Genomic DNA, 72089 nt, shown 5'->3' with positions numbered 1-72089 from the left:
AGGCAGTACCATATGGCTGATAAGACAGGCATGAGGAAGTTTTCAAAAAGTAACTGTGATCGGTGGAAAACGGTAAATAAAAATGTAAAGAGATTCTGGGATGGGTTAAAAGCAATTGTTGAGGAATGTGAAAACATGTTTGTACCTTTAAAGGTGGCAAGGAATTGTAGAGTCCCACTATATTATAACAGAGAAGTAAAGAGACTAAGAAGGAGGTGCAGACTGGAAAGAAATAGAGTTAGAAATGGCTGGGGAAGTAAGGAAGAATTGAAGGAACTTACTACTAGGAAATTGAATCTAGCAAAGAAGTCAGCTAAGGATAACATCACCGGGTGAGTTGGCCATGAGGTTACGGGGAGGCAGCTGTGAGCTTGTATCAGGGAGATAGTGGGTTCGAACCCCACTCTCGGTAGCCCTGAAGATGGTTTTCCATGGTTTCCCATTTTTCACACCAGGAAATGCTGGGACTGCATCTTAATTAAGGCCATAACTGCTTCCTTCCCATTCCTAAGCCTTTCCTATCACATCGTCGCCATAAGACTTATCTGTGCCGGTCCAACGTGAAGCAAAAAAAAAAAAAAAGATAACATGATGGCAAGCATAATTGGCAGTCATACAAATTTTAGTGAAAGATGGAAGGGTATGTATAGGTACTTTAAGGCAGAAACAGGCTCCAAGAAGGACATTCCAGGAATCATTAATGAACAAGGGGAGTGTGTATGCGAGGATATTCAAAAGGCAGAAGTATTCAGTCCGCAGTACATAAAGATTGTTGGTTACAGGGATAATGCCCAGTTAGAGGAGGTGACTAATACTAAAAAATATTAAAATTTACCTATGATAACGACATTTAAAATAAGGTACAAAAGTAGAAAACTAGACAAGCAGCTGGAATTGATCAGATTTCAGGGAATATTCTAAAGACAATTTGTTGGGATATAGTACCATACCTGAAGTACTTATTTGATTATTGTTTGCATGAAGGAGCTATACCAAATGAATGGAGAGTTGCTATAGTAGCCCCTGTGTATATAGGAAAGGGTGATAGACATAAAGCTGAAAATTATAGGCCAATCAGTTTGACACGCATTGCATATAAGCTTTGGGAAGGAATTCTTTCTGATTGTATTACACATGTTTGCAAAATTAATAACTGATTCAATAGAAGTCAGTTCAGGTTTAGGAAAGATTATTCCACTGAAGCTCTACTTGTAGGATTCCAGCAAGATATATTAGAAATTTTGGATTCAGGAGGTCAAATGGACTGTATCATGATTGACCTGTCTAAGGCATTTGATAAGATGGATCATGGGAGACTGTTGGCAAAAATGAGTGCAATAGGACTTGAAAAAAGAGTGACTGAATGGGTGGCTATATTTCTAGAAAATAGATACCAGAGATTTAGAGTATGCGAAGCTTTATCTGACCCTATAATAATTAAGAGGGGAATTCCTGAAGGCAGTATTATTGGACCTTTATGTTTACTTATATACGGTACATAAATGATATGAATGAAGAAGTGGAATAAGAGATAAGGCTTTTTGCAAATGATGTTATTCTGTCATCATCATCATCATCATCATCATTTCCCTTTATCCAACTGGAGCCGGGTAGGGGCAAATATGGTTCCTCTCCACTTTCTTCGGTCTTTCCACCGCTCCTCCTCCAACACTGTGTCCCAGTCCAGGTTTCTTTCTATAATGCTGCGTTGGATGGTATCCTTCCATCTCAATCGTGGTCGTCCACGGCCTCTCCTTCCTTGGATTTGCATTTCCATCACCTTTTTTGGCATTCTTTCATCGCTCATTGGCTTTATGTGCCCAAACCATCTTAGTCGGCTCTTCTCTATTCTATCATTCATTTTTTCCACTCCAATTTCTTCCCGGATTTTCTCATTCCTTATTTTGTCTCTTCTAGTCTTCTGTATCATACTCCTCAAGAATTTCATTTCGGCTGCCTGTATTCGACTCTCATCCTTCTTTGTCATTGTCCAAGTTTCTGCTCCGTAAGTTGTTATGGGTACGTAATACATCTTGTACATAGTATCCTTTGCTTCCATTGGCACATCTTTGTCCCATAACATGTTTCTTACACTATGATAGAAACAACTTCCAGCTTGAATCCTTTTACTAATCTCAGCATCCAATCGAGCATTCTCCATTAATTCACTCCCCAGGTATTTAAACGTTTCCACTACTTCCAGGGACTTGTCTGCAAGTCTAATCTGACCTTTCCCTTCTTTCTCCCCTCTAGTCATAACAAGAGTTTTACTCTTTTCTACACTTATTTTCAATCCACAATCTTCAATCTTCCCATTCACCACATTCAACTGTTCTTGAACCTTCCTGTCGTCTTCTCCCCAAATCACAATATCATCTGCAAATAACTGGTGTCTGGCTGGCCATTTTTGTTCTGTACTTAACATATCTTCAACACGTACTACATGTACGTAACACGACCTAATACGTTGAAAGTCTGTTTCGATTACAATGCGGTCGTGAAAATTCAATATTCATTAACATCATATTCATTTCTCTTCCTCCATCTGCTGATTTTGCTGTTCTCATGATGTCATCCATTACTATTGTAAACAGGATTGGTGACAGAACACTTCCCTGTCCCAGCCCACTAGTTATTTTGAACCGACTTGTCCTGCCAACTTGTGTTTGCACGCAACTACAACATTCCTTATACAATGCCATGATCATTTTTATTAATCCCTGTCCAATTCCTTTTTGCACCAGACTGTCCCAAACTTTCGTCCTAGGGACACTGTCATATGCCTTTTCAATATCAATGAATGTCATCACCATATCATTCCCGTACTCCCAATGCTTTTCCATTAGTTGTCTCATAATGAAAATGGGCTCTATTGTTGACCTTCCACTTCTGAAACCAAACTGATTTTCCTGTATCTGATTCTCAACCCTCAACCTTATTCTACTTTCCAGTATCCTTTCCATTATCTTAGCAACATGGGATATTAGAGTAATTCCCCTGTAGTTCTTCAAAACTTTCTTATCGCCTTTCTTGAAAATTGGGATGATTATTCTTTTTTGCCAATCCTCAGGGACCTCCTTATTCTCCCAGACATTCCTGAGAACCCGATATGTCCACTGCAGGCCTTCAGCTCCAGCTGCCTTTATCATCTCCACTGAAATTTCATCTATTCCAGCAGTTTTTCCATTCTTCATCTTTCTTACTGCCATTTCAATTTCATTCATTGTAATTTCTTTATCCATTTCTTCATCAACTAATTCCCTTTCCTGGTCATCCATTGAATGACTGTCATCCGTTCTTATGTTCAGCAGCTTTTGAAATTACTCTCTCCATCTCTTTCTTATTTCTTCTGGCTTTGTTAAAATTATGCCACCTTCATCCTTCACAAATCTGGTGTTTACTTGTTATTCTGTATAGAGTAATAAATAATTTACAAGATTGTGAGCAACTGCAAAATGACCTCGATAATATTGCGAGATGGACAGTAGACAATTGTATGATGATAAACATGGTTAAAAGACAGGTTGTGAGTTTCACAAATAGGAAAACTCCTCTCGGTTTCAATTACTGTGTTGATGGGGTGAAGTTCCTTATGGGAATCATTGTAAGTGCCTAGGTATTATTTTAATGAAAGATCTTCATTGGGGTAATCACATAAATGGGATTGTAAATAAACGGTACAGATCTCTGCACATGGTTATGAGAGCGTTTAGGGGTTGTAGTAAGGATGTAAAAGAGAGGGCATATAAGTCTCTGGTAAGACCCCAACTAGAATATGGTTCCAGTGTAGGGACCCTCACCAGGATTACTTGATTCGAGAACTGGAAAAAATTCAAAGAAAACGGCTCAATTTGTTCTGGGCGATTTCTGACAAAAGAGTGGTGTTACAAAAATTTTGCAAAGTTTGGGCTGGGAAGACTTGGGAGAAAGGAGACGAGCTGCTCGAATAAGCAGTATGTTGATAAGAATGTTGATTCCCATAGGGAACCTAAAATATTTCATCCGAAGGAGTAAATTTATAATACCAATATACCAATATAATGTGACTCGCATTATATAATGTCCAATAATGGATAACTATATTGGTATTATAAATTTACTCATTCAGAACAAATATTTCAGGTTCCCTATGGGAATCAACATCTTTATCATCTGATGGCCAGGCAGGTATCAATTTTTGAAAATGAGACAAAGTCTCCCATAGTGCATTGGCACTGCCGGTGGCTCTAAGTAGCCTACGCAGTGGCCTCCATGGGGATTGACCTCACTGCAATTGGACGTCAACGAACTCCACAGCATCTCCTTCTATTTTTGATCAGCCAGGTGGCTCCTCAGCTCTACATCAAGCTACCTGCCATCTTAACTGAGCAAGCGGCCGATGCCACATTTGTAAGTCAGCCTCCCTAATCTATACTCCTCTTTCCATCATGACCACTACCACTACAACCATGACCTTCGCCCTCATTCCCTCCTTCTATCCCATCACCACACTCGCATACTCCCATCCTTCACCGGTAATGTCTTCATCCCTCCCTATGCCACCCACCTCTGAATGCCCCAGTCTTCTATATATCACCCCCCCGCTAATTTCACCACCAGCAACCCAACGTCGCATCTGCCCCAACTACCGAAGCAGCCGCACCGTCAACATAGGAACCTTCTCGCTCCCCTCCCCAACCATCTCCTCGATATTCCCCCACCACTACACATCGTCCCGGCCAGCCCCTCCTCTATATCAACCTCGTCACCACGTACGTCCACCCCTTCGCCCAACTCCTACCTTCTTCCAACCTCCCCCGCATACAGACCTCCTCCGACTTCTTACTACCTCTCTATATCACACCCTTCACCTCAACCCCGGTACTCTCGTATAAACTACACTCCTTCTACACATCTCCCTAATACGCATCTCCCCAGCTACGAGGCACCCCATCACTCCTTCTCTACTAAATCTTATTTCCCATCTTCCTCCTCCAGCACATCACCCATTCTCTCCGCTTCTCCCAGCCTGTGAGGCCCAGCCTGTGAGGGGGCGTTATCCCCTTCGAGTGGGGAATGTAAACCACATCGTCTTCGTCGCCTCCACGGGAGGTCGGTAGATGCAGAGTGGGTCTCGACCCATTAAGTGGCCACAGCTGGTCCATGGTCCAACAGCTCTGCACTCTGACCGGGCAACCGAGCAGAAGAGGGGTGGCCATGGCTCTACTGTGGCTCTATGCCTCTGATTTCAGGAGACGGGACAGGGCTGTATTTCACGGCTGGCCCCAACCGTTGGCAGTCCTGAGAATGGTTTTCCCTGGTTTTCCATTCTCCTGCACTAAGACGAAGGTCAGGACAGTTCCTAGTATAGGCCACAGCAGCTAACCCCCTCACCTTCTCTGAGCATTTCCTTCACCGTAACAAATCTCCCAGCCAGAGAAACAGTGTCACCATCTAAGGGGCCTGCCTCCCCCTTCAGGGAAGGAATGAAAACGTTTTAGTAGTAGTAGAAGTAGCCTCCAGGGTATGCACTAGCCATGCATCTTGGTAGGTGTGCTATTTACCAACTGATGAGCCCAACTTAGCACACTGGGGCAAAACGCTGGCAACCAGGAATGAGTTAACTGGAAAATTTATAATGTCCAATAACGGACCAACTATATTGGTATTAAGCAGTATGTTTTGAGCTGTCAGTGGAGAGATGGCAAGGAACAACATTAGTAAACAAATAAGTTTGAGTGGTGTCTTTAAAAGTAGGAAACTGAGCTCGATAGCTGCAGTCACTTAAGTGCGGCCAGTATCCAGTAATCGGGAGATAGTGGGTTCGAACCCCACTGTCGGCAGCCCTGAAGATGGTTTTCCGTGGTTTCCCATTTTCATACCAGGCAAATGCTGGGGCTGTACCTTAATTAAGGCCACGGCCAAGTCCTTCCCATTCTTAGGCCATTCCTATCCCATCGTCGCCATAAGACGTGTCTGTGTCAGTGCGACGTAAAGCAAAATAGAAGAAAAAAAAAGTAGGAAAGATCACAATATGAAGGTAAAATTGGAATTCAAGAGGACAAATTGGGGCAAATATTCATTCATAGGAAGGGGAGTTAGGGATTGGAATAACTTACCAAGAGAGATGTTCAATTTCCAATTTCTTTGAAATCATTTAAGGAAAGGCTAGGAAAACAACAGATAGGGAATCTGCTACCTGGGTAACTGCCCTAAATGCAGTTCAGTAGTGACTGATTGTAATGTGCCATATGTGTCGTGGTATAAGGTATGGAGCTGGGTTGGACGATGATGAGGAGGTGGCTAGGGCACAGGCAACCAGTTAGGTACGTCTTACAAGTTCCCAGCTTCGTAGACCACCAGTAAGGCCAAGTTTGCCCCATTGAAATAATAACACCATGTGATGGCAGGTAGATATGTAGCTGCACTAACTCTCCTCGTTTGAGGCAAGTCACAACACAACACAAAACTTATTCACTGCTTCGTGATGTATTTCAGTAATGAATATGTGGATATGTTACTTATCTATGGAGACACCAACATGGCAGGTTCGATCCTGGCTCAGTCTGGTGGTATTTGAAGGTGCTCAAATACGTCAGCCTCATGTCGGTAGATATACTGGCACATAAAAGAACTCCTGTGGGACAAAATTCTGGCATCTCAGCATCTCCAAAAACAAAAAGTAGTTAGTTGGACATTAAGCCAATAACATTATTATTATTATTATTTTTATTATTATTATTATTATTATTATTATTATTATTATTATTATTATTATTATTATTATTATCATCTATGGAGAAGCTAGACAGAATGCATACCAGACATAAAACCTGTATCAAAAATGCTATCTGGATAAATGACAACTGATAGACCGATAGGCATGGCGTAACCCTCACACTAGCATGCGGGCCATTTCACAGAAGACAAACATCGGCTGGGCGTCTGTTATGCAGATTAAATCTGCTGGTAAATGTAATTCAAACGGAATTTAAAAAGAAGTAGTTTAGCAATGTGGTGGCTATCAAGGATTTAAGCGAAAATTTGATAGTAATGCAGTGCTGTGTAATAACTTAACGTATTTAAGAAATTTGCATACCCAGTGGTTTCACCCGTACCATCTGCATTTGTACCAGGAGCTCCATAGTTATAATTTTGAAACCCGGGTGGTGATCTGTTTATGGACTTGTAGAGCATGTGGACACTGATCCTGTTTTTTTTAAGTGACCATTTTATTTACAGACGAAGCGCAGTTCCATAACAATGGAACCATTAATCGCCAAAATATGCATTAATAGAGTGTGGATGGGCCCAGGAAATGATCTGGGGGAGTCACTAATTCAACCCTGTGATTCTGGTTAACAAATGGGTGTGAGGTGCTAATATAAGAACTCATGAAGAGAGTTCCCTTAGCCTCGCTCACCGTAATTCTCCCCAATTCTACCTACACGTGGTGCCCCTGTTAAGCTGAGCACAACTCAGTAGAAGGTTGGATAATCAACCTCAGTGGGAAACTGGGTCAGCAAGCTGACAGGATGTGGAGGACAATGGAAGGCAACAGAAAAAAAAACACTGGCGTTATTGCCCAAGTCATTCATGAGATGGACTTCTTTGTAAAAGATTCCGGAGGTAAAGATTCCCCTCATTCAGATCTCCAGAAGGGATATTAAATTATGTTTATCACATGACAAGAGGTGTCTCATGACAAGACCTGCCATATGACAGAATACTTAAATGAATGAAGAGTGTGAATAATTGCCATTTGGTACAATAGGCAGCTTTTCAGGTACAGTGAGAAGTGAACGTATGATGTGGCATTGTGGGTGATCATCTCATTGGTCCTCATTTCTTTGAGGAACTTCTGGCGGAAAAACACTATCTGACTCTTGTCAAAGATGAACTACCACTGTTCTTGGACCATGTGCCACTCCTTGAATGCTGCAGGATGTGGTTTCAACATGATAGAACTCCACCGCATGCGGCAGTGGTCGTCCAGAACCATCTCCATGTGACATGTCCTGATAAATGGATAGGAAGTGGAGGACCGGATCTCTAGCCCGCCGAATTGTCCAATCTTACGCCCCTGGATTTTTTTTCTGTGGGGCCATGTAAAAATCTGGTATATGCACAGGAGCTGGCCAGTTCTGGTTACCTTAGACAGTTCATCACCTAGGTATCCCAATCCGTTATGCCAGAGATATTGCAATGTGCCATACAGTCCTTACAACTTTGTATGCAGCTCTGTATCAACCACAGTGGTAGTCAGTTTGAGCAGGTGCTGTGTTAAACGTCGTAGGTAACTGAAATCCTGTCACATGTTTCCTAGCCCGTTCCAAACCAGCTCCATGCCATATTCCACCATACCAACGGCCCTTTTCAGGGCCAAATAAACAAATCAGTCTGGGGAAACTATTAAGTATGCAATCCTGCCACACCCCAGGCAATTAGCTTAACATTAAAAATAAAGATAAAAAATAGGATGGGATTCAAACCCCCTAACCCTTGAACACTGTTCACTTTCAGATCTCTGACCACGTCGTTGCCAAGTGAGCTATTGTGAGGCTTGATGTGCAGCAAGCAGTTCCCAGTCTATACAATATTTGTTCGTGGTCTGTGCATATATCTCCTGTTGTAAGGTATATGTTTTTCTGATCTGTGCTAGTTTTACGGGTTCATTCGGGATATTCATAATGAATTAATAGTGGTGCTTATGATTCCTGCTGTTTTCTAGCCTGTAACCACACATCTTATTATAGTACCCCTGTTTAGAGAGAGGGACCAATATATTTCAGAACTGTAGTAAAAGCGGTGGGTTTCATAAATCTAGATTGCAAGAGGCGGCTGAACCACCCGGTATATATGATCTATATTTAACTATGTAAGTGCCCACCAGAATGTAATGACCTGTACTATTCCTCTGTATGAGTCTGCAGTCTCAGAATTAATTGAAATAAATGAATCTAAGAATATAGCCTTCATAGAGTTAAAGGAACAGACAAAGAAATTAGATTTATAAAACAACTTTATCTGCATCATCCCATTCTTTCCCTGTTAGGGTTGATAAGATTTAAAATCAGCTCAAAGTTAAATAGTCCATAAGATGGGCAGGTCTACAGCAAGACCATTCACTACAGCAAGGGATAGATGGTGTAGTGGATGGGGATTCTTTGATAAGTTGTGGCAAGGCAGGAGTTTTATCAGAGGCAAGACCTTCTCCTGTCTCAAATGGGTCTTTGAATAGCTGATCAGCAGGGGGCACGTCTGATGGAAACGGTAATTTCTCTTCCATCTGGCAACCTTACATAAGCATACTCAGAGTTTCCTTCCAGCATGGTTCACCAGGGGCTCATATCTAGATTGATAGTTTATTCTCAATAGGACAGGTCCGGATTTCATCAGCCAAGTAGGTGTAGAGGAACCATTGCTTGATCTTCACACATGCTTGAAAATTTGTTAATCCAGGGTTGCATCTGTCGAAGTGCATAAAGATGATCTTACTGAGATTTGAGCATCTGTTTTCCATTGACTACCACTAATCCCTTGGCTTTTCATTGTTAACTGAATTATCTTCCATACTGTGCCAACATACCTTTCCACCTTACCGATCCCTTGGGGGTTATACAGATTCGTGCGACTTGTAGCAATGCCAGATGAATTAAAAAAACGTATTAAATTTTTTAGCGTTGAAGGAAGTTCCATTGTACAAATGAAAATGTATGCAGGGGTACCAAAAGAGCTAAGTTCTCTTAGTTTTGATAACTATAGATGAAGAGAGATTTGTACAAGGGAAGGGAAATGTTAAACAGGAAAATTCATCAATCATAATTAGAAGATATTTATTTCTAGAACTTGATGGCAGAGGTCCCTTGAAGTCTAAGTTGAGGCACTCAGATGGTTGAGTTGCCTTAATAAGCTGCACTTGGAGTTTGAAAAAGCATGGTTTGACCTCACTGCAGACACGACTTCTGACTTTCTTCAGAAAGTGGGCAAAATTTTTTGCTTCTTAGCCAGTGGTAAAATCATGCCTCTACAGGATGACACAAGGATTGATGAATTTTAACTTGTTTAAACAGATGTCTTTCGTGGCAGAGTATTGGTAAGAAAATGTATCTGCCACATTATTTTTCAAACCAGGTCTATAAATGATTTTGTAGTTGTAGCATGATAATTCCAATTCCCATCCCAACATTTATTTCATTCTTTATCTTTCCAGAAATTTGGGTTTTCAAACATTAAGGAAATGTGCCTATTGAAAATACTATAGCTTTTTTGATGTCCTTCTTCAGCCAATTGAATATTTATACAGCTTCAAGATTAAGAGGAATTTTACTCTTTGTTAAAATTTGAATTTTCTTGAAGAATTTAGGGATGAAATTTGAATAATGAGAGAACATACTGAGTAATCTCTTCAGAGAAGGAGTATCTTTTGGCACAGGTAACTCATGGAGTGCTTTAAGGTGTAGTGGGTCAGATCTTATAGTTTTATTACTTATGATGTAACCAAGGAGGTGAATGGAGAGAACAAAGTAATAGGACTTGGCTTTAATTATTGTTAATTTATATTTTAAGGTTGCTTCCATAAAATTTGTTTTAGATTTGTGTCATGTTCTTCCTGGATTTACCGCATACAGTTACATCAACAAGATAAGGTAACAGTGTCTTTCAGTTCCTTATCGGCAGTAATTTTATTGCATTTTCATTTGAAAAGCAGCTATGCCATAAGTAATGTGAAATGGGAATTCTTATAGACTGAAATAATTTACCGCAGACCTCAAATGCCGTAAATGGTTTATCTTAATCTCTGATTGGATCAAGTAGCATAATATTTAAGAATATGTACTCAAATATTCTATTTAGCAGTCCATCCATCCAATACATGTTAAATACGTTAATCTAGTACAGTGGTATTCAAAGTATGGTACGCATACCACTAGGGGCACGCTGGGTCATCTCAAGGGATATGCAAATTTATTGTACCTTCTAACTGTTTTGAGTGAGCAGTTCAGAAAAGAGTTGAGTCTGCTCATTTTCAATAAAATCTTCTTGTTATTTAGTGTTTTTTCCTACCACTACACAGAGTCCTCTTTGTGAACTATTCATTCTAAAATATGCCAGTTTTTACCTCCCATTGACTAGGTATGTAAAAATGCTTACTTATCCTGCATTGCTCATTTTTTGTTTCAAAATTCACTCATTCACTTCAAGTCTTTTCAGTAGCAGTGTATATAATAGTAATTGTTGCATCTTTGATAAGCAATGAAAACCACCTAGTTTCACTCACAAGAAAACCACATTTCTCCATCTGCCTTGTGAAGGCTTGCCATGTTGCCTGAGAAGGGAAAAGAAGACTCCAATGGTCAAAAAAGGTTTATTGTTAAGCAATGAAAATGCCAGGAACAATTCGCTGGCCATTGCTGACTGCTCAATTTTAGGTTTCTTCTGTAAACTTTACTTCAGATGGGTTACGAGGTTTCCTTTGCCCAGTGACAATATATTGTTATTATTGGGGAACAGGATGGTGTATCAGCTTACCTGCTTGCCTGTCATCCCAGTGACCGTGTCCCCCTGTGGGTGGGGGCGGTAGAATAACACCCACCGTATCCCCTGCCTGTCGTAAGAGGAGACTAAAAGGGGCCTCAGGGGCTCTGAACTTTGGAGCATGGGTTGGCGACCACGGGGCCCTCAGCTGAGTCCTGGCATTGCTTCCACTTACTTGTGCCAGGCTCCTCACTTTCATCTATCCTATCCAACCTCCCTTGGTCAACTCTTGTTCTTTTCAGACCTCGACGGTATTACGTATGGAGGCCTAGGGAGTCTTTCATTTTCATGCCCTTCGTGACCCTTGTCTTCCTATAGCCGATACCTTCATTTTTCGAAGTATTGGAAACCTTCCCTTTTTTCTCTCTGATTAGTGTTATATAGAGGATGGTTGCCCAGTTGTACTTCCTCTTAAAACAATAATCACCACCACCACCACCACCCAGTGACCGTGGTTTGATTCCTGGTGTTAGTGAGGTAGGATTTTTAGTTGAAAATCCCCTGCTGTCAGGAAGGGCATGCAACCTTGAATTCCCAGCCACAACTCTTTCATGCCTCAGTGTGTACAGAGACCCTGAGCAAGTGGGTTAAGTTGTGGAGGAGGATGATGATGATGATTATAGTTAATGTTATTTGGCATCTGGCAACAATCATTTGATATTTCTGTTATAATCGCTGTATACTCATACTTCGGGGGTTCAAAGGTAAAACAACTGGATTTTGAGGGCACACCAACCAAAAAAGTTTGAATACCACTAATCTAGTACATGTTTCATCCCCTAGGAGACATCATTAGCTGGAGTGCTAAATAAATATACATCAGACACAAAAATCACAATTTAAACTGGTGAGACAAAAGCAAAAAATCATTAAAAACAATGAGACTTTTCAAATAGATTACAAAATGCAAACAATAAAAGAATGTTCTGAATCCACTTGAGGTGAAATCACGTAGAAATCCATTAAAATTCATCAAAGAGGAAAGTACATGAGACTCTTGATTAGGTCTTGAAGTTTGTGGAAGAACGTTTAGGTACGAAGTTTGAAGATATTGATAACTGCAGTTGAAAAGTGACACTGTTGTTAAAATTTTCCTTTAGCTAAACTCGTAATTTTTTTTTACAACTTGCTTTACGTCACACCAACACAGATAGGTCTTATGGCGAATGGGATAGGATGCAAGCTCACCATATGAAAAAACACATATGAATGGCTATTTATAAATCTTTTTAGAAACCATTCCATGATATTTCAATTCAAAAGATGAGTCGCTTCTAGATTCAAAGTCAAACCGGGTTGTGAAGATGGTAAAGCTGGTTGTGGATTCTGATTTGAATAGAGTTTCCTTTGTTGAAGGGCCCGACACAAAAATGAGTACTCACCGCTGCTGAGGTATGAGCTTCTAAACCTTGTGTCTTGTAACTCTGATTGGGATTTGAGAGTAGGCACTGTGGAGATCGATGGTAATAAATACTTCATAATTATCAATTTTGTTGATTATATTATCTATCCTTGGTAATGGATAGGCATTAAGTTGAGTAATCCAAAAATGATGTGGTACAATTTGGGGTTCAATGGCAACTTTACTTCGATGCACAGCTTTGGGACTTTATTTTCGACTACCGGGTACCAAATACTGTGTTCCTGTTTGGTAGAATAGCCATCACAGCAACCTCATAGATATGCAGCTGAACACCAAGATACAGATCTTAGACATAAAAATGCTCTCCTCAGGGAGTTCAAGAAATAATAATTAAATAAATAAATAATAATAAATAATAATAAATAATGATAATTAATAATCTCCAATTACCAATACATGGCGACATCACTGATGTCCGTCTGAATCGTCCACGGTCTCTAAATCCACCAATAAGAACTTCAATAGAATTGAAGAATACCAACCTCAATATAACTAAAGAATGGCAGGAAAGACAAGGTACTAGGCCTGAGTCACCTCTACCACAAATTGGTTCGTCGCTGCCACCTGGATTTGAGCTACCTCGTTAAACCCGGTCTACTCTTAACAGGATACGATCGGGCCATTGGTAACTGCGCAGATATCCATTACAAATGGAAAAACATTTCTAAACCTAACTGCGATTCTGTTGCCTCTAAGCAGACCATCCAATATATTATCACCGAGTGTCCAAAAAAGAACGTACAGTGGTAACATCAGTTATTTAAATTCCCAATCACCTTCCAGTCAGTATCCCTCCTACACAGAATTCCACTGATAACAATCTCTGCTTAATTAAACTTCCCCTTTGCTGCATTTACCAGATCCCACACATCCCCAACTATGTTGGTACTTATACCTGCTTGTCTTACGTTATTAGTAACAACGTGAAACACTTACCACCTTCTCCTTTCCCTCCTCCTTCTCTTCTTTCCTCATCATCTGCCTTAACCTAATTCCTGGATAACACTCTACCCTGGTTCGCTTTCCTCCACACACTTTCCCCACATGTCTAACAATGGAATCCCTCATGATCAGAGCCTCAACCCTACCCACCTCATTTAATCCTTCCCCTCCATGTCAGTCCTATCTTTCCTGACACCTGCCGACCAATTAGTAGACCAATAAGCTTGAGCGAAGCTTTTAAAAGTACGAAAGCTCATAATATGAAGATAAGGTAGGTATTCAAGGGGACAAAGCGAGGCAAATATTAATTTCTAGCACAAGGAGTAAGAGATTGAAATAAATTATCAAGGGAAAATGTTTGATAAATTTACAAGTTCTTTGAAAACATTTAAGAAAACAAATGGTAGGGCATTTGCCACCTGGGCGACAGCCTTAAATGTAGATTGATTGATTGATCCCACATTGCAAACTGCACATTGATTTTGCTGATTTAAGCTTACTACATTGTACAAAATATAGTTTAAAATAAAACCAATTAATAAATGGTATCCTTAGTTTGAAATGTTGGATTCCTATTTATATGTAGGCCTACCAGTAGTGGTACAGAGATCATCGTTCATACTTGAAATATGTACGGTAACCTAGAATGTCTATATAGGAATAGTCAGTACCGGTACCTAATCAGAGTGACTTAATAACAGAATTATAACCTCCTGAGTTAATTTAATAATCTGTTACTGGTATTTAATTTTTGTTCTTGTTTTTGTTTTGGGACATAGGCATTCACTAAGTAGGGTATGGAATCTCCTGTTTTCTATTTTGAATAATATAAGATTTTATTTGTATTAGTCCAAATATTCTACAAGGAAATTCATAACTTCAGCTATTGGAATTTATTCATTACATTTTAAAATTTCAACAAATGAGCTTGTAAGGACAGGTTAGGCAAGTTCAATAACATCTGCTTGTTCTTCCACATTCATCACACACTACCAATACCACTGATCTACATTTAGGATTATCATCCAAGTGACAGATTCTCTAGGTACAGTAAGTATCAACTGTTTACCTAGATATTTCTCAAATTATTTCAAAGAAGTTGGAAATTCATTGAAGTTCTACCTTGGCAAATTATTCCAGTCCTTATTTCCTCTCTTTATAAATTAATGTTTGTGCTAATTTCTCCTCCTGAATTCAAACTTTATCTTTATATTATGATATAGTGATCTCTCCTATTTTAAAAAACTCCATTGTAATCTTATTCGTCTTCTAATGCCATTTCATGTCATCTCTCCACTGCCAGCTTGGAACATACCACTTATTGAAGCAGTTTGTCTCCTTACTCCCAAGTCTTCCCAGCCCAAAGTGTGCAGCATTATTTAACACTACGTACTCTTTTGTGCAAAATCACCCAGATCAAAGCATACTGCTTTCCTTTGAAACTTTTTGAGTTCTCTAATTAAGTACCTAATCCTGGTAAAAGTCCCATACACTGGAACCATACTTTTATTGGAGTCTTACCAGTGACTTATGCTCTCTCCTTTACATCCTTTCTGCAACCCCTAAATACCCTTAAACCATATGAAGAGATCTGTAACCTTTATTCCAATTCTGTTTCTGTGATTACCCCAAGGAAGATCTTTCCTAATATTGATACTGGTACCGGTACTTAATTATTTCTACTGATTGCCATTAGGTATCATATTAGAATATATCCATGATATCCCCTACCTGTCAGAAAAGGAAACTCAGGGGCTTCTATCTTGGAAGTATGGGTTGGCATTCATGGGTACCCTGCTTCCACTTGCAGTACCTGTGACAAGTTTGACACAATTTCCTAGTACCTTCCTTCATCAACCCTAGTTCTTTTCTAACCCTGACATCATATTAGGTATGTGAGGCCTAGGGAATCTTTAATTTTCATGCCCTTGATGACCCTTCCCTTTTCTTTGCTGATACCGGTACCTACCTTCCTCGAAGTCTCAACCTCATGAGCAGCCTACTTCAGCTACTGGTACGTGATAGAATGAGTAGACATATATCTGTTGGTTAATTAATAGGCTATTGTAACACTACAAAAACCACAGTATTTTTCCAAACCGAATTATGTTCATGTCTTATCCAACAATAATATTTATATCACATTGATACATTAAACAATATGTGATATTATTTATCCGTTTGGTTATTTTTTATTATTATTATTTATTATAGGACTAGGCCTATGCCCTCTTCATGTATGGTAGCCTATAGGCCCTTCGTGAAACATGTTTTTTTTTTGAGTCGTAAAGAGAAAATCCAGTTTTGTGTGGAAATACCGCACATAGCAGGATAGAAGTCTACACGCTACATTGTACCCTATTGTTTAAACAGCGACGTTCAATTGCTGGATACCGTTGCCCTTTTCACAGTTATATTAAATTCAGGTTAGAATACGCGAACTGGTACGGTACCGGCATCATTTACAGTGATTATTGATTAAAGGGAAAATGCAATGTAATAATATTATCCCAAAGCTACGAGTATGCTGTTCAGTCTTAATTTCGAAATATAGAACTAGATGTTTTTTCAACATTTCTACTTGTATGGGTTTTGTGTTTAGAAGATTGTACAAAAAAACTTTTTCGAACAGAATTTGACAGAACGGACACTTCTCCCTTATAGATTTCACCAGTTTCCTTTAGTTCCATATGCTTTTGTTTAAATAATCAAATCAGTAGCATACCGGTATGTATCTCTGTCACCAATAATAATCAACGTACAGAATATTCTCTCCGGTATTACTGCATTAATTACTTGTCCCAGTAATAGCTCCCGACAGCCTTTAAATGTATTAATTGCTTATGTTATATTATAAAAATTTTCTTTGCGACTATCGCGCTGTCACTCGGAACGATGCGAATTACATTCGACCACCATTTGATGCAGGGTATATTCCGTGACACACTGTATAGCAAAGAGGAAGTAATAGCTACAGGTGCTTATTTGTTACATCTGTGTTGTGTCAAATTTTGTTCGGCGATTGCACCAACAGTGGTTTAGAAGCATGAATATTAGGACAACCGTTTTCTCCAAAGATGTGTGTCGTCTATGTTTGTGGAGAAATAATTCTCTAATGCCTATATTTGAAGAGGGATGCGAGGAGCAAAGTGTCGTGAGAATGATAAACACACTTCTCCCATTCAAGGTGAGTAGCTACAATTTGTAGTTAAACTATGTATTTTGTTATAAGCAATCATTATTTCAAATGTAAAGGTGTATACACAATAGTATATAGAAGCAACTTTGTGATTATTGACCGATATATTGAGATATTGTATGTGAATAGAGTTGACATAACCTCAAACCTAAAGTTTCTCCTTGCAATACATTCTTAGAATTCTCGTAGGAGAATTTTCGACAGTCGCGTTGGTAATTCCGCTGCAGTTATCGCACTACTTAATTCTCACTGTATAGAATATGTTACAATTATATTTGCATTACCAGTCTTATTGTAACTCTTCTGATTTGAGTGTTGTGTTTGTTAGGTTATTGTGTTTTGTGTAACGATTCACGTATTGTACTACTGTGCATTTTCCTGAGTAATCCTCCTTACCATTGTTTTAATAACCACGTGAGTCGTACTTCATATCAGTAAAATCATTCTTCATACGATTGTTTATATAACCGCTAGAGTCGTCCTTTAAGACAAAGTCATTCAGGAAAGTCGTTCTCTCCCTTACGCTTCTCTAAATAAAAACCAGAGTAGTTCTTCAAGTCCAAATCGTTCAGGTAAAAAATTAAAACCTCAGTAATTTCAATTCAAAACGATTTTTTTTAAATATTTCGATTTACTGCACTGATATATCATTTTATTTCTCCCTTTGATTTAGTGTTTGTTCTTTATACAGGTTATACATGGTGTTCATTTTGCTAGAGTTTCGGGTACATTATTTTCTGTGTCATTGTATTCATATTTCCATTAAGGTTGTACGGTATATTTCTTAGGTATGATAAATGCTTCTTTTGCAGTACAAGATACAACATTATGTACTATCCGCACACTTTATCTTGGTGCATTTACATCCTAGTGCTGAATCGGTCGACCTCGGCGATCTTCGAGATTCATACTGGCAACCTTTGAAACACAAACTATGAATCGCTTAAGCATCGTTGTGCGACATCTGGCGTAAACTTTACGTACTGGTACTGTTGTTGTCACCGCCGTCTCGATCCTTCTATACTGCCTGCTCTATGCGAGCCTTTTTGCGACTACGCTGCGACAAAATTTCTCCGCTAGATGGCAGACATAGACGCACAATGTTCTAAACTTATTCTAATGACGACAGCCTACAAAACACTATGCAGTATGGTCATATGTTTACTTAAGCTCGTAAATTACATCAGTAATATTAAATATCGGTAATATTACCTGTATGAAGTCGCAGTTGGCCTCTTCATGCACAATTTAAAGATTTTCCTGGACGAAGGTTTGGAGTGGTACCGGTACCGTAATTTTGTGTTCTTGCCAACACAATATCAAATAATAGAGGTCTTACGAACTTGGTTAGGATAATATCACTAACAGTTTGCTGATGTTCTTTGACCTCGCACTGTAACAAAACACATTCTGAAAGGATTTTTTCTTGCTATTTGTTTTACGTCACACCGACAGATAGGTCTTATGGCGACGATGGGATAGGAAAGGCCTAGGAATGGGAAGGAAGCGGCCATGGCCTTAATTAAGGTACAGCCCCAGCATTTGCCTGGTGTGAAAATGGGAAACGACGGAAAACCATCTTCAGGGCTGCCAACAGTATGCAAGCTCACAGTTGCGCGCTCCTAACCGCACGGCCAACTCGCCCGGTATTCTGAACGGGAAGACGTCGCAAGTCCTCGTATTACGCAAGTACGTTTGAAGAACTTCGACAATAGGGCACAGCAGCTTAAACGAACTCCTGCAGATGTTTCACCAGAGCAACAAAACAAGGTTTTGGGTATCGAACTCCTCCTCTGTCCTTATGCATAATCCGTTCCATTTAGCGGTGTCGAAGCTTTAGGCAGTGAGATGTTGCTGACACAAATGTCACACTCCATCCTCTCTTCAACAACACGAACCTAGAACCCACAAATTAGGATTTGTTTTCCTGTTTCTAGTTTGATTGGAATATTATCGTCTGGATATCTGAGGTTGTCCAAAATGTTTAAACATTAAGGCGTTTGTTTTGTGATTGTCCGTCACAATTCTTATCACAAGGAATCCACTAGCCTCCACGGCTTTAATCACTTTCTGAAAAAAATCCGCAGCCTGTTTCCAGTCATTTGACCGGGTCAGAAATGGACTGAATGAAGCCCCCATCTAGCAGCGAGGATAGGAATTGTGTCGGCTGCCGAAGCCTATCGCACTCCTCTGGGGCAATGATTGATGAATGACAGATGAAATGAAATAATATTCGAGAGTGTTGCTGGAATGAAATATGACAGGGAAAACCGGAGTATCCGGAGAAAAACCTGTCCCGCCTCCGCTTTGTCCAGCACAAATCTCACATGGAGTGACCGGGATTTGAACCACAGTACCCAGCGGTGAGAGGCCGGCGCCCAGCCGCCTGAGCCGCGGAGGCTCCATCACCTTCTGTAATAAGGTGTAAAGGCACAGATGCTAGAGTAATCTGAGGATATCCAATTACTTCTTTTATTAGGTCCTTGCCTAGATAAAGCCGATAGACGCTTTTCTCTTAATCCCTTCTAGACGGTATTTCATGGAGTCGTATCTTTTCTGGCTGCGAACCACCTTGCCGAGATTGGCAAAATGGTACACAACAGTTGAATATTTCGGCGAAAGAATCTGAAGTTTCAGTTCTACGAAAAATATACCTTGCACAAGCGAAAAAAGAAAACAGGTACCAACACCTTAAAATCACTTTTGAAATATCTATAAGCATAGCATGATTAATTCATTTGACAGTTCTATACAAAATATCTCTTGTACAAACGGAAGTGACCACACACGTTTACTCATTGTACGAAATAACTCAGGTTTTCACACACATTCATGCACCAATAACACAGTGCTACACCCACACTGACAGCGAAGATTGTGCGTCTACTGCTGCACTCTTACGGCGACATGGAGAAATATTGGTAGTCGCGCCTTCCTGTGTTAAGCTAGTGGCATAGAGCAGGCAGTATAAGAAGATCGAGACGGCGGTGGTTGTTGTTTACACATCAAAGTCAAAGTATAGAATTCATGCTAGGAACAAGATTCGCATCGAGAGATATGTTTTATAATGTTATATAATGTGTATGTGACATAGTTGTTGGCTTAAGATGATAACGGTTTAGAAATTTCATATCGATCGATCATATTCTCGATTCAATTCAGATTTCATTTTCATTCAGTTGGCAGCACCAGGCAGCACTATCGATACCGGGACAGCTCGCTCCTTACTCCTCACCCCGTACACAAATGCATCAAGATAAAGTGTGCGGACAGTATGTATGACATCTAATATTAGGTCCGATCAGGAGTCTAATCCTTTATCCATGCTGTGTCATCAACTTGCCACTTAGAGCTTACAATATTGGTGATGTTCATAGCAATAATAGGATTTAGAGAAAAATAAATACGCCCAACCCAATTTTTGCCACTACGGTCGAAAAAGTACCGTAATACTTGTTTTTAATCATTTCGGTGAGAGTCGTCGTCTTTTCGCTTCCTTCAGCCTTTAGGTGTAGACATCATTGATCATAGGCTTCGTCCAATTTCTTCCATGCTGTCCTCTACGGGGCAATCTGTATCCAGTTCCTTCCAGCATAAAGTACCGTATGGCTCAAAACAAGACGACCTGTCCTCAACCCCCTTCTCTAAGTTGTCTTCTTCTTGGTTAGGTTTTGGGCACCATTGTAAGACACTGTGTCCAGACACTGGTTTGCGGGTCAGTTATTATACTGTATGTACCAACTTAAATAAGATGTGAATGGTATATAGGGAAGAATACATTTTATTGGGGACATTTCACGTTGGTAAAGTACTAGATTGGTTATTTACAATTTTGATACCTTCCCATTAGTTTGCAGTGGTTATTTTTACATAACACACGGATACACGGTTATAATACTTCACGTCTGTGTGATCCATCATGGCGACTTACTACTAACGAATTAGACTGGATCACGAAACAAAAAAGAATAGGATTTTAATTTACATAACTTGTTTTATTATTACTCCAGCCCGGCTGACAAATCTTTCACACCCGCGGAACCACTGTTTTTTGTTTACACGCTCGCGGCCTTCTCGGGAAGGATGTTGTTAAGCAGTGCTCAGTGCTGCCAACCTTTGTACTTAGAAACTAATCAGTGAGTGGTGCTTCGATAGCTGGTGATGGTGATTATTATTTCACGATAGACCATTGGTCTGGAGTGTTTCTTGCCGTGCGGACGGTTAGGATAGGATCTGGACAAGACCTGTGATATAGGGGCAAGCAACATGTTTCATTTTCTTGCGCTTTTATTGTGCTGGGTTTGGTAACGGATTATGATTACCATTATTGACGGGAACGAGATCACGTGCCACTTTACATTGGCCAATAGGAATGCAAGTAGCTACTTCAGAAATGAAAATGGTGTGTAATACTGTCCATTACGTTACAAAAATAAATGTTGTTCTTGGGGCGGGATGGTGTGTTCTTGGACATCGCAATGAACACATCTATTCTCTGAGTTGCACTCCAATTAAGATTTCTTTAATTATAACATTAGAAATATGTTGTCAGCCGGGATGGATTAATACCCTTGTTTTAACTGAAGAATGTATATTTTGATATTACATTCACTGATAAAGTTGGTTATTGCTTCTTCAATGTGAACTGTCGGATGGTACATATAACTTATAACGGCAGTTGGTAGCCTCAGTCTAGTAGTTTGGTTTTGAACTTACGACGCTCTTGTTCATATGTCGTGCATTGGAAGAGGATATTATTTATACTACTAATTTTCTTTCTCCTTTCCTGTCATATGCTTTCTCTAGATCTATGAAACATAAACACAACTGCCTATTCCTCTCGTAGCATTTTTCTATTACCTGGCGCATACTGAAAATCTGATCCTGACAGCCTCTCTGTGGTCTGAAACCACACTGGTTTTCATCCAACTTCCTATCAACGACTGATCGCACCCTCCCTTCCAAGATGCCAGTGAATACTTTGCCTGGTATACTAATCAATGAGATACTTCGATAGTTGTTGCAATCCTTCTTGTTCCCTTGCTTATAGATAGGTGCAATTACTGCTTTTGTCCAATCTGAAGGTACCTTACCAACACTCCATGCTAATTTTACTACTCTATGAAGCCATTTCATCCCTCATAATTTATCTAATTACTTTTGAACTGAAATGTGTCTAGTTTTCATTTTCGGGAAGAGGGTGCTACGTTGAGAAAATGACAACCATATCCTAATACTGATCCTTTGTATTTTTATACACAGTAATGGTTTAAGTGAATCCGTATAATTGTAGAAATATGAGGATGTATGTACTTTCCAAATGCAAATCGCGGTTTGTTTGGGATGTTTAAAACATTGAATAGGTGTTGTCCTTTTCTGTGTGATGATCGACGCCAATTCTCGTCCCACTATTCTTTGATGAACTTTTGACAATGTTCCATAAATCTGCGTGTGGTACTGCAACGTAATAATCTAATCCGTCACCCATCCTCGTTTGCGAGTGTATCAACTGTTATATTGCCTTGAATACCAGAGCCCTGATACCCATGTGGATTTTATCTTCACACATCTTTTTTAAAGTCATGACTTAACTTTCTTAGATTCTGAAAATACCGGTTTTTGTGTTTTGTGGGTTATCTAACGCAATTATAGTGCTTAGAGAATCTACATATTAACGCTTATGGGATTCCGGATTATTTTATATACAACACGAGCTGTCGGATTGCGAATATTTATCCTTTAAATGAAAGAAGCTAGGTGTGGTAGTGTTTTTTATTCTACTGCCAGTTGTGGAGAATACAATGCTGAACCTACTCCAATTGGATTTAGATGTTTTGAGCCATCTGCATAGAAGGAAATTACTGTTCGTGATTATCTAAACCGAGGTTAAATATACTTTTCAATATCTGACTCTGTTTTCCTTAGTAATGTATTTCTTTCTTCTAATGTGTGAATGTCTGGTTTGAATATACTAGCTTGGAAAGGTACCCATTTAGGATGGTTTAAAGTTTGTACCATATTAGTTCGAAAAGTTCCAAATTGGTTAAAGTTAAATAGAAGAGCAGGTTGTTGTTCTTCTTCACTGATATTCTGCTTTTAGTAATATTCTTATAAAACCTGTAATTTCGGGAATATGAGAAGGTGATATTTATTTAATTTGTTTTAAAAGGCATTTGGTTGCAAGTAATCTACGTGTGAACTTTAATGGCGGTTCCGATGCTTGAGCGAATAGTGTATTCGTTGGAGATGATGGCATAGCCCTCATAATTTATCTAATTACTTTTGAACTGAAATGTGTCTAGTTTTCATTTTCGAGAAGAGGATGCTACGTTGAGAAAATGCCAACCATATTCTAATACTGATCTTTTGTATATGGGCCAGGTCCCCATGAACGATTTGTTAGATATTTAATAACATTTATTTTATTTCTAATTTGGAGATAATACAGTGACGGACCTAAGTATCCGAACAGACCGTTGTCGGTAGGTTACGTTGGTATAAATTCGTAAATAACAAGCTGAAAGAAATGAGAAGTGTGCGACAAATTTATTTAAAATACCGACTTTCAGTTCCTGTTACTACATAAACCTGAATCCTTATGCATGAATATTTACAAATTACTTGGCAAAAGTATTGGTACATAAGTTTTACAAAGATATTCAATACTTTGTCGCAGTAATAGCACAAAGTACTTTGCGCATCAAATGGGCCTACGTATTTGTTGCGTCTGAGGCGATATCTTTCCTTTCTTGCTGAAAAATGTCCTTCAGATGTGCTTTGGACCTGATGTGGTGTTTCATCACACGATCTTCAAGTTCTTTCCATATGTGTTCAAGAAGATTGCAGTCAGGAGACTGCGGTGGGCTTTTGACTTGTGGGATATATTGTATACTAACCATAACCAAACAGTTTCTTATATATGCTTGGGATCGTTGTCCTGTTGGAAGTAGTTGTTTCCTACGTCCAAGTTCTCAGCACTGAACTTGAGGTCATTCTGCAATATGCTTTTATACTGATACGTATCCATATTATCCTCTATAACTACAAGATTACAACACCATTAGATGCCATACATCCCCATACCATTACCCTTCCAGACCCATACTTCACAGAACCAATCATATTCATAGGGTCCTATTCCCTGTTGGCTTTTTTCCAAACACGTGTCTCACTATCAGTCCGATAGATGTTAAATTTACTTTTATCTGCACATAGGACGTTATCCCAGAAGTCCGTACATTAAGTTATAAATTCCTTTATAAACTGCAAACGTTTCTTCCGATTAACCGTACTTACAAATGGCTTTCGTCTGGGAGTTCTGGAATTATACCCAGTCTTATTAAGGACCCTGCGAACAGTCCTAACATGAGTGTGCTTACCTAGGTCTTCCTTCAACTGTACTGTAATTTCCGGTGCAGTAACCATTGAATTTTCCTTCACGTGTCGCAATACTTTTGTCCGAGTAGCATAGGACAAGCGTCATATAAGCAGCTGTGGAGTGTTGTGGCCTATTGAAGACAAGTTTTAGAATATCCTTGCCCGGCTGAGTGGCTCAGACGGTTGAGGCGCTGGCCTTCTGACCCAAACTTGGCAGGTTCGATCCTGGCTCAGTCCGGTGGTATTTTAAGGTGCTCAATTACATCAGCCTCGCATTGGTAGATTTACTGGGACGTAAAAGAACTCCTTCGGGGCAGAATTCCGGCACCTCGGCTTCTCTGAAAACCGTAAAAGTAGTTAGTCGGACGTAAAGCAAATAACATTATTAATCTCATTAGAATATCCTCCCTGATACTTGTAGGGTAGGAAGGGAAGGATACTGTTCCGGAAGCAAATGCACCAATACCTCTCAATCTCCGGTGAATGTAAGATCATAACTTTAACAACACTTCTGTTTCAATACTTATGTCCATACTTGTATATTCTTCAGTGGCTCCAGAAGTATGATGCAAGATGATTTATTGAAATAAAACGTTAAATTCAGACAATATACTATACATTGCTTATATGCATAAAGCACAGTAGCCACAAGAAAAAACAAAACACTGCACATTTGTCTCTGTTAATCGATAAAACAAGCAAAAACAACAGAACAGTTCGTGGTCTCCAAGAAGCATTCTTCCGTGCCTCCGTCTGGATTTATCGACGTTAATTTTGTAGTTTAGTACTTCGTTGGGCCACCTTTTTGTTTAATAACCTCTGCCAGTCATCGGCGCATAAACCTCACCATCTTTTCAGTCGTGGTTCTTGTGATATTCTTCCACTCGTCGAACAATGCTGCCTCTAACTCATTCTTGTTGGAAATAGGTCTTTTTCGTATATTTGATTCCAAAACATCCCCAAAATGCTCAATAGGATTGAGGTCCGGTGACTGAGGTGGGGTCTGCATATAACGTGGTGTGTTAAATAAAGCAGCCACAGCCTGGTATTACGAGCCGTGTGCTTAGGGTCGTTGTCGTGGATTAAAATATAGTCCCTTGTCAGATTCATATCTTCTACACTTTTGACAAGGTGGTCATTCAGAATCTCAATATATCTACGGTGGTCCAAGATACCTTCAATTGCATCTTAGTCCCCAGTATCACTCGCACTCATGCACCCCCATACTTGTATGGAACTTCCGCCGTGTTTGACAGTAGCAGTTAAGTTCCGTTCTTCCATCTCGCTGTTCTTTTATGTCCAAACCGTCACTTTTACATCCGACTTTAAAATATTAAATTTACCTTCGCCTGTGAAGACGACCCTTTTCCACAATTCAAAGTCCTTATTTCTGTTGGTTTCTGCAAATGTGCGTCTATTCTTTCTATTCACTGTGTTAATGTATGGCTTTCTACGGGCTGTTAGTCCATTAAAGCCAGCTGCTTAGAGAACACTCCTTACAGTATTCTCTGAAACAGTCTTTCCTAATTCATTTGCGACCTGAACTTTTTTGCATCATTTTTAACTTCACGGACAGCTTGTCCTTCTCTGTTAAGGGAGCATATTGTACTGAGTGGTACCCATTTCTTCCTTTCAATGAATTTGTTCGTGTCTACACGCCGTTTTGCTCAGCTATAATACCTACACCCTTGCCTGATGTAGTAATTGTTCTACCACGTGCTTGTTTCATAAATGATATCGATTATTTGTTTTGTGATTTCTGAACAATCTCTATCCTACGGATACTTGAAACCTACGTATGTAAAATCGTCCAATTGAACATTTCGATTTTATCGACTTATACATCTGTTTAGTTTTAAAACATCTCAGTCTATTTGTTTAATGGTCAGTTTCAGTTTAATTTTTAACTGTGTGTTTATGTGTTTCTCGATTTGTGGAAGTATCATGGCTACTCTACTGAAGTCGTTGGCATGGAAGTTGGTATTCGAGTATAAGACATAATATATGCTGTGCAAAACTTAGTACGAGATAGATAAAGCAACATAACATACATACCGTCTACTGGGTGGAAATGAATGAAAGTGCGGTAACATGTTGCCAGAGGTCTCCCATACGTGCATAGAAACCTGGCGCGAGGTCAGCGCGACTATAGCGCCGAATGGGTCTGGCTCCACAAAACGAGGCACTTAAAGGAACGGGACAAGACAGTGTGAGTCAATAAGCGAGCTGTCACGGTGCACTGTGGTGGTGTTATTCATTACAACATGGCCCGGAGGCAACATTTGGCTGACTTCACAGGGGAAAATCATCGGGAAACTGGAAGAAGGACGAAGTGTGACGAGTGTAGCCCAGGAGTTTGGTATTGCTCACAGTATTGTTCCACGTGCACGGAGAGTATTCTTAACCACAGGCACTGCTGCCCGAAGGAGAGAAGGGAGTCGACCACGCTCAACTACAGCAGGGGATGACCTCTATATTGTGCATCAGGCAAGAAGAGACTCTCGTCAAACAGCGGTGCAATTGCAACCTCTTTTAACAGGACTTCAAGGCACCCAATCTCACGCTCCACAGTGGCACGGCGACTGCATGGGAGTGGTCTGTTTGCCCGACGACCATTACGTTGTGTTCCGTTGACACCCGCACATCGGTGGCACCGTTTACGATGGTGCCATGAGCATCAGGTCCGGACCGACAGAGCAGATTCAGTCCGACTAGTGATTCTAGACATACCCTCATCTGGCGAGAAGTGGGAGCACGCAATGCTTCCTAAAACATTGTCGAACATGATCATTTTGGTGGTCCAAGTGTTATGGTGTGGGGAGGCATTATGTTGCTTGTGCATACCAATCTCAAAATCTTTGAACAGGTTATACTTACCGGTCCGTGTTATTGTGACAGTGTACTCCTTCCCCAGAGTGCATTCGGCCCTAACTTATTTTTTATGGATTAAAATGCACGACTGCATCGAACAGCGCAGGTGGAGGAGCTCTTGGAACGAGATAATATTCGTCGAATGGACTGGCCTGCCCGTTCCCCCGACTTAAATCCAATCGACAACGTGTGGGACATGTTGGGCAGACGTATTGCAGCACGTCCACATGCTCCAACGACCATCCAGCAGTTGCCAACCGCGCTGGGGGAGGAATGGAAGGGAATATATAGGTACTTTAAAGCAGAAACAGGTTCCAAGGAGGACATTCCAGGAATCATTAATGAACAGGGGAAGTGTGTATGCGAGGATCTTCACCAGGCACATATGTAAAGTTTTTTGGTTACAAGGATAATGTCCAGTAGAGGAGGAGACTAATACTCAAGAAGTATTAAAATTTACCTATGATAATGGCATTTACAATAAGATACAAAGGTTGAAAACTAGAAAAGCAGCTGGAATTGATCAGAATTCTGGGGATATATTAAAGACAATGGGTTGAGATATAGTACCATATCTGAAGTACTTATTTGATTATTGTTTGCAAGAAAGAGCTATACGAAATCAATGGAGACTTCCTATAGTAGCCCCTGTGTGTAAAGGATGATAGACATAAAGCTGAAAATTACAGGCCAATCAGTTTGACATGCATTGCATGTAAGCTTTGGGAAAGCATTCTTCCTGATTATATTAGACATGTTTGTGAAATAAATAACTGGTTCGACAGAAGGCAGTTCGGGTTTAAGGAAGGTTGTTCCACTGAAGCTCAACTTGTAGGATTCCAGCTAGGTATAGCAGATATCCTGGATTCATGAGGTCAATTGGACTGTATCGCGATTGACCTGTCTAAGACATTTGATAGGGTAGATCATGGGAGACTACCGGCAAAAATGAATGCAATTGGACTTGACAAAGGAGTGACTGAATGGCTTGCTCTTTTTCTAGAAAATAGAACTCAGAGAATTAGAGTAGGTGAAGCTTTATCTGTCCCTGTAAAAATTAAGAGAGGAATTCCTCGAGGCAGTATTACTGGACCTTTATGTTTTCTTATATATATATATATATCAGTTATATGTGTGAAGAAGTTGAATCAGAGATAAGGCTTTTCGCAGATGATGTTATTCTGTACATAGTAATAAATAAGTTACAAGATTGTGAGGAACTGCAAAATGACTTCGATAATGTTGTGAGATGGACAGTAGGCAACGGTATGATTATGAACGGGTTGTGAGTTTCACAAATAGGAAAGTGGAAGTTCCTTTTGAGGATCATTGTAAGTACCTAGGTGTTAATATAAGGAAAGAACTTCATTGGAATAATCACATAAATGGGATTGTAAATAAAGGGTACAGATCTCTGCACATGGTTATGAGTGTATGTAGGGGTTGTAGTAAGGATGTAAAGGAGAGGGCATATAAGTCTATGGTAAAAACCCAACTAGAGTATGGGACCCTCACCAGGATTACTTGATTCAAGAACTGGAAAAAATTCAAAGAAAAGCAGCTCGATTTGTTCTAGCTGATTTCCGACAAAAGAGTAGCGTTACAGAAATGATGCAAAGTTTGGGCTGGGAAGGCTTGGGATAAAGGAGACGAGCTGCTCGATTAAGCGGTATGTTCCGAGCTGTCATTGGAGGGATGGCGTGGAATTAGTAGACGAATAAGTTTGAGTGGTGTCTTTAAGTGTGAGAAAGATCACAATATGACGATAAAGTTGGAATTCAAGAGGACACATTGGGGGAAAATTTTCGGTTATAGGAAGCGGAGTTAGAGATTGGAAGAACTTACCAAGGGAGATGTTCAATAAATTTCCAATTTATTTGCAGTCATTCAAGAAAAGGCTAGGAAAACAACAGATAGGGAATCTGCCACCTGAGCGACTGCTCTAAATGTATATCAGTGGTGATTGATTGATTGATTGCTTGATTGATTGCCCTACCACAAGAACTCTTTACCATTCTTGTGGCCGGTTTTCCGTGGTTTCCCATTTTCACACCAGGCAAATGCCAGGGCTGTACCATAATTAAGGCCACGGCCGCTTCCTTCCAAAATCCTAGGCCTTTCCTATCCCATCGTCGCCATAAGACCTATCTGTGTCAGTGCGACGTAAAGCAAGTAGCAAAAAAAAACTTCTTGTGGCCAGCATGGTATCACATTGCAGAACATGCATTGCTGTCCGTGTTGATCACACACCCTTTTAAAAACCATGTCCCTTTTGTGATGTCCATGTCTCTGTATAAAAATGTCATTTCTGTTCGCCTCACCGCATATTCCTTTCAGTTGCCTACCGTACCATACTGTAGCAGTTCTTCCTATGTATGTTTCAAGTTCCCTCGAGCTATGTACTTGGCAGTGACATAACATGCGAAAGTTACGTTCGTCTTTAAATTTTGCACAGCAGTATAGAAAGAATATTAAGTTCTACAATTCATTGCGAAATGTGTAACTGGATGAGAGTTTTCGCAGGTTGGATTGGATTTTCGAGGGTATTCCATAGCGTTTATTCGTTTTGAACATATTTGTGCAGTAGTTAATTCAGTGAAAAAAGTTCGTCTAGTTAAATTTGTAGGAAAATGTATGTTGCAGATTTGTTTGATTTGTTGCTTGTTAGAACGATTCACAGCTGTTACAGTCAAGGAAAAATTGCAACACCGTGAAGATGGTGTGGTCACAAAGCGTCAGGTGTGCTTAGTGGACAGGTGTGAGGCAGTGATGCGATGATAACACCTTCAGATGCCTCTGTGCGGACATATGAATACAAGTCAGTACAGGCTGTGCCCACGCCGAACCGCAATACTGGGTGTAACAATAAGTTTCGGCCAAACTTTCAGAAAACATTCTTAAGCGTAGAAGAAGAAAATTTAATACATGGTCATCGGTGCGGAACGCTTATTTCCATGTTAGAACTCTTACATTAATCATGGGAAAGACACAGGAACAGAACGTGTCACCATGCCAGATGAAACACACTCGAACATGAAATGTTCAAAGTGTCCTCCGTTAACCTTAATACAGGCATCAACCCGCCGTCACATTGAATCATCGCTTCAGGGATTAATTTGTCGTTTTCCAGTCTCCGTCTCTGCTGATCAGAAATTTGAGGGCCTGCGACGACAGCTTGATGCTATGCTAGTCCGTTATATGATATGACCTCCCAGTTAGTTGATTTTGACATTTCTTCATTTTGAATTTTAGAGCGTCCTTGTCCGAGGTCTTCGGCCAGCCTTCAATTGAGAATACATGGTCCTCGCTGGAAGAATACATTCTGTATGATCAACTTGACCTGTCCATCGAAGTTGCTATTTGATGGTCATTGCCTCGATACTGTTAGTATTCGCTTCATCCATGATATTGAATTAGTACACCGATCTTGGCATTCAGTTCGTAAGATTCTCCTGAGACAGCGCCGATCATATATCTCCAGTCACATTATATGCCTTCTGTAGTCGGTCCAAGTTACGTACCCACAAACAAGAGTTGTATTACAATAGCCTGGTACACACAGAGCTTAGTGTCATCACGGATGTTATGATTGGCACAGACCCTTACGCTACATGTGTCTCCTGGGTGGTGCTAAAGAGCAGTCCTCCCAGCGCAGAGTGCTGTCAACTGCTACAAAAGGTGCTCTGCAGCATTGGTTATCCGGACTTGTCTCTTGACCTCTCGTATGAATCGATTTGTGGACATGTTCCCAGGCTCTTATGTGACCCGCAAAAAGTCTTCCTCTGAGGCTCTATTATCTGGAGGAGTTCTCTGTATCTGCCATCTCAACAACGAAGACATCAGCAAATCAAAAACGTGAAATATTACAAGATCCTTCAAGAACACGAAGTAGTTGTAATCGCGTTGAAGCAGAGGCATGCAGATATTGCAGATCAGCTTTAGACACGTGGTTTAAGGCCTGAATATTTTATGCCAAATATTATGAACAGTACGACACAGCCACATCTGTCCGAAAGCCAGTACCAAACGCTCAACTCATTGCAGTTAACTCTCGCAATGACTCCTCAGCGATAACACTCGGAATGGGCAACTTCACCATTGTAAATATTATCTACAAGCCACCCAACGCATCATGGCCTGATGGCTTTTTGCAAATTACCACCACCACATCCAGCAATCATGGGTAATTTCAACAGTCATCGTACCAACTGGAGTTACAGACAAGCTAATACGCATGCTATTGAAGTGATCAACTGTGCAGAAGTACATCTTGTACACCTTGTGTATGACCCTAAAAACAAACGTATTCTGTTCAGACAGATAGGACAGTGAAACTATTCACACTTAAGCTTCGTCACTATTGGTGATACAGGGTATCTCTGCCGGCCACCAGATTCATCGAAAACAATTTGTACGGTACCCTGTTGGAGCGATACCAGTGAGCTTGTGTAGCAATACTTTTTACAGAGTGATCGGACAGAAGTAGTAAGTGATTGCATTAGCAAATGGATAAGGGCAGAAATGAGAGATGAAAAATGATTGAGGAACTGAATTTTAAGCATGTGAGTAAAAAACACAGGTGCTTTCTAAAGAAGCTAAGAGCCCATTTGCACAATCCGCAGTAGTCTCAGAAAATCAAACCAGATAGAATAGCAGATCGAATAGTACAGATGTCCAGGGCTAAATCAGACAAAGCACACTTCGAAGTAATCAGGAGATATTTGTACAACCTAAGAAAATCGTGCTCCTCTATACCGAAGCTGACATCAGCTTTCAGTGCAGATTAACTAACAACGGACCTCCAAAGCTGCAAAATGGATAAGGTACTAGGTTCTCAACGAGTTCCTTGTTCACTCTGGTACATACGCCAAAAAATGGCTCGTTACGCAAACATCTCAAGAACAGCGTGAAGACAATTTACCTATGCCGATGATCTCTGCATAGCCATTGAACCCATACATTTAATAGCCTTGAGGACACGCTAATGAAATATACCCGCTTACTGACTAATTTCTTTCAAAAGGGGCGTCTGACACCTAACACAACAGAAACATCTTGCTTTCGTCTCAGTAACATATTTGCCCAGACCACCGTAAGAGTGACTCTGTGAAACATTTTACCGTATAACCCGAAATATCTTGGCGTAAATTTGGACCGGACACTGTCATACATACAGTAAAGATTTTTCCAGCCTTGCGGCCAAACCAAGTAGAACAAACAACATTCTACCTAAGCTCTCTGGCAGCACATCGGAACTCACACCTACAACTTTACGAATTTCTGCGCTAAGTCTGATGTATACAACAGCTGAATACTGCTCTTCCGTCTGGCTGAACACCACTCGCACCAAGATAATTGACACCGTCCTGAATTCGATAGTGCGGACAATCGGCGGAGTCATAAGAACAGCCCCACTGCACTGGCTTCCAGTCACACCCTTCCACAAGGTCTTCGCCGCATGAGCCGGCTGAGTGGCTGAGACTGTTACAGCTCTGGCTTGCTGAGCCCAAGTTTGCAGGTTCTATCCTGACTCATTTCGGTAGTATTTGGAGGTTCTCAGGTACGTCAGCCTCGTGTCGGTAGATTTACCGGCACGTAAAAGAACTCCCGCGGCACAAAATTACGTCACCTCAGCGTCTCCGGAAACCATAAAAGTAGTTAGTGGGAGGTAAATCCATTATTATTATTATTATTATTATTATTATTATTATTATTATTATTATTATTATTATCATCGTCATCATTCGCCGCTTATCCCTTGCTTTGTTATTGCTGTGTGTTTTCAATCGAGCGCTCCGACGCAATGTGGAAATTGCCATTGTTCTTCAAAGCCATGAGTAATTGACGTCCATTGTTCTGTCATCGGTTCTGGCATGTAAATTTGTTGCATACGTTCCCAAATAACTTCTGCTACTTCTTTTACGATGTTCGATATTGTTCGGTCACTTTTTTTGTTCTATAGCTGTAGCCAATACTATTGAAGCTGTTTTCTGAGGCTAGGTAGCCTACCTGCAACATACACAAATACAACACATGTGTAAGATATAGTCAAACATGTGTACACAATTTTTTAAACTAAAATTTCATAACATTGTTCTAGGGAATTCACTCAAAATGGTAACCATTGCTGGAAAAGTAAATCGAAAAGGAAGACAGAAGAAGGACACTGTTGCAGTCATACTAAAACAGTCCGTGGAAAAGAGTAGCCGAAAGAGCAGCAGGGAGAGCAGTGTTACTGGATAGTGTCAACCTGCAAGCGATCCTATGTAAAAATTTTTTATGTCGATACATGAAACAACCTCCCCTGCGAACCATGTGACCTTGCCGCGGTGGGGAGGCTTGCGTGTCCCAATGAAGCAGATAGCCGAGCCGCAGGTGCAACCATATCGGATGGGTATCTGTTGAAAGACCAGACTAAGGACTGGTTCATCGAAAGGGGGGTAGCAGCCTCTCGGAATTTGCAAGGGCGGCAGTCTAGATGATTGACTGATATGGCCTTGTAATAACACTCAACATGGCTTAGATGTGTTGATTGTGCTACATGGCTGAAAGCAACGGGAAACTACAGCCGTAACTAACTCCCGAGGACATGCAGCTCTCTCTCTGTATGAATGATGTACTGATGATGGCTTCCTCCCGGGTAAAATGTTCCGGAGGTAAACTAGTCCCCCATTCGGATCTCCGGGTGGGGACTACACGAGAGGGGGCGATCATCAGAAAAATGGATACTGACATTCTGCGAGTCGGAGCGTGGAATGTTAGAAGTTTGAATCGTTGTGGTAGATTAGAGAATCTGAAAAGGGAGATGGATAGACTAAAGTTAGATGTAGTTGGTGTAAGTGAAGTACGTTGGCAGGAAGAACAGGATTTTTGGTCAGGCGACTACCGAATTATCAACTCAAAATCAAACAGAGGAAATGCAGGAGTTGGTTTAATAATGAATAAGAAAATAGGGCAGCGGGTAAGCTACTACGACCAGTATAGTGAAAGAATTATTGTCGTCAAGATAGACACCAAACCAATGCCCACCACAATAGTGCAGGTCTCTATGCCTACTAGTTCAGCAGATGATGAGGAAGTCGAAAGAATATATGAAGAGATAGAAGATTTAATACAATATTTAAAAGGTGACGAGAATCTACTTGTGATGGGAGACTGGAATGCCGTGGTAGGCCAAGGAAGAGAAGGTAATACAGTAGGAGAATTCGGATTGGGAAAAAGGAACGAAAGAGGAAGTCGGCTGGTTGAATTCTGCACTGATCATAATTTAGTCCTTGCCAATACTTGGTTCAAGCACCACAAACAACGGCTGTATACGTGGACGAGACCTGGAGACACTGGAAGGTATCAAATAGACTTCATTATGATTAGGCAGAGATTTAGAAACCAGGTGTTGGATTGCAAAACTTTCCCAGGAGCAGACGTGGACTCTGACCACAACTTGTTGGTCATGAAATGCCATCTGAAGCTGAAGAAATTGAAGAAAGGAAAGAATGCAAAAAGATGGGATCTAGACAAGTTGAAAGAAAAGAGTGTGAGGGATTGTTTCAAGGAACATGTTGCACAAGGACTAAATGAAAAGGCTGAAGGAAACACAATAGAGGAAGAGTGGATAGTCATGAAAAATGAAGTCAGTAGGGCTGCTGAAGAAATGTTAGGAAGGAAGAAAAGATCAACTAAGAATCAGTGGATAACTCAGGAGATACTAGACCTGATTGATGAACGACGAAAATACAAGAATACTAGAAATGAAGAGGGCAGAAAAGAATACAGGCGATTAAAGAATCAAGTGGATAGAAAGTGCAAGGTAGCTAAGGAAGAATGGCTGAAGGAGAAGTGCAAGGATGTCGAAGGCTGTATGGTCCTGGGAAAGATAGATGCTGCATACAGGAAAATCAAGGAAACCTTTGGAGAAAGGAAATCTAGGTGTATGAATATTAAGAGCTCAGATGGAAACCCACTTCTAGGGAAAGAAGACAAAGCAGAAAGATGGCAGGAACATATCCAACAGTTGTATCAAGGTAAAGATGTAGATAATTTGGTTCTGGAACAAGAAGAGGCTGTTAATGCTGATGAAATGGGAGACCCAGTTTTGAGGTCAGAGTTTGACAGAGCTGTGAGCGACCTAAATAGGAACAAGGCACCTGGAATTGATGACATTCCCTCTGAATTACTGACTGCCTTAGGAGAAACCAGCATGGCAAGGTTATTCCATTTAGTGTGTAAGATGTATGAAACAGGAGAAGTCCCATCCGATTTTCGTCAGAATGTTGTTATACCTATTCCCAAGAAAGCCGGTTCTGACTGGTGTGAAAAGTACCGCACCATCAGTTTAGTACCTCACGCCTGCAAAATTTTAACACGTATTATTTACAGAAGAATGGAAAAACAAGTTGAAGCTGAGTTGGGAGAAGATCTGTTTGGCTTCAGAAGAAATGTAGGAACACGTTAAGCAATCCTGACTTTACGTTTGATCTTAGAGGATCGAATCAAGAAGGACAAGCCCACGTACATGGCATTCGTAGATCTAGAAAAGGCATTCGATAATGTTGTTTGGACCAAGCTATTTACGCTTCTGAAGGTGATTGGGATCAGATACCGATAACGAAGAATTATCTACAATCTGTATAAAAACCAGTCTGCAGTAATAAGAATCGGGGGCTTTGAAAAAGAAGCAGCAATCCAGAAAGGAGTGAGGCAAGGCTGCAGTTTGTCCCCCCCTCCTTTTCAATGTTTACATAGAACAGGCAGTAAAGGAAATCAAGGGGGAATTTGGAAAGGGAATCACAATCCAAGGAGAGGAAATCAAAACCTTGAGATTTGCCGATGATATTGTTATTTTATCTTAGACTGCAGAAGATCTTTAGAAGCTGCTGAATGGTATAGACGAAGTCTTGGGTAAGGATTACAAGATGAAAATAAATAAGTCCAAAACAAAAGTAATGGAGTGCAGTCGAAAAAAGGCAGGTGATGCAGGAAATATTAAATTAGGAAATGAAGTCTTAAAGGAAGTAAAAGAATATTGTTACTTGGGTAGTAAAATAACTAATGATGGCAGAAGTAAGGAGGACATAAAATGCAGATTAGCACAAGCAAGGAAGAGCTTTCTTAAGAAAAGAAATTTGCTCACTTCAAACATTGATATTGGAATTAGAAAGATGTTTTTGAAGACTTTTGTGTGGAGCGTGGCATTGTATGGAAGTGAAACATGGACGATAACTAGCTCAGAAAGAAAGAGAATAGCAGCTTTTGAAATGTGGTGTTACAGAAGAATGCTGAAGGTGAGATGGATAGATCGGATCACGAATGAAGAGATACTGAATCGAATCGGCGAGAGGAGATCGATTTGGCTAAATTTGACGAGAAGAAGAGATAGAATGATAGGACACATTTTAAGACACCCAGGACTTGTTCAGCTGGTTTTTGAAGGAAGTGTAGGTGGTAAGAACGGTAGGGGTAGACCAAGGTATGAATATGACAAGCAGATTAGAGCAGATTGGGATGCAATAGTTACCTAGAAATGAAAAGGTTAGCACAGGATAGGGTGGCATGGAGAGCTGCGTCAAATCAGTCTATGGACTGAAGACTCAAACACACAACAACAACACACATGAAACAAGAAAAAGAATGCCTGCGTCGTCACAACACATTGTTAAATGTCATGTATACAAAGCTGTGACAGATATAGAAGCCACTTTACTTCACAACCCTCAAATACATCAACTATCCCTATTTTAACAGTACGATTTTCAACATCAGTACGATCACTACAATGACACCCAATGCTTTCAGTCTACACCACTTTCATCTTATTCCGAGAATTCATTTTATCAAAGCTCTACCACGAACATTCAGATTGCTCCATCAGAAGGCTAAGAAGAAAGGGACACTTTAATCAACCTTATAAGTCAGTTTTCTGCTGACTGGAGTGATAATATTTTATTAGTCTTAACCTTCACTTGTACATATTAATTTTGCATTACTTTAATTCTTCCTAACATCTTTGATTTTGTATTACATTTTGAATGTTGCAATTTTTTGAGTAGTTAATTGTCGTAAAAATTAAGTTGATGTGTAACCAAATAGTATCAATTTCTTTTTTCTAAGCACTATCATTGTTTTTAAACCATTTAATTATTTTACAGTTGTTAATTTTGGTTCCATTATTCCAAGCATTTCATATATTTTAACCATTTCAGCTGTTCATGTATACACGTTTTCATAGCAACAAATTTACGCAAATAACTAATCAATGGTTTATTCATTTGAAATAACCTTTCATTCCTGTATAAGAAAGCACTTTCTTAATTTACAGGAAATAATTACATTTCTTACCAAAAAACTACTAGTTTTTCTTCAGTTCCGATAGGCCTTGACGCATTGCACCCTTCAGCGTCTATTGACTGCTTGATGAATCCATGCAGTTCAGAAAACTGATCACGGGTTACACGGTAATGCGTAGTTCCTATATTTTCGTCCTTAAGGATGGATTCTCCATGGGTCTCTCGTTTCTTCAATTACCTGCTTTTCGGAAGCTTTTCATGAAATTGTCTTCCAAATCATCGTCGGAATCAGATTCCGAATTTAGTAAAGATTCAATATACATTTGCAATCATCGCTCACATTATCGACACAAAGTCACTCAAACCCTACTGTCGGCAGCCCTGAAAATGGTTTTCCGTGGTTTCCTATTTTCACCCCAGGCAAATGCTGGGGTTGTGCCTTACTTAAGGCCACGGTTGCTTCCTAATGTCACCAAGATGATGTACAGCCCCTTTAGGAAATTGTGTAATTATTTCCTCTTCTAGGTCCATTGTTGGATGCGTTTGTGAATGATCGGCTGTTGAGAGTGCTCTTGCATTCTCGTAGTAATAAGTTAGTTAAAACCTATTGAAATTGTTTAATTGTGTGTGTGTGTGTGTGTGTGTGTGTGTGTGTGTGTGTGTGTGATCCATTTATAGCTGTTTATATATTTGTGTTTAGTGTGTATTGGTAGAAATTGGGAGTAGTGATGCTTATTTGAATTTTATAACAAGTAATTCAGTTGGTGTTCAGTAGATTACGTTTTCTAGGTTAAGTGGACCAGCTAGGTGTACGTTGTTTCGAATTTAGGTTTACGTAATAATATTAACTTTAAAAAAAAAAATATTTTAAAATATCTGTAGGTTCGTTGGTATAATACTTACAAAGGCAGGTTATCATAAGAAGTTGTAACTTGCACAGCTTTTCCGGTATTTCGTTAAGATATCTGTTCAAACTATCACTAAGGTACCGGTCGGTACTGGTAATACTTTATTCAATTAAATAACACTATACGTCTGTAAAATTTGATTAAAAAGAAGTTAAAGAGAATACCCGGTATTTCACTGAATAATTACTCAACAGGCTTTGGATTGTTGACGATTGTTTGCTGCATTCCAACGAGATTAAAGATAATATTGTTGCTGAGTAATCAAATACATGAATCAGCTGATTACTGTATTACGATAATTTGTAGACTTTGCACCTTCGTTTATTCATCGAGTAAAAGTTAATAATCAAATTCCTATATCCCAATAATATTGCAGTTCAAGTCCCCGGCATAGTTTTGACAGAAATTATTGTAAACAACCTCTTATTTTTCAGCATTTAAGGACACTTTTACTCTCCATCCCGCGTAGTAGCGAAAATAATAGTAATCCACCACGTGTAAAAATCATATAACCACATTTCACTTGAGAATTGTAGTGTAAATACGGTAGGCCCTATACTTAGATAGTCACTTGCCTTCTATATTAGTGCGTATCTATTATAGCAGGATAAAATAGTACTAATAATAATCTGTCTACGCATTTAGCTTTGTTGGTAATCTTTCAGTAGTTCTTGCGAATTACCGTACTAACTTGCATTTTCATTTCTGTTTGTACTTAGTAATAACATATTGTGCCGGCCCCGCGGTGTAAGGGTAGCGTGCCTGTCTCTTACCCGGAGGCCCGATTCCCGGCCAGGTCAGGGATTTTTACCTGGATCTGAGGGCTGGTTCGAGGTTCACTCAGCCTACATGATTAGAATTGAGGAGCTATCTGATGGTGAGATAGCGGCCGCGGTCTAGAAAGCCAAGAATAACGGCCGAGAGGATTCGTCGTGCTGACCTCTCGACACCTCGTAATCTGCAGGCCTTCGGCCTGAGTGGCGGTCGCTTGGTAGGCCAAGGCCCTTCAGGGCTGTAGGGCCATGGAGTTAGTTTGGTTAGGTTAGTTTGTAACATATTGTAATTAGGATACATCTGAACATCATTTAAAATTATTGTAGTGTATTGTTGTATCGTATTAGAAATTAGCATGGTTATTCTATTTAAAATATTTGTATAGTAGGCCTATAGTAGAAGTATTTGTACAAACTGCCTTACTAGAATTCTGTTGTTGTAATTAGGATACGTTTCACCCCAGTTTAGAATTGTGTAATTCTTGCGTATTCCTTTCAGTATTCAGTAATTAACAGCAGTTTTTTATCCTGTTAGGGTGTTGTAGGATAAAAATATAATTCGACTAAGTAACATTGTAGTGCAGTAATAAGTTATATTAATTACCTTATTGTTGTGTGATCTTTGTGTACTATCATAGACAATATTTTTTTCCTTTCATTTTTTTGCACATAATAAGTTATTTACTTTTCCCTTTCTTTTCTTTTTCCATAAAGAATGGCTAAGGAGAGCAAGTTTAGGACCTGTGTGTGTGGTCAGGCATTAAGGAGTATGAGGGAGGAGTTGGAGAGTATGAGATAGATAATTAGGATTCTCACAGAAGACAGGAAGGAAGGTAGGCCTCCCTCAAACAATGTACAGGATACAGTAGGTATAAATGAGGAATGGGAAGGAAAGGGGGGAATTGTAGAAGACAGTTCGTCAAATGTTCTAAGGGCAAGGAGATTGCAGGCTAAGGGCTCTATTCAGGATCAGAATTCAGGGTAGGTGTCTGTGAGAAATCAGCACGAGTCACTGCAGGAAGAACAACAGAAGGAACATGAGGAACAGGGAACTGTTGCTGAGAAGTGTGGAAGTGGGAGGAAGGGAAAAGGAATGAAAGGGAAATGTAGAGTAGAGGATAGGAAAAGACAGGTGGAACAGGGTCATGGGGGAGGGGGGGAGAAAAGGGAGGAGGAAGTAGCTTCTCCAGCTGTCAGGAAAGATAGGGCTGACCAATAGGCGGAGGGGATCAAATGAGGTGGATAGGGGAATCTGGTCATCAGGGATTCCATTGTTAGACCTGTGGAGAATGTGTGTTGAGGAAAGGGAACCAGGGCAGAGTATTATCTGGAAATTAGGTTGAGGCAGATGTTGAAGAAAGTAGAAGGAGAGGCGAAAGGAGAAGGTGGTAGTGTTTCACGTTGTTACCAACAATGTAAGGCAAGCAGGTATATTTACCAACATCGTTGGGGATGTCTGGGATCTGGTAAATGCAGCGCGGATGAAGTTTAAGGAAGCGGAAATTGTTTTCAGTGGAATACTGTGTAGGAGGGATATTTACTGGAAGATGATTGGGGATTTAAATGAGACTATGGAGTGGGATATAGCCGGGGGGGGGGGTATATATCTCAAAACTGAAAAAAACCACAAAATGGTAAGGTTTTTTTAATATTCTCTCAGCGAATGTCGACAGAGAGGTAAAGATTTACAGTTTACCAACTTAAATGCGGTAATAATAGTTTTTTTGAGACATTCAATACTATAAAACAAAACTTTCACCAAAGGAACAATATTACACATTTATTACAATTAAAAATAAATACGGCGTGATCATACAATTAAAAATCGTTTAGTATTTGCCTACACACCAAGAAAGTACAGTAACAGACACCAAAGAGACTGCCAGACGGACGAATGCGCGCGGCAGGGTGGTGAATCATACCTCAGTGTCTATGACCTTAGGAAGAAAATACATCCCTGGTACCCTTCTTCATAGCACAGGCAAAGTCTCCAGTATTTGTTGTGGCGCTATACAAATCGGTCAGTCGGAACGAAGGACATTTTGTGTGTATTTGAGTAGCACAAATCTTATAGGCCTACCGGTATCTGGATATTCACTAACACGGTCTTTCTTAATCACAGTGGAAAGTTTCAAAATATACTTAATTGTTGTGACGCCAAGGAGTGGCTCTGGGCTTGACTGTACTGAGTTTTAATCTCTCCTTCCTCTGTTGGTTTTTGTTGTAGGGGTAAACTCATTCACAGTAGACACTGTAGGTTGAGAATCGACGCCAGAGATTCTTTGAAAGTACGAAGTACATCTTCAAAGAAGAAACTAAATCGAATTTTTAATATATGGCGGACAAATATAAATGGCCAAACTGATATTTTTTTTACAATGTGCTTTACGTCACACCGACACAGATAGGTCTTATGGCGACGATGGGATAGGAAAGGGCTAGGAGTGGGTAGGAAACGGGCGTGGCCTTAATTAAGGTACATCCCCAGTATTTGCCTGGTGTGAAAATGGGAAACCACGGAAAACCATCTTTAGGACTGCCGACAGTCGGGTTCGAACCCACTATCTCTCGGATGCAAGCTCACAGCTGCGTGGCCCTAACCGCACGACCAACTCGCCCGGTCAAACTGATAAATCATCGGGTTATTATTATTATTATTATTATTATTATTAGTAGTAGTAGTAGTAGTAGTAGTAGTAGTAGTAGTAGTAGTATGAGGGGCGATTTCAAAATTACCTCTAGTCATTTACAGAAAATGTGTCGTCAACTCTTTAAAGTTATAGTCTCTGTTATTAAATGTTTTCAAGGATCACTTAAATAATGATTCCAGACAAGGTTTCTTGGAAGAATTATTCTTCGCTGTTGGGACGTCACACTATTTCTCTTTGATTTATTCTCTTTCATCTATCAATCGTACTGATCTGCATTTAGGGCAGTCGCCCAGGTGGCAGATTCCCTTTCTGTTGTTTTCCTAGCCTTTTCTTAAATGATTGCAAAGAAATTGGAAATTTATTGAACATCTTCCTTGGTAAGTTATTCCAATCCCTAACTCCGCTTCCTATAAACGAATATTTGCCCCAATTTGTCCTCTTGAATTCCAACTTTATCTTCATATTGTGATCTTTCCTACTTTTCAAGACACCACTCAAACTTATTCGTCTACTGATGTCATTCCATGCCATCTTTCCATCTACAGCTTGGAACATACCACTTAGTCAAGCAGCTCGTCTACTTTCTCCCAAGTCTTCCTAGCCCAAACTTTGCAACATTTGTGTAACGCTACTCTTTTGTCGGAAATCACCCAGAGCAAATCGAGCTGCTTTTCTTTGGATATTTCCCAGTTCTTGAATCAAGTAATCCTGGTGAGGGTCCCATACACTGGAACCATACTCGAGTTGGGGGTCTTACCAGAGACTTACATGCTCTCTTCTTTACATCCTTACTACAACCCCTAAATATCCTCATAACCATGTGTAGAGATCTGACCGTTTATTTACAGTCATATTTGTGTGATTACCTCAGTGAAGGTCTTTCCTAATATTAACACCTCTGTAGGGCCTACTTACAATTATTTCCATGACGAACTTTCAGCCCATCAACGCAGTGATTAAAACTGAGAGGACTTTTCCTATTTGTGAAACTCACAACCTGACATTTAACCCTCTTTATCATCATACCATTGCCTACTGTCTATCTCACAACATTATCGAGGTCATTTTGCAATTGCTCACAATCTTGAACGGTAACTTATTTATTACTCTGTACAGGATAACATCATCTGCAAAAAGCCTCATCTATGATTCCACTTCTTTACACATATCATTGATATATATACAGTACCTATATAAGAAAACATAAATGTCCACTAATACTGCCTTGAGGAATTCCCCTCTTAATTATTACAGGGACAGATAAAGCTTCGCCTCCTCTAATTCTCCGAGTTCTTTTTTTCTAGAAACATAGCCGCCCATTCAGTCACTCTTTTGTCTAGTCCAGTTGCACTCATTTTTTCCCAGTAGTCTCCCATGATCTACCCTATCAAATGCCTTAGGTAGGTCAATCGCGATACAGTCTATTTGACGTACTTAATCCAGGATATCTACTATATCTTGCTGGAATCCTACAAGTTGAGCTTCAGTGGAATAACCTTTCCTAAACCCAAACTGCCTTTATCAAACCAGTTAAACCCTAGAACACTAACCCTATTTCGCCACACATTATTACTAACCCTTCGTAAATTTGATTACTCCAATTTATAATTGTTATATTTTCTACGTAACAGCTTATATTTGGGAAGATTTTGGTTATTTAGATTTCCTATAGTGTCGTAAACGTAACATGAATCAAAATACGTAGATATTAAATAATTTTATGTGATTATTTATTAAATATATAAAACTTGACACATAAAAATATTAAATGAACACGTTTTATGAGAAATGAATTTTATAACACAACATATTCAAATAAACCCTTAACATTATGAATGTGGGTTATTTACATCGCAAAGAAACAAAAAGTACCGAGAAAATAAATAAAAATATAAATGTAAAAAAGGCATGAAGAAACATTATACTTATAAGTTCACACTATCACTAACCGTTCGTCAATATGACGAAACCCACCCAATTATTACAAGAATGAGCAAAGATATCAACAATCGCACATGCCACAGTCAATAACTGCTCGAAAAAATCAGCTACACAAAATAGCGGCACGCACGCATGCGCGGAAGGTAATAAACTATACCGTTCTGCTACCTACCGTCGTAAAATTTACGAAGGGTTAGTGTTCTAGGGTTAATTTCGCAAATATGTCTAATATAATCAGGGAGAATGCTTTCCCAAAGTTTACAAGCACTGCAAGTCAAACTGACTGGCCTATAATTTTCACCTCCTCTTCTGAATTGATTGTTAGGTTGTATTCACTATTCAGTGACAGTCCCTGGCGTAGAATGAGTCTCTGTCTATCATCTTCACGAGTCTCTCAGTACAACCTTTCCCTATCATAATTCTAAAACGATAAGAAGTGGGCTCCTAAACTGTGCAGTCAACTGCACAAAACTTGCTGGCATAGAAATATTCAATTGGTGCATTCTGGAAAAGCGAGGATATTCTTAAACTGTGGATAGCCGGTGACCGAAGAGATGAGAGTTGGAATCCTGCACAATATGTTCATCCAATTTCAAACAAGATGGTTTGGAATGGAAGTAATCTTCTGGGACGGCTAATTTTTGTGCGGTTGAGTGTGCAAGTAGGATGGATGAGTGATGCCATCCGTGGGAGTGGGGTAGTGTCAAGATTAGTTCTTGGTCACCTGTTAAATGCGATTATTTATTTAATGTAACTTAACTTAATCCTTGGTAGCAAGGGTTTTTTATGGTTTGTTGGGGGGGGGGTCAAATTTAATTATACATTAGTAAGTTATTTTTCTTCCTGCACTATGTAGACAATGGCTTTATTCTGTTTCGCGTCCTTTCAGATACATGACCCTTTGTACTTACTGATTTGTCATCCAATTTAATGATTTGGCATCATATGAACTGTCGGCTGTCGCTTACCAACCTTCTTGGAATGTTGAGGTATAGGCCTAACAATGCTGTACAAGTTTTTCATGTCTCTCCGACCAGGTCGCGGCAAGCTCTTTAATATCTTCATAAAAGCAGTACGAGTGGGATGAAGGCCCTTGAGTATCTTTGTAGACGTTTAATAGTTCTTTTTTTATGAAGAGTAATGCGATCGTCGCCGCCACTTATCGTAATGCGTGTTAGGCCTATTGTTCTATATGTGGAACACAACGGCTGTTCTCCCGTAAATCAAAACCGACCTGAAAACAAGCATTTAAAGATACTGTAAAGTGGGTCTCGTTCCTTTATTCCATTTCACGTCGATAGCAACTGCGAACTCGGCACGGTCGTTATTGTTGTGTTTTGAATTGCAGAGCAAGCGCGATGGATGTGCACACACGTCTTAACATGTCCTAATAGAGGGAAATCGTTGATTAAATTCTGTTCAGAAGAATGAGACCTATGTGGCTTGGAAATGTTAAAATTAATGTACTTACTTACATGGCCTTTGGGCTACAATAAAACTATTTTTATGTTCATAATAGCGGCACTTGTTTATTCAGTTTCGTTGTCATAGTGCCTGTATGGACGAACCCTGAAGCACTTTACAAACAAACCGCAAAGCCAATGAACACGACGTAGTCCCTACGGAGGGAACTGGTTGATCGAAGTAAAAGCAGACAATGAGTGCAGTGATGTTCGGAGGGTTCCGGGTTCGATTCCCGGCTGGGTCGGGGATTTTAACCTTCATTGGTTAATTCCAATGGCCTGGGGGCTGGGTGTTTGTGCTGTCCCCAACATCCCTGCAACTCACACACCACACATAACACTATCCTCCACCACAATAACACGCAGTTACCTACACATGGCAGATGCCGCCCACCCTCATCGGAGGGTCTGCCTTACAAGGGCTGCACTCGGCTAGAAATAGCCACACGAAATTAAAAAAGTGCAGTGATGGATGCTAATTCCTAGTAAAATATTCGTACCGTACTTTAGACTGCAGTAAACACACACTACCGGTACATTAACATATTTTACTTCTAATTATTGTACATTGATTTTACATCTGCAATATAACTAAAATTCGGGTTTCAGTTGAAGTAGTTTTCTGCTGATAGATATTCTTCAGTCAAATGGGCTGTCATAGTTTATTTACAAAAACAGTTACAAATCAGCAAATTTTAGCTGTAAATAATCTTAATAGTAGAGTGTATATTCATGTTTTAATCGCCCTCATACATCGTTTCCCAACCTTATCAACGCCATAAGTTGCCCAACAACACATGGTAAGTAACCTTGTAGACATGTGATTGAGCGAGTACGCTCTTTAAACGTAGTTTAATGAAATCTAATTCAGATCACACTCCGCAATTAGACTGAGGTGTAAACTGTCGAGTTAGTTTGCAACGTCACAAACGAATTTGATTTCAAATACCGGTACACATTTTAGATCGAGTAGGCCTACTTGGACTGCGTTAAGTTTTGTGAGTAATGGTGATATATGAGATAAATATTTTATAAAATTATGGGGTGTCCTTGCATCATGTGTTCTGAACTGGTAAATTGATGGGCATTCTGAATAAACGTACCGCATTTCATAATACATCAAAAGATCAAAATGAAGCACGGAAGAGGGGAAATTAGAACTAAAAACTATTTTGAAAATTAGTAGTTGAAGAACCTGCATTTTTGCAGAGATTGAAAGTAGGAAGAGGCTAATCAAGGGTAGGGGAAAGGGAACCTGAAGGAAGTGAAAGGCGACATTATGGGATGTTCGGTGAATACATCAAGGACTTCGCCTTGATTTTCACTTTGCATATATATATATTTGAGCTAGAACATGTATGAAACTAGCGCATTAGTTGTTATTTCCATCCTGCCGGATTAGGAAAAAAAATGAATACGGTAATGCCTCTTCTCTATCATTTTGAAGACAATCCTGGACGTAAACATGAACGTAAGGATGGAAAGGGTTGTTTCTACCGCTCCGAACACTTCGAAAACTGCGTCAGGAATTCTATCATAATTTTATAGCTTGTAATCACAATTAATATTACTAACTTTACGTCCTACTAACTACTTTTACGGTTTTCGGAGTCGCTGAGGCGCCGGAATATAGTCCCGCAGTAGTTCTTTTACCTACTAATAAATCTACCAACACGAGGCTGGCGTATTTGAGCGCCTTCATATACCGCTGGACTGAGCCAGGATCGAACCTGCCAAGTTTGAGTCAGAAGGCCAGCACCTCAATCGTCTGAGCCACTCAGCCTGGCACTTGTAGTCACGATCACATGTAGTAGAATATTGCAGTTACTTTACTTCCCTCATTAAATTATGTTTCATGAGTAGAGGATATCAGTGGAAACTTTTTTCTCAACATTTTTTCCTTGATACATGGTTGGTATTGGTATAATTCACAACATCCCTGATTCTTATCTGTCTTTTCATTTTTCATTTATGGTAGTGCATCGAGATTGCCCGCCTGGTGGCCATGATCGCTAAGGTTTGAAGTCTATATGGTCTAACACCGTGGTTTGCTGGTTCGAGTTCCACTGATCAGAAAAATGTTGGCCGACAAGGTAGGAGAGGTGGTGGTATATAATTTATAATCACTAGATTACGTGCCAAAAGCCAGGATTCAATTCCAGACCTCTCCGCAGCGCTCATATGGAGTGAGGGCATATGGCGCTGTTGATGGTGATTCGTCCGTTGGATGGAAGACGCAAAGTCTTGAGCAGACACCTTGGTGCTATTCAACGGGAGTAGTCTATGTGCTGGCACCGGGTTTCACCATCTCCCTTCCTACTATCATATATAAGCCAGGCTGAGTGGCTCAGACGGTTGGGACGCTGGCCTTCTGACCCCAACTTGGCAGGTTCGATCCTGGCTCAGTCCGGTGGTATTTGAAGGTGCTCAAATACGTCAGCCTCGTGTCGGTAGATTTACTGGCACGTAAAAGAACTCCTGCGGGACTAAATTTCGGCACCTTGGCGTCTCCGAAAACCGAAAAAGTAGTTAGTGGGACGTAAAGCAAATAGCATTATAATTACTATCATATATCACATCATTCATTTCATCTCATTAACTCCTATAATGAGGTTGACATCAGGAAGGGTATCTGATCATAAAAACTCGCTACAAAGATTCGTCTCACTTCATACCTGACCCCGTAAAGAAGCGGGGCAAGGGTTGGACAAACATACAGTCCTGCATGGAGATTACTTTTTCTTTTAAATTATATATCTTTGTCAGACTGAACAGAAATCCTAGGTGTGAAATAGGAAATTTTTTAAAATATTCCACCCCTAAGGGGTTAAAAGAGGTTACCTCCGGAAACAACATTATTCATCCCCCCAAAACCGTTTGACGTATAAATTTGTAAGTTTACAAGGTCATTTATTTTCTTATGTCGTAGGTGTCAAAATATTTTAAATGACAACAAGAATATTAATAATAATAATATTAATTTTACATCCCACTAAATATGTTTATGGTTTTCGGAGTGCCGAAGTGCTGGAATTTTGTTCTGGGGGAATTCTTTCATGTGCCGGTAAATATATCAACATGAGGCTGACTTATTTGAGCACCTTCCAATACCATCGGACTGAACCAGGTTCAAACCTCTCAACTTCAGCTAAGAAGGCTAGCACCTTAACCATCTGAGCCGCTCAGCCTGGCTTCAAAAGTTTCTCTCCAAAGGAGTTTAGGTGGGGTTTGACTCTGAAAATCACAATATTTATCTTTCGAAAAACGTTTCACTCACAAACTTAAAATTTTATATGAAGATTGGTCATCTGTGTCATAAATGTTAAATAATAAATATTTTTTTAAATTTTCTTCCCCTAAAACAAAACAAAACATTCATTCCTCTATTACTCTCCAATGTACAAAGTCAAAATTTCACAGGTTGGTTGCATCTATGCTCTAGATGTTAAATAACATAGGGTTTTAAAACATTCCAATTGTATGGGGTTCAAATGAGTGTTAGATTTTTTTTAAAATGTCTAAACCGTTTGACGTACGAACTGAGGGTGTGTTTTATGGGCTAGCTGACAGTGGACTCTCCAAAACTTAGAACTTTGAAAGATAACTTTCTATTTAAAACCGTACCAAAGTACTGGTATCTTGCTAGAACTGTATAAGAGAAAACTGAAAAAAAAAAAAAAAAAACTTGTGAAGTAATGCATCTAATCTCTAATTTGGTAAAATACATGTTTATTTGTACCTGAATGTGAAACGTAAATTTGGTAAAAATAGAATCAGGACTGAAGAAGTTTCAAAATTCAGTTAATATTCTTCGCAGGAAAGAATTCTGATTTATTTACAGGAAGAGTAAAATCTGGAATTAGTACAAAAATAATTATCGGATTATATGAATTTAGCATTGTATAAAAAAGGAACAAGGAACTTATGAGGCGTTATTAATGTCTGTTTTAATGATGACTCTTACTCCACTGTCATTCTCATGGGCTCAGTTATGTATGAATTAAATATTTCTGGTATTCTTATGAAATACACTTTCATGACCACTAAATGACATTATAATACTTAATTTTGGAGATATTAGGTCGAGTAATGCTTATAATATGCTGTCCAACTCGTTGGCTGAATGGCCAGCGTACTAGCTGTTGGTTCACAGGCTCCCAGGTTCGATTCCCGGCCGGGTCGGGGATTTTAATCACTTCTGATTAATTCTTCTGGCTTGAGGACTGGGTGTATGTGTCCGTCCCAACACTCTCCTCATCATATTCAGACAACATACCACACTACCAACCACCACTGAAACACTCAATAGTGATTACATCCCTCCATATAGAGTTGGCGTCAGGAAAGGCATCCGGCCGCAAAACAGAGCCAAATCCACATGTACGATGCAGTTTGCACTCGCGACCCCACAGGTGTGGGAAAAGCGGTAGCAGAAGAAGAAGAAGAAGAAGAAGAATGCTTATAATATGCTGATGAGTTTCGAATTTGTGACCAGGATTGTCTACAGAGCAATAACAAAGATTTTATTGGCAGCTGTCACTCCATAATAGTCCGGCTTCATGGCTAAATGGTTAGCGTGCTGGCCTCTGGTCACAGGAGTCCCGGATTCGATTCCCGGCAGGGTCGAGAATTTTAACCATCATTTGATGGTCATTATTGGTTAATTTCGCTGGCACGGGGGCTGGGTGTATGTGTCGTCTTCATCATCATTTCATCCTCATCATGACGCACAGGTCGCCTACGGGAGTCAAATCAAAAGACCTGCACCTGGGGAGCCAAACATGTCCTCGGACACTCCCGACACTAAAAGCCATACACCATTTCATTTTTACTCCATAATAACCAGACTCAAGATAGAGAGAGACCCTGTTAGAAATGTAGTTAATTCCAGGGCCTCCAGAATCAGGGAGAAAGATGTTGACATGTTAATTGTGGAGGGTAGCCATGATCTACTCATTATATAGCTGTCACCTTTGTTAAAATTATTCGGGTGTTTAGCAATTTCTATTGCCTCACAAATGATTCTAGGTTTAAAATGTTTCTCTTTATAAATGACAGAGTTGCATCAAAAATGATTTGATGGTCATTATGTATGGCACGTTTTGCCACAGCAGACTTCTCTGGCTGTCAGAGTCGTAAGTGCCTGCGAGGTTCCTTAACCCTTGTTACCCTCTTATATACTTGGGCAACATAAACAGGAGCAAGGAATCATGTATATTCCAGCACAGTTTAAAGCAATAGGATCTTCAACAGATCGCAAGCAATTGATTATATTAGGCTTAAAAATGGTCTTGGTATTGTCTTCTGAGAATTTTGCCAATCCTATCTGTGACAAATTGTATGAATGGCAAGAAGGCCAGACTCAAAGGACAAGAATCACGTGACAATCTGTCTTTTGGCTTAGGATGTAGCACTCAGTCAATCTGTTTCCTTGAGTAGCCATTGTTCAGGAATATTCTGGTGAGGAACTCAAGTTCACCATTTAATTTATCCTCCTCACAAACCTCCCTTGCTCGGCTGATAGGGGTGTCAAATACAGCGCACTGTTAGCAAGGATGGTAATGAGAGGACCCATGAAGATATCTATTAGTATGGATGGGTTTACGATAAACCGAACAACCTAAAGTTCTGTCTGATTTCCTGGAAACCAAAACATCGAAGAATGGGATACATCCTCACATTCAGTCTCCATGGAAAATTACTGTTTGGATGTATGCTGTTCAAGAGATCCAAAAAGATGGATAATTCGTGTTCACCATGGGACCAGATAATAAATGTGTCTTCAACATTCCGAGCTCGATAGCTGCAGTCGCTTAAGTGTGGCCAGTATCCAGTATTCGGGAGATAGTAGGTTCGAACCCCACTGTCGGCAGCCCTGAAGATGGTTTTCCGTGGTTTCCCATTTTCACATCAGGCAAATGCTGGGGCTGTACATTAATTAAGGCCATGGCCGCTTCCTTCCCACTCCTAGCCCGTTCCTGTTCCATCGTCGCCATAAGACCTATCTGTGTCGGTGCGACGTAAAGCAACTAGCAAAAAAAAATGTCTTCAACATAATTATCTCAACCAAATGAAAGGCTCGAGCATACAGGATTGAAGACAATGCTCTTCAAAATTGTATTTATGGAAATTAGCGATGACTAGTGCCAATGGTGATTCTATGTCAACACCATCCATTTGTTCATATATTTTACCATGAAAACTGAAATATGTGGTGGTGACGACAAGGTGAAACAGATTAACAGTGTCATGAAGAAAGATTTTATCCAATAGAGACAAGGTGTCACCAGGGTTCCAATCATGGACACCTTGCAGCAGATGTTATGTAAAAATATTAAATTCATTGCACCTTATAGACACCACAACAATGCTTGAATTATCGAGATTGATTTGCCGGTTCTATTTTATTTTCTCTGATTTTAAACTTAACTGCACTTGCTTCTCTAAATACAAGACATGGGAGTTAATGATGCTTGTCTATAGTTTTCAGTAGTTGATATTAAAAATTTACAAATATATAGGAAAATTTACAACTGGTTTAGTAATTTTGTTTCATAAAATTTGCAATGTTTCTAATTTTCCCTCTTGATTATATTTTTACTATGACTGCATGGCCCAAATGAGTCTGGTGTTGTTTCTGCTTGATTGTGCCAGACTTCTTTCCTTCGTCTTTACTACCTGACCTCCTTTGGTTGTTGCATATTGTTTTAGACCACAACAGAATGTGTTAGATTTTTGAGACCTAGTGAATCCTTCATGGTCCCTTTACTTTTTTGGTCAATACCTCTATTTTTCGAAATGTTGGAACTGCCCTTATTCCTGGCAGGATTAGAAGAAAGGCTGATAATCCCATTCTTTCCTCAAAACAAAAATATGCTACTGCCACTTCACCTACATTATTAATTATGGTAGCAGAAAGTAGTATTTGTATCAGTGGCGTATGTTGGTATCACTAGACTCAGGCTACCCCTTTTCGATAGTTGGTTTAGGGAACATAAAACCTTAAGCATTTTGAGCTGCAGCCAACAGCCAACGGAGCTACCCGCTGTGTTGTCAAGGCTGCTTCACAAGCTACTGCCCTGGCCTCTGCCACCGCCAATACTCAACAGCTGATCAATCGAGTTGAGGCTAAGTGGATAGAATGCTTACGCTTGGTCCGACGGCCCTGGTTCAATTTTCAGAATCAACCCCCTCATACTGTTAATTCCCCTGGCCTGGAAACTGGGTGTTTATGACGTCTTTGCCATTCATTTTATCCTTATTAGGTCACCACCAAGCCTATGTAGATGCCATGCACCATTATTATTATTATTATTATTATTATTATTATTATTATTATTATTATTATTATTATTATTATTATTATTAACATCATCATCATAATCGTTAAATAACATTGTTGAATTTTACAGCGGTCGTACCCATTATTCAATGGTTAATTATCTTCCTCGGGAGATCAGTGGAGTGGTGGTGTCCGACCCATGATCACGGGTTCGATTCCAACAAAGAAAAGAGAACATTAAACCTGAAAGATTGCGTTTCATTTTAGCAGATATACCAATAAAAAGAAAACTATATTACTCCTATAACAGCAGCCCTGCAGTGTCTTCCTACAAGGATGTAGAAGTAAACGGGACTGAAATACCAGCACTCTGTTATCTATATATTTAAGACAGAAGGATGAGGTGAGGAAGTATATACGATGAGTAACGCATGGTGATAGCAGTGGCGATCTGACGGACCGAAGCCTAGCACAGCTATCCTCCGCCGGTCCCCGAGCCTGTAGGCAGACAGCAGCAAGCCGCGTGAGGCGAGTCGATGGGAAGGGGCGAGAGTCTGGGCTGCAATATCAGTCTCCGAAGCCTTGTTCTCAGAAATACGTGCGGCGTGTTTTCTCATTGCTTTCAAGGTTTGAAAATGGAACAATGTGTCAGATGCTTACAATATAATGTGCTTTAGATTTCCATCGCTCGCATTTGAGGTTTGGGCTTCACTGATAGCCTTGGTAGCCCTCAGTATACGCCACTGATTTGTATGAATCAATACTAAACTTCTATATAGGAGTAATTGCACTTGTTTATTTGAACGTCAGTGGGCAGTTTGTTTATTTTTCATGTACAGAAATGCTTTACAACGTTGACTCTTAATTACTGTAAGAGTAAAATATATTGAAGCTGGACTACATCAACAATCAAATACAGCTATACTTGTCTTCACATATCTTGACCGTTCGTTACGCAGAGAGAGAGAGAGAGAGAGAGAGAGAGAGAGAGAGAGAGAGAGAGAGAGAGAGAGAGAGAGAGAGAGAGAGAGAGAGAGAGAGAGAGACAGAGAGAGAGAGACAGAGTATATATGGTACCAGCTTTACTGAATACAGCTTCTGCAGCTATCAGGAAAGATAGGGCTGACCAGGAGGGGAGGGGATCAAATGAGGTGGGTAGGGTTGAGGCTCTGGTCATGGGGGATTCCATCGTTAGACACATGGGGAAAGTGTGTGGAGGAAAGGGAACCAGGATAGAATGTTATCCAGGAATTAGGTTGAGGCAGATGTTGAGGAAAGTAGAAGAGAGGGAGGAGGGGAAGGAGAAGGTGGTAGTGTTTCACGTTGGTACCAACAACGTAAGGCAGCTGATATAAGTACCAACATAGTTGGAGATGTGTGGAATCTGGTATATGCAGCATGGGTGGTTTAAGAAAGCGGAGATTGTTATTAATGGAATACTGTGTAGGAGGGATACTGACTGGAGGGTGATTGGGGATTTAAATGAGACTGTGGAGTGGGTATGTGGGAAACTGGGACTGAAATTTCTAGATCCTAACGGGTGGGGAAGGACATAGGAATCTGCGCTAAGATGGCCTTCACTTAAACCGCAGTGGTACTTATAAGTTAGGAAATTTGTTTGGAAGAGTAATAGGGAGGTACATTCATGGAAACGGGGTGGCCTAGGAAGCGGTGATAAGGGAACAGGGAACTGGAAATCAAGTAGGGATGACATAAAATTGTTAGTGTTAAACTGTAGAAGTATTGTAAAGAAAGGAATAGAATTGAGTAATTTAATAGATATATATTTACCAGATATTGTAATAAGAGTTGAATCATGGCTGAGAAATGATATAATGGATGCAGAAATTTTCTCACGGAACTGGAGTGTGTATCATAGAGATAGGATAGGAATGGTGGAAGGGGGAGTATTCATTCTGGTGAAAGAAGAATTTGTAAGCTACGAAAAAGTTAAAGATGAGACGCATTAAATTCTAGGTGTAAGACTCATTTCTAAAGATAATAGGCAACTTGATATATTTGGAGTGTACAGACCGGGAAAGGGTAGCACTGACACGGATTCAGAATTATTTGATAAGATAATCAGCTATGTAGGAAATGACAAGGAAAGAAATGTGATTGTAGCGGGAGATCTGAAATTACCAGATGTCAATTGGGAAGGAAATGCGAACGACAGGAAGCATGACCAATAAATGGCAAATAAGTTAATATGGGAAGGACAGCTGATTCAGAAAGTGATGGAATGAACCAGAGGGAAAAATATCCTGGATGTGGTGCTCATAAAACCAGATGAGCTCTATAGAGAAACTGAAGTAATAGATGGTATTAGTGATCATGAAGCTGTTTTTGTCATAGTTAAAAATAAATGTGATAGAAAGGAAGGTCTTAAAAGTAGGACTATTAGGCAGTACCATATGGCTGATAAAGCAGGCATGAGGCAATTTCTAAAAAGTAACTATGATCGGTGGAAAACGGTAAATAAAAATGTAAACAGACTCTGGGATGGGTTTAAAGAAATTGTTGAGGAATGCGAAAACAGGTTTGTACCTTTAAGGGTGGTAAGGAATGGTAAAGACCCACCTTATTATAATAGAGAAATAAAGAGACTAAGGAGGAGGTGCAGGCTGGAAAGAAATAGAGTTAGAAATGGCTGTGGAAGTAAGAAGAAATTGAAGGAACTTCCTAGAAAATTGAATCTAGCAAAGAAGGCAGCTAAGGATAACATGATGGCAAGCATAATTGGCAGTCATACAACTTTTAGTGAAAAATGGAAGGGTGTGTATAGGTATTTTAAGGCAGAAACAGGTTCCAAAAAAGACATTCCAGGAATAATTAATGAACAAGGAGGGTGTGTATGCGAGGATCTTCAAAAGGCAGAAGTATTCAGTCAGCAGTATGTAAAGATTCTTGGTTATAAGGATAATGTCCAGATAGAGGAGGAGACTAAGGCTAAAGAAGTATTAAAATTTGCATATGATAACAATGACATCTACAATAAGGTACAAAAGTTGCAAACTAGAAAAGCGGCTGGAATTGATAAGATTTCTGGGGATATACTAAAGACAATGAGTTGGGATATAGTACCATATCTGAAGTACTTATTTGATTATTGTTTGGTTGGAGGAGCTATACCAGATGAATGGAGAGTTGCTATAGTAGCCCCTGTGTATAAAGGAAAGGGTGATAGACATAAAGCTGAAAATTACAGGCCAGTAAGTTTGACATCCATTGTATGTAAGCTTTGGGAAGGCATTCTTTCTGATTATATTAGAAATGTTTGTGAAATTAATAACTGGTTCGATAGAAGGCAGTTTGGTTTTAGGAAAGGTTATTCCACTGAAGCTCAACTTGTAGGATTCCAGCAAGATATAGCAGATATCTTGGATTCGGGAGGTCAAATGGACTGTACTGCGATTGACCTGTCTAAAGCATTTGATAGGGTGGATCATGGGAGACTACTGGCAAAAATGAGTGCAATTGGACTAGACAAAAGAGTGGCTGAATGGGTTGCATATTTCTAGCAAATCGATCTCAGAGAATTAGAGTAGGTGAAGCTTTATCTGACCCTGTAATAATTAAGAGGGGAATTCCTCAAAGCAGTATTATCGGACATTTATGTTTTCTTATATGTATAAATGATATGAGTAAAGGAGTGGAATCAGAGGTAAGGCTTTTTGCGGATGATGTTATTCTCTATAGAGTAATAAATAAGTTACAAGATTGTGAGCAACTGCAACGTGACCTCGAAAATGTTGTGAGATGGACAGCAGGCAATGGTATGTTGATAAACGGGGTTAAAAGTAAGGTTGTGAGTTTCACAAATAGGAAAAGTTCTCTCAGTTTTAATTACTGCAGTGATGGGGTGAAAGTTCCTTTTGGGGATCATTGTAAGTATCTAGGTGTTAATATAAGGAAAGATCTTGATTGGGGTAATCACATAAATGGAATTGTAAATTAAGGGTACAGATCTCTGCACATTGTTATGAGGGTGTTTAGGGGTTGTAGTAAGGATGTAAAGGAGAGGGCATATCAGTCTCCTGTAAGACCCCAACTAGAGTATGGTTCCAGTGTACGGGACCCTCACCAGGATTACCTGATTCAATAACTGGAAAAAATCCAGAGAAAAACAGCTCGATGTGTTCTGGGTGATTTCTGACAAAAGAGTAGCATTACAAAAATGTTGCAAAGTTTGGGCTGGGAAGAATTGAGAGAAGGAGAGCTGCTCGTCTAAGTGGTATGTAGGATGCTAAAAGGTTTATTTTGTCACCTATTCAATACATATAAAATTTACATTTAGGAATTTATTGTTAATTCCACTTGAAACATGTTTCGGCCTTCATTGAGGGCATCATCAGTCAAATTACCTCCTCAAGGTGAAAATCAGGTACCTGATTAGTATTTAACTTGCACATATCAATACACATTACAATGGGAAATTAAGTCGAGAAACACTCGTACAATGGTGATGGTTAAATAATATAAGTTTACAGAATAAGAAGTCGGCACCAGTGCTTAAAATTACTGGGTAATTATAGCAGAGTTCAGCAGTGGTGCTTTGAAGAATAATTGACGCACTCATAGGAAATTATAAAGTTTATAAAATTATTTACAGTATAACAGTTATGGGGAAAGAGTATAGTGCTCGGCATCAATGTTTGTAACCAAAAATTACTGTCAGTGGTTGGTAACTATACAGTAAATTTACATTATCCAATTGAACAGTTGAGAATTTACAGTTTATATACGTATTTACAAGAGAGCAGCTTGGTGAGCAAGGATATAAAAAAGCCTAGTACCAACGAATATTTTTATCACTTGTAAGTGGTATGTTCCGAGCTGTCAGCTGAGAGATGGCGTGGGATGACATTAGTAGACGAATAAGTTTGAGTGGCGTTTATAAAAGTAGGAAAGATCACAATATGAAGATAAAGTTGGAATTCAAGAGGACAAACTGGGGCAGATATTCCTTTATAGGAAGGGGAGTTAGCGATTGGAATAACTTACCAAAGGAGATGTTCAATAGATTTCCAATTTCATTGAAATCATTTAGGAAAAGCTAGGAAAACAACAGGTAGGGAATCTGCCACCTGGGCGACTGCCCTAAATACAGATCAGTATTGATTGATTTAATATGATTGGCTCTCAAGAAATCTGCATAATGAATCTAAAATGTTTGATAACACTGTAATATGAGGTGAATGAATAAAAAGAAGTGAAAAGAAAATATATATAAGAAGAAATAGAAGTACACAATCAAATACAATATTCTGAATACCCTCGGTGGTACAATTGAAAATGTGTAAACTAAGATATATTAGCAGAGTACTAAAGACGGTCCATTGTGTTACAATAACTATAGTTTGCACTATGTATGGAACAGAAAAGAGGTTACCTGATTGAGTGCTATGAATTGAAACTCTGAGAGATACATTACATAGAATGCTTGGGTATTCAAGTTTACTCAATATTTTGGACAAAAATTATACATTAGAATATTCCTTTATTCATGTATATGAGTTCATATGTTCTTAATGAGTTGCTGAGTAGGTATTGGCTTACAAGTGGCCATGGTTTGTTCGTAGTCTGACAGCTTTGAAGTCTGACTGACCAACCAAGCAAAGGAGCAGTGGCCTTGGCTATAGCATGGCTCTACACCTCTACATTCAGGAGACGGGGAGGGGCTGGTCTCCACTCTCCTGAGAATTGTTTTCCATGGTTTTCCACCCTCCTGCATCAAGGCGAATGGTGGGACAGATCCTAGTATAGGCCACAGCGTCAACCCTCTCACCTTAACCATAAATTTCCATACAGTACTGTGTTTTCATAGCTTTTATATTACGGTATATATATGGCACATTAAATGATTTGTTGATGGTTGTGTTTATATTTTTATCAAATGAAACTATGCATTTGTTTCACATTGATTATCACTTTAAAAACTTTATTTCTTCATTTTCATCAATTTCTACCAATAATCTCCACTGGGAGAAAGAATGACAGAAGAAAATGAAAGAAGAAAAAGAAAATTTCATGCAGGGCTTCCTTGGATGTTAGAGAATAATTATGTGATTGTGGGATATTGTTACCTAATTTAGGAGTTTTGAGAGGCCTTATAGTATGTATCACGGCAGAGGAAAAGCATATTGACCGAGCTCAATAGCTGCAGTCGCTTAAGTGCGGCCAGTATCCAGTATTCAGGAGGTTCAAACCCCACTGTTGGCAGCCTTGAAGATAGTTTTCCATGGTTTCCCATTTTCACACCAGGAAAATGCTGGGGCTGTACCCTTAATTAAGGCCACGGCCACTTCTTTTTCACTCTTTGACCTTTCCTGTCCAATCGTTGCCATCAGACCCATCTGTGTCGGTATGATGTAAAGCAACTTAAAAAAAAAAAGCATATTGAGTCTTCTGTTACTACAAGAATATGTTCAATTCTAACTGTTTTTCTCCTTATAGGTGTGCAAGGATGACCGACTACCTGAAAATGTATGTTCAGAATGCTTGTACAAATTGGAAATGTTTTATGAATTCTATAATGCATCTTCAAGGTCAAATGATAAGCTACAGAAGTATTTGTCTACTGTGACTGCAGGAGAGACTTCACAGAGCACAGAACCTCCCCTTATTAATATTCAAGATGAGGTACGTACATTTCTGTTAATGAAATATCTGATGTAATCTAGTATTTTCCTTTTTATTATAACTTGTATATCTATATGTATATTTATTTATTTATTTATTTATTTATTTATTTATTTATTTATCTCTTGTAGGATGAAGAAATTATGAATAAACCAGAGACTTTTGTAAATGACTTTGCAATGTCTTCAAATGAAGTGCCACATGATGTAAATCTGAATGAATTTGCCACCTCGGCAAGTGAAGGTCTACTTCTTGTAGAGGAGGATAAGTCGGATGGTGGAAATGAACAGAGGTAATGTTCCTGTATTTATTTTCTTATGTTCTGAAATTTATGAATACAGTTTTTTAAATGAGAGTTCAAAACAATGACAGTGGCGCATATTATACTACTGTGTTCTTTGGTGTCAACAGTAGTCTAATATAATCTGATTTACTTATGAAACACTAGTTGTCTATATAGTTTGATACTATGGCATTCACAAAATGGATTCAGTTCCTTTAAAACTGTTGAACTTCATAGCTCTGTTCACTCAAATAAATGGAAGAGCAGAAATTGTCAGTGAGATACTCTTATCATTCTCCATCCGACCCAGTTTCTAATCTTGAATATCACGTCTACATTTCTCTTATACCCGAATACCCAGCATTTAAATGAACCGGACTTAGACATGAAACTAAGGCTGATTATGTGTTAATATTTAATTGACATAGAAGAACACCATTATTCCATATTGTGAAACAGTTATGAATCTTGGTGTGGCTATAAGCGAAACATAAAACTGGTCGCAACATGTGACGAAAGTGTGCCAAAAGATATATCATAGCCTGCATCCCCTGAAGCAGTTTAAAAATATATTTCCTTGGTCCCTGAAAATAAAGCTCATTCAGTCACTTTTGTTTCCAATTCTCGAATACTGCGATACAGTTTTTATTGATATCATTAATGAGCAAGGCATGAGACTGCAACATGCCCAAAATGCATGCATCAGGTATGCATTTGACATATGTCCATATGCCACATATCCCCATACTATAGACAGTTATCCTGGTTACAACTGAATGACAGACGTAGACTTCATGCAACTACTTTGGTGTATCAAGTACTTTCTGAAAACACTCCTTCTTACCTATCCACCAGATTTCGCTACCTTAGTTCACTACACCTGTTCAATACCCGGTCAGGCTGTACGCTAGAAATTCCTGTACATCGAACTGCAACCTACAATAGGTCGTTCACGATCACCGCCATGAGCTGGTGGAATGAAAACCTCAATGATATCAGGGAAGCTAAATCTAAGACAAAGTTTAAAATCCTCAGCTAGCATCATCTTATAAGCACTTCCAGCCTGTCTTGAGTGTGAAGGGGATGCATGAATGAGAGTGAATATGGTTGTTTATTGAAGCGTGTTCCACTTTATACTTTAGTTACTTTAGTTAGTGATACTTTAGTTAGTGTAGTTTATACTTTAGGTTGTAAAGATTTAATATGTTTAAATTAGGTTATTTCAGTTTTTGTACTGTTACCATATATTAAAATGTAAATTGTTGTAATCCTTACATTGTAAAATTGTAAAACTTATATTGTAAATTAGTACTCATTTACATACGTACATGAAGCGGTTAAGTATAAGAAAGGGCTGGGAGCCCTAACTTCGCCACAATAAAGTCGCTTCAATAATAATAGTAACTTGTACTTTTGGATGTGTTATTTCTCAGCATATTCTGCCACTTCTCTTGAGAAATGTTATCAGTAGGTTGTACAATAACTTTGCACATAATAAATTTCATTTAGAGCCCGTATTGTCAAAAAGTGTCAACTTGTGAAAATTTAAACGTATAATTCCATCTTTACAATCCTGTAATTGTCTTTATTGAAAAGACTACATTAGACTAATATTCATGATACATGTTTTGTCCTCTTATGGGACATCTTCAGTGACACATACAAACATTGAAAATCAGGTGAGAGCACGTTAAAATAAGTTAATGAAAAGTCGTTAAATCTTGTGGTGCAGTATGAACATGATATGAGCCATGAAGTCCAGTTAAAACACAGATTAAAATGTTGTTATATGCGTAGAATTGCACAATTATAAAACAACATGAGTGGCTATGCGAATAAAATTATAAATGTATTTACATAAAATAGTGTGATGATAATGCCACATTAAAATAGCTTCCTTGATTAGATGAAGAAGGTGGAATTATGTTGATGATGCAAGTTGAACTTGATTGTGTGTTGACAATATGGGCCAAAAAAAGAAAAAATGTGAGTGAACTAAAGAAAAAATCCAATTGAAATGTAAACTGAGTACCCATCTGGTCACTCACCTCCTTGCCCGTCCTGCGTCGTCAGTTAAAACTAACTGAGTGGCGTCCTCGAATGCCGTTGAGGACTGACTAGGAGGGGAGTTTGATGTAAGGGGAGGGGTGTAAGGTAAAGCATTATTTATGCGCCTTCGTGTAAAGAATTTAATGATTATCTCCTTGAAAAATATATTGATTTGCTCCGATATTGCATTCAAATTATAAATTGGGTTGCATTTTTTAAAATATTTATAAAAATGTTTTCCAAAATATTCAATAGATTCCCTTTCTTACTTAAAATGGAGAATTTGAAGGTCTTGTTTTATGTCCGTGAATGTATGATAGGTATCGACCATATGAACTGAATGCCTAGAATCTACCGTATTTTGATGCTTTAACATGTTCCTCATACCTTATGTTAAAACTGCGGCCTGTCTGACCAATATAACTGGCGGAAACTTGCTGGCACTTTAATTTGTAAACTTCTGATTTCTGAAATTTGCTATTGCCATTATTGATAGTGTGCTGATTATAGAAAAGATGAGTGTTGTTATTGGTTGTCTTGAAAGAAACTTTCATATTAAGTTTCTTGAAAACATTCGTAGTTTCGTAGATTTTACTATGACTGTAGGTGAAAACGGTGTAACTGTCTTCTTTCTTTTTAGTATCCTTGGTTAATGTCGAAAATGATTTCTTCTTGATTTTGCTAATAATTTTGTCCACAAATTGCCTGTTGAACCCGTTACTTTTAGCTATAAAATAAATAGTATCCAATTAATTTTTACGATCTACTTCTGACTTGGGTATATTGTGTACCGTATGTGTATGTTGGGTATTCAGCCCTAAGGCTGGTTTGATCCTCCACAGTTCCGCCAACAGCTGTCATAGATAGCTTAGGCGTCACTGAAGAGGCATACTAGGGAAGTGAGGAGTGAAGTAGTTTCCCGTTGCTTTCCTCACCGAGCCAGAAGTTGCCATTACAGATCAGTCTGCCAAGCCCACTGAAATGCATGCACCAACCGACCCTATGAGTGACATTTTCATGCCATTCATAACAGGGACTGGCTGCATAAGGAATGGTATTACTAGCATCACACTTACCTCGGTCATTTTCATATTGTCAAAGCCAAGGATGAGACTGAGACAGGTCAATGAAAGTAACAAATTTGTTCTAGCCCATACCAGAAGACATAGTGCAGTGTAAACACTACATCTTGCCAGCAAAGGCAGTGGGTATATTATAAGTACAGTTTTGTAGAGGTGGAATTATAAATTTAAATTTTCACAAGTTGTACAATAAATTCCTAATGTATACATACCATATTTGTTTTCAAATCTTTCACATTAACAATGTGTGTTTCAGCTCCTCCTACCCTGCAGTCATCAATTCAGTCTCCGGTGTTCCAGAAGATGAGCGGATAGTTTCATGCCGTCAGTGTGCTCTGCAGTTTTCCTCCAGAACTGAGTTGTCAGTACACTCTTGTAACAGTATCACCTGCTGTTACTGTGATAAAGTCTTCAGTAATGTTAAAGAGCTTGCTGCTCACAAGAGAGGCCATACCTCTTTTCTTTCCTATTCCTGCAGGCAATGTGGAATAGACTTACATACATCTGATGCATTGAAAAGTCACATTAACTCAGGTTCATGTTACATGGTGCTCAGTGCCGTTAGTAATGATCATATGTACAGTTCAGCTATGACTGTAAGCAAAAAGACAGTCAAAGCAGTTACTCCATATTCTTGCAACGTGTGCAGTAAAAGTTTTAATTTGGCAAGATCAATGGCAAAACATATTAAATCAAAGGATCATAGACATCATCTGGCTCAAGAAAGGTGGAAAATAAGTAAATCAAAACATAGGATTTGGGGAACGAAGTATAACAGTAGGGATATTCATACGGTTCCTCCTGAAAAGAGAAAATATGCTGGAAACCATGATGGTGAATCCCTCATTTCTGAAGAAAGTAAAAAGAATGAAGTTACATCCCAAACAGTTGAGAAACCCAAGAGAAAAAGACGTGCGACATACCTTGACAACTCTTGGGTATTAGGGGTTCGGAAAAGGAAACTGCATCCTGCACAGACTGAAGATTTTAGTGTTTAGACTCCTAAGAAGATACTTGCCTGAAGAAATTTGGGTGTTAAAAAATAGATCTAAGTACTGATAGCTTATAGAAAATTGAAGTACTGTACTGGCTTAAATATTTCATGAAACAAAAACCTCATATCAGCCAAGAGTTAAATAAAAAACTCAGCAACTTTTCCTTTATAGTAGGTACTGTATTTATTTAATTAATTATTTAGGGATGAAAAAGGGATTCAAATCCCTTATAGGTTAATGGCTAAATAATAAAATCCACAGCCTGTTTCCAGTTATTCGACCGGGTCAGGAATGGAATGAATGAAGCCCCCATCTAGCGGCGAGGATAGGAATTGTGCCAGCTGCCGAAGCCTGTCGCACTCCTCTGGGGCAATGATTAATGAATGACAGATGAAATGAAATTATATTGGAGAGTGTTGCTGTAATGAAATATGACAGGGAAAACCGGAGTATCTGGAGTGAAACCTGTCCCGTGTCTGCTTTGTCCAGCACAAATCGCACATGGAGTGACCGGGACTTGAACCATGGAACCCAGCGGTGAGAGGTCAGCGCACTGCCGCTTGAGCCATGGAGGCTCTTCATTAATGGCTAAATATATAGACACTAATTTTTTCACTGTATGCTCAAGTTAACTTTCTCTTTGTTCTGTAAGATATTGTGTTAGTATAGTTTGTATGGGTGGAATTTTCAACTGACCAGTGTATTTTAACTGCGTATTGTCACAGTTGTCCCAGCATTGGATGGCTATATACCTACAGAGTTTGGTAAGAACAGAGTAATAGTAATCAGATTACTTGTAACAATTATGTACATCATACATCTTCATTATAGACTGTTATGGCTTTCATTGTTAAGTTTTCAAGCATCTGTGATTTTACTAAATGCTGCCACAATCATATGTTTGTAAATAGCCCTGTGGCTTTGTTTAGTTCTATACCACTTATCTTTAAATCATTATATACTGAGTCTAACCATCGTCATCTTGGTCTCCCTCTACTTCCTTACCTTCCATGACAGAGTCTGTTATTCTCCTAGGTAACTTATCCTCTTCCATTCACCTTACATGACCCCACCACCGAAGCTGGTTTATGTGTACAGCTTCATCCATCAAGTTCATTCCTAACATAGCCTTTGTCTCCTCATTCTGGATACCCTCCTGCCATAGTTCCTACGAGTTTGTACTGGCGATCTTGCTTGCTACTTCCATGTCTGTTACTTCCAACTTATGAAGAAGATATCCTGAGTCCATCCAGCTTTAACTTATGTAAAGCAAAGTTGGTCTGAAAACAGACCGGTGTAAAGATAATTTCACCCAGGGAACTGACTTCCTTCTTACAGAATACTGGTGATCGCAACAGTGAACTCGCTGCATCAGCTTTTCTGCACCTTAATTCAATCTCACTACCATCCTGGAAGAATACACATCCTAAATACTTGAAATGGATTACCTGTTCCAGTTTTGTATTCCCAACCTGATGTTCACTTCTTCTTAGGCTGCTTACCTACTGAGATCACTTTAGTCTTGGAAAGGCTAATTTTCATATCATACTAATTGTACATATTCTCAAGTTCCAAGGTATTAGACTGCAAGCTTTCAGTACACTCTGCCATTAAGACCCAAGTTGTGAACATATTTCCACCTAATTAAATATCTGCCTACTACTTTATACCTTTCAGTAGATGATCCATATGAACAATGAACAGTAAAGAGGAAAGATTATGGTCTTGTTTAACCCATGTAAGTACCTTGAACCAAGAACTCATTCTACCATCAATTCTCACTGCTGCCCAATTGTTAACATAAATGCCTTTGATTGTTTTTAATAATCTACCTTAATTCCATAGCATGGCAAACGTCTTTTCTTCCTTCAGTACTCTCATCATATGCCTTCTCTAGAACTACAAAATGTACAATTCCTCTCAGAGCCCTTTCAATTCCTGGCACATACTGAAAATCTGATCCTGACAGCCCCTCTGTGGTCTGAAACCACACTGGTTTTGATCCAACTTACTCTCAACCACTGATTACACCCTTCATTCTGAAATACCAGTGAACACTTTGCCTGGTATACTGATAAATGAAATACCTTGATAGTTGCTGCAATCCTTCCTGTTCCTTTACTAATAGATAGGTGCAATTACTGCTTTCATCCAATCAGAATGTACATAACTAACATTCCATGCTAATATCATTACTCTATCAAGCCATTTCATCCCTGTCTTCTCACTATATTTCACCATTTCAGATCTAATTTTATTTACTCCTGCTGTTTTGTGTCAGTGGAGTTTATTTACCAACCTTTCCACTCACTCCAGCATTATTTCACCATGATCATTGTCCTCCTCCTCCTCCTCCTCCTCCTCCTCCTCCTCCTCATGAGCTTAGTTGTTTGCAATATCACTGGAAAGATTTCATTCTATGTTGAGAAGATTTTCAAAATATTCCTTCCACTTGTCCAGTGATTCCCTGGTATGAGATCACCTGATTTACCCAAAACACTATTCATTTCCTTTTTTCCCTCTCTTTCTAAGATTCTTTATTGCTGTCCAGTAAGGTTTCCATGCCACGTAACCTAACCTTTCCAGATTATTACCGAAATCTTCCCACGACTTCTTCTTGGATTCAACAATTATTTGTTGTGCTCTGTTTCTTTCAACTACATACAATTAATTCTATTTATTATTAATCACAATGTGCATATATTTTTGAGTATATAGAACATAAGGTGCATAAAATAAATGCTTTCACCAGTCTTTGGCAAATATTCTGCTGACACAGTTCAGTAGATGATGCCGTGAACAAGGGCATATCACAGAGTGTGACAGGTACCAAGGTAAGGAGAATAAACAATAGGTAGGCCATTCATGAATGCATAGCTGGTGGTGCCATCCAAGTTGAGCTTCGCCGTGACGTCACCGCGAGGAGACTCAGATGTAGCGAGCCTTTAAGTTACCACACGTTTTATCTTTCTGTTGGCTAACACTGAGTTTCTTATGACATTTGCTTCAGTTGTATGATCATATCTGTGTTCAGTGCTATTCTGCAGTCAGTGCTCATTATGCTGTTATACTCATGAAACATGATTGGTTTTATTTTTCATAATAATGAGTACAGGCATGAGTTGTCATAATAACTGTGCTGTTCGACCTGGCAAGAACAACTCACAAGTAATATTTCATACGTTTCCTAGAAACAAGGAAATTAAAAGGGAAGGGTTATGAGATGTAAATGCACGAAACAACATAAATTATTTTCTTCTGCATGCATATATTCCTTTCATTTCCTTCCTGAGAACTATGAAAGAGAGTTATCTTTTAGGGTTGCTATTGAAACCAGAGTTGAAACCGGGTGCCATTCCCTCTCAACTGAACCTAACTGGCATGGAGAACAATTACCTTCAGAAGAGGTGGGTCTAAATAATAATAATAATAATAATAATAATAATAATAATAATAATAATAATAATAATAATAATAATAATAATAATAATTTAAAAAAATAACAACAACAACATCATCCTGAGTCCCCACAACTTCATTAGTTCATGCATTGAAATTGCAGAGACTCAGAATGATATTATAATTATTATTATCATCATATTCATTATCATAATAATAATATCATCCCGAGTCCCTGCAACCATTACGTGTCATAATTATACAGTAGTTTTAATTCAGGAATTTACTCATGCAATTTTAAAACTTTTTTAATAGGTTATGTATTTTCTAACACAGCTTTAAAAATAAATGTAAGCAGAGGAAAGCAAAAACGGAAGGAATCGTAAGAATACTCTCCACTTTGAAAAGTGTATTGCCAATAAATAAACAAAAATTAGAAGAAGTGACTGTCTCTGAAGCAATTATTGAGTCAAAGGAGCAAGAAATTGATAAACTAATGCAGACATTTAATGAAGTTCAAAGCAAATATGAAGCAGAAATCATGGTCCTAGAGAAGCATAATTTACCACTGTTGAAGGGTAACGCAGCTTTAAAGAAGTGCACTTAAATTTTTATGAGTTTCCTCAGTCTAAGATGGGTAGTACTTTCCTAAAAAAAAAAAAAAAAAAACAAACCCAGAAGGTTTTGCCTGGGCAAATTTGCAGCTTGGAAGACAGAGAAATACCAAAATGGAAATTGGAGGACATTCCACTGTCATTGACCTTAAGGGCTCTTTCCAATAAAAATAATAATAATAGTACCGATATGACCTCAGCTACCCTGTGCAGGCATTTTAATGACACTATATGCAACCACAGTGAGATTCCAATGAAGCATTTTGCAGTGTCTCTAGTATGACCGTCGACCACATCACATAGCACTTATCAGTTCTGAGCGCACAGTGAGCACATAAACATGCCTAGAGCACTAGATCTCCTGCCAAGTGTCAAGTGTGTGCTGTCATTTGATTTCTTCATGATGAGGGGTACAATGCAGCCGAAATTCATCGACAAATGAGTAATATGTATGGTGAAAGTTTTATGAGTGACAGTAAAATGCAGCAATGGTGCAGGAACTTTGAAGCAGGGCGTAGAGATGTTCATGATGCAGGCAGTTAGGGAAGATAGTGAGTGTCAACCAAAGATCTGGTTCAGTGAGTGGATCAGGCAATTCGAGAATTCACAATTTCTGTGTTGAGTTATTAGTTTCCCAAAATTTCAAGGTTAGCTCTCTATACCATCGTGAGTGGGAGACTTCAGTACCGCAAACTCTGTGTGAGATGGCTTCCCAAGATGCTGTCCAGCTGTCACAAAACACAGCGAATGGGCGCCACCTTAACATTCCTCCAGCACTACCATGCTGAAGGAGATTTTTAAAACAAAATTTTCACAGGGGATGAGACATGGTTCCATTTCAAAAATGAAGAAACAAAAGAACAATCCAAACAGTAAGTAAACGTAACCGAGTAAGCCAAAGAAGTCCAAGCGAACCTTCTCCATCAGAAAGTGTATGGCTATTGTGTTCTGGGACCAAAAAAGGAGTTTTGACGGTGGAATTCATGGAACATGGCACAACTATCACTGCAGCCTCATACAGCGTGACTCTTCATCGTCTACAAAGGGCAATTCAGAACAAGGAAAGAGGAATGTTGTCATCAGGCATCATCCTTCTTCATGACAATGCTCGGTTGCACACTGCAACTGCAGCAAAGACGCTCCTGCACCATTTTTGGTGGGAAGTGTTCGATCACCCACCATACGCCTGGACTTAGCTCCTTTTGATTTTCATCTCTCTGCTCACATGAAACACTGGCTAGGAGGACAGCATTTTGCCACAGACAGTAAACTGCGGACCAGCGTAGAGAAGTAGCTGAAAGCACAGACAGCTGCCTTCTATGTTGAGGGTATTGGAAAGTTGGTACCACGCTACAACAAATGTCTATATCAGAATGGCGAATATGTAAAAAAATAGCTTGATGGTGTAGCTAACTGTTGCAAAAAATCAGTTTTGATTTTCACTGTGGTTTTAATTTAATGATTGATTGTACCTTGGAAAAAATAGCTCTTGTAATAATAATAATAATAATAATAATAATAATAATAATAATAATAGCAGCAGCCTACCTCAAATGATCTCTAATTAAATACATAAGCAAGAAAGGAAAGAAACCTCTCCGGTTCAATTGAGAACATCATGGACCATGTCATCACTCCTAATGCACTGAAATATCTTGCAGCATAAATTGTATTTACGCAGAAATCAGTTGCCCCGATATTTCATTTTCCAAAACAGTTTAGATTTCCATGAGATGCTTGCAATGACTGGATATCGATTATATCTAAAGGATGGCTTATTTCTCCAACAAAGGAATGGTAGAACTCAATAGCTGACTTTGAAGCAATATATTGTATTTTCCAGGACCTGAAACGAGTTTGAAGTGTAAATGTGTGATTAAATATTGTAGTTTGTTTCGGTGATTATAAGCCAGTTACAAAATCATTAGTCTTTGTGTAAGAACCAGGACATTTATTCACATTAGAAATGTAAATAGAAAACTGAAAGTCCGCACAATGCAAAAATATGCTCTAAAGAAGAATCAGCTGTGGGTTACTTTATCTGCATTAAAATTAACATAATTTGGAATATTCCTTCCACTGAAATAAATGCATGTAGTCTTTTCCTATATGTTATGCTATGTGCACATTGTCATCATCATCATCATCATCATCATCATCATCATCATCATCATCATCATCATCATTTCCCAACTCCAGTTTCCCGGGTTTGGTGTACAAGCGTTTGCCATCTCCTTCTGTCTTTATACATTTATTACCGGGCGAGTTGGCCGTGCGCGTAGAGGCGTGCGGCTGTGAGCTTGCATCCGGGAGATAGTAGGTTCGAATCCCACTATCGGCAGCCCTGAAGATGGTTTTCCGTGGTTTCCCATTTTCACACCAGGCAAATGCTGGGGCTGTACCTTAATTAAGGCCACGGCCGATTCCTTCCAACTCCTAGGCCTTTCCTATCCCATCGTCGCCATAAGACCTATCTGTGTCGGTGCGACGTAAAGCCCCTAGCAAAAAAAAATATACATTTGTTCCAGTACATCCTCCCATTTCTGTCCTCTCTCCTCCACATCTATCTTACAGTCTCTATCCAGCATTTTCTTGGTCTTCCCTGTTGTCTTCTTCCTACGAGATTAAAGTCAAAATATTTTCTGGCAAGTCTTTCCCTGTTCATTCTCATTATGTGCCCATACCACTGAAGTCTGCACTTCTTTATGACACTGGTAATAGGAACCTCGTTACCAGCTACTTTCCTATTCACTTCATTTCTGATCTTGTTCTTTCTGATAGTTTGGTTCATGGTTCTAATGAATCTCATTTCAGTTGCTTGGATTCTACTGTGTAGTAGGTTATAATTGCAAATTTAATCTCTGTCTAATTTAATCCCATAAAGTGTATATTATTATGCAAGATGGAGCTATCACCACATCTCATTATTCATATATAGCGCACTCGAGTTCGCCTCCCAGTGACATCACCCGCCCCACAGCCAATGGCTACTGTTTCCTGTGAATCTCGCTGTATGGACTTTCCTGGGCAGGTACAGTCCTCCTTTGGAGTGTGGAATCTGCTGGTTAAACATATCTTCCCGTTGAACCCATGGATGCCAAAGCATGTGTATGAGTCATGTAGCTTGTAGTTAGGCTCTCTCGAGACACTGGTCTTCACTACTTCCATGTTGAAAAACTTCTCTGGAGTGTGCTGAGCCTTCTGTTGTCTTTCTCCTATAACAACAATCGATGCAGCATTATCAGGGTGACCAAATGTGGAATTTATGTCTTCCAGAAAGAATGACTTGGATATTGCGTATGGTATGCCATTTGGTTTTCAGTATACTGTATTTTGAAATGTGTAGGATTTGTTCTAGGTATTTAGCCGTATGTTATGTACAATTCCTTATCTGAATCAGTTCTTGTTTGGAGCTATTTCTGATGCCGCCTTCTTTTTATGTTTACAAGCTGCTCTCACTTTCAATTCCACCAAGAAGTTTGTGTTTTCCTATCTTTACACACAATTTTTCCTAGCATTTTCTTGCTGTTTCTACTACAATATCCCTGCATGGCATCCATTCTCTTTCTATATTCTGAATCTGCTTACTCTCTATTATTTCGAACTTTTCACTAATCATATCCATGTACTTCTGCTTCATTATCTTGTCCTGGAGATATTCGACCCTTATTCGTTTGCAGACAGATTTCATTTTTTCTGTCCTAGGCTTAGAGATACTTAGTTCACTACAGATCAGATAGTGGTCTGTATCATTGAAAAATCCCCAGAAAAGCTGCACATTCCTAACAGATTTCCTGAATTTAAAGTCAATTAGGATATAGTATATTATGGATCTGGTGCCCCTACCCTCCCATGTATAGTATTGAATAGCCTTATTCTTGAAGACCAGGTGAGTTGGCCATGCAGTTAGGAGCACGCAGCTGTGAGCTTGCATCCGGGAGATAGTGGGTTCAAACCCCATTGTCGGCAGCCTTGAAGATGGTTTTCCGTAGTTTCCCATTTTCACACCAGGCAAATGCTGGGGCTGTATCTTAATTAAGGTCACAGCCGCTTCCTTCCCATTCCTAGGCCTTTCCTATCCCATCGTCGCCATAGGACCTATCTGTGTTGGTGCGACGTAAAACAAATTTTTAAAAAAATTCTTGAAGAATGTATTCATAGTTGCTAATACCTTACTGGCACAGAAGTCCAGTGAACGCTTCCCATTCTTATTAGTTTCCATATCATCTCCATATTTACCCATTACCTTCTCATATCCTTCAATTCCCTTTTTACCTCTCGCATTGAAATCACCCATTAGCACTCTCCTATCCTTGCTGTTGACTTTGACTACAGTGTCACTCTATGCTTCATAAAACTTCAACTTCCTCCTCATCTGTACCCTCCCATGGTGAA

At 39.3% G+C, this 72089-nt stretch overlaps 1 protein-coding gene across 2 annotated transcripts; it reads left to right on the top strand.

Moving 5' to 3' along the window:
* The first annotated feature begins 16850 nt into the window (after positions 1-16850).
* LOC136876447 (zinc finger protein 782) lies at positions 16851-64517 on the top strand. Of its 2 annotated transcripts, XM_067150437.2 has the most exons (5): positions 16851-17069; positions 47327-47441; positions 59087-59272; positions 59404-59564; positions 62943-64517. In XM_067150437.2, the coding sequence occupies exons 2-5, from the start codon at positions 47427-47429 to the stop codon at positions 63682-63684; spliced, it is 1104 nt and encodes a 367-aa protein (XP_067006538.2). In that variant the 5' UTR covers positions 16851-17069; positions 47327-47426; the 3' UTR covers positions 63685-64517. The 2 variants fall into 2 exon arrangements, with proteins under 2 accessions (XP_067006538.2, XP_067006532.2); XM_067150431.2 differs by lacking the exon at positions 47327-47441.
* The last annotated feature ends 7572 nt before the right edge of the window (positions 64518-72089 follow it).

This window comes from Anabrus simplex, chromosome 1, assembly GCF_040414725.1.
Source record: "Anabrus simplex isolate iqAnaSimp1 chromosome 1, ASM4041472v1, whole genome shotgun sequence".
NCBI classification, from domain to species: Eukaryota; Metazoa; Arthropoda; class Insecta; order Orthoptera; family Tettigoniidae; genus Anabrus; species Anabrus simplex.
The sequence above is the reverse complement of the archived record's forward strand: the minus strand, read 5'-3'. Positions and strand labels throughout refer to the sequence as shown.

Coding starts and splice junctions, on each gene's coding strand:
- LOC136876447 (XM_067150431.2), top strand. CDS start 16,929: ATGAATATTAGGACAACCGTTTTCTCCAAAGATGTGTGTCGTCTATGT. Junction 17,070..59,086: donor ACACACTTCTCCCATTCAAG/GTGAGTAGCTAC, acceptor TTCTCCTTATAG/GTGTGCAAGGATGACCGACT. Junction 59,565..62,942: donor GATGGTGGAAATGAACAGAG/GTAATGTTCCTG, acceptor TGTGTGTTTCAG/CTCCTCCTACCCTGCAGTCA.